The 72089-nt window shown below is 33.9% G+C and overlaps 2 protein-coding genes and 1 long non-coding RNA gene across 3 annotated transcripts in view; 1 reads left to right on the top strand and 2 right to left on the bottom strand.

Moving 5' to 3' along the window:
* Positions 1–29644: 29644 nt before the first annotated feature.
* On the bottom strand, positions 29645–32426 carry LOC127726348 (potassium voltage-gated channel subfamily A member 1-like). Its single transcript, XM_052233714.1, has one exon. It carries the CDS (start codon positions 32383–32385, stop codon positions 31042–31044), a length of 1344 nt encoding a protein of 447 aa, XP_052089674.1. The 5' UTR covers positions 32386–32426; the 3' UTR covers positions 29645–31041.
* Positions 32427–38939: 6513 nt separating this feature from the next.
* Positions 38940–65436, bottom strand: LOC127726506 (uncharacterized). The gene is made up of 3 exons (XR_007993548.1): positions 65265–65436; positions 43158–43259; positions 38940–39198 (listed from the first exon to the last, which is right to left on the bottom strand). It is a non-coding gene; the product is annotated as an uncharacterized LOC127726506 (long non-coding RNA).
* Positions 65437–70599: 5163 nt separating this feature from the next.
* The window catches only part of LOC127726395 (formylglycine-generating enzyme-like), a 17553-nt gene continuing 16063 nt past the window's right edge, over positions 70600–72089 (top strand). The window contains exon 1 of the mRNA XM_052233800.1: positions 70600–71038. Within this exon, the coding sequence (XP_052089760.1) occupies positions 70619–71038 (420 nt within the window). The 5' untranslated portion in view covers positions 70600–70618. The remainder of the gene's footprint in view (positions 71039–72089) is intronic.

Below are 72089 nucleotides of genomic sequence, written 5' to 3'. Positions count from 1 at the left end.
GGCAATACTTTTTTCCACACTAGGTGCAAATGAAAGTTGGGACCCTTAGGCATGCTTGACTAAAAAATCCAGGTGGGGTATAGCACGGATTTTTTTTAAAATTGGTCCAAAGTTGGGGTCCGACCCCCTACCCCACCCTAACTTTAAAAGTTAATAAAAAATTTCCTACGGCAATACTTTTTTCCACACTAGGTGCAAATGAAAGTTGGGACCCTTAGGCATGCTTGACTAAAAAATCCAGGTGGGGTATAGCACGGATTTTTTTTTAAATTGGTCCAAAGTTGGGGTCCGACCCCCTACCCCACCCTAACTTTAAAAGTTAATAAAAAATTTCCTACGGCAATACTTTTTTCCACACTAGGTGCAAATGAAAGTTGGGACCCTTAGGCATGCTTGACTAAAAAATCCAGGTGGGGTATAGCACGGATTTTTTTTAAAATTGGTCCAAAGTTGGGGTCCGACCCCCTACCCCACCCTAACTTTAAAAGTTAATAAAAAATTTCCTACGGCAATACTTTTTTCCAAACTAGGTGCAAATGAAAGTTGGGACCCTTAGGCATGCTTGACTAAAAAATCCAGGTGGGGTATAGCACGGATTTTTTTTTAAATTGGTCCAAAGTTGGGGTCCGACCCCCTACCCCACCCTAACTTTAAAAGTTAATAAAAAATTTCCTACGGCAATACTTTTTTCCACACTAGGTGCAAATGAAAGTTGGGACCCTTAGGCATGCTTGACTAAAAAATCCAGGTGGGGTATAGCACGGATTTTTTTTAAAATTGGTCCAAAGTTGGGGTCCGACCCCCTACCCCACCCTAACTTTAAAAGTTAATAAAAAATTTCCTACGGCAATACTTTTTTCCACACTAGGTGCAAATGAAAGTTGGGACCCTTAGGCATGCTTGACTAAAAAATCCAGGTGGGGTATAGCACGGATTTTTTTTTAAATTGGTCCAAAGTTGGGGTCCGACCCCCTACCCCACCCTAACTTTAAAAGTTAATAAAAAATTTCCTACGGCAATACTTTTTTCCACACTAGGTGCAAATGAAAGTTGGGACCCTTAGGCATGCTTGACTAAAAAATCCAGGTGGGGTATAGCACGGATTTTTTTTTAAATTGGTCCAAAGTTGGGGTCCGACCCCCTACCCCACCCTAACTTTAAAAGTTAATAAAAAATTTCCTACGGCAAAACTTTTTTCCACACTAGGTGCAAATGAAAGTTGGGACCCTTAGGCATGCTTGACTAAAAAATCCAGGTGGGGTATAGCACGGATTTTTTTTAAAATTGGTCCAAAGTTGGGGTCCGACCCCCTACCCCACCCTAACTTTAAAAGTTAATAAAAAATTTCCTACGGCAATACTTTTTTCCACACTAGGTGCAAATGAAAGTTGGGACCCTTAGGCATGCTTGACTAAAAAATCCAGGTGGGGTATAGCACGGATTTTTTTTTAAATTGGTCCAAAGTTGGGGTCCGACCCCCTACCCCACCCTAACTTTAAAAGTTAATAAAAAATTTCCTACGGCAATACTTTTTTCCACACTAGGTGCAAATGAAAGTTGGGACCCTTAGGCATGCTTGACTAAAAAATCCAGGTGGTGTATAGCACGGATTTTTTTTTAAATTGGTCCAAAGTTGGGGTCCGACCCCCTACCCCACCCTAACTTTAAAAGTTAATAAAAAATTTCCTACGGCAATACTTTTTTCCACACTAGGTGCAAATGAAAGTTGGGACCCTTAGGCATGCTTGACTAAAAAATCCAGGTGGGGTATAGCACGGATTTTTTTTTAAATTGGTCCAAAGTTGGGGTCCGACCCCCTACCCCACCCTAACTTTAAAAGTTAATAAAAAATTTCCTACGGCAATACTTTTTTCCACACTAGGTGCAAATGAAAGTTGGGACCCTTAGGCATGCTTGACTAAAAAATCCAGGTGGGGTATAGCACGGATTTTTTTTTAAATTGGTCCAAAGTTGGGGTCCGACCCCCTACCCCACCCTAACTTTAAAAGTTAATAAAAAATTTCCTACGGCAATACTTTTTTCCACACTAGGTGCAAATGAAAGTTGGGACCCTTAGGCATGCTTGACTAAAAAATCCAGGTGGGGTATAGCACGGATTTTTTTTAAAATTGGTCCAAAGTTGGGGTCCGACCCCCTACCCCACCCTAACTTTAAAAGTTAATAAAAAATTTCCTACGGCAATACTTTTTTCCACACTAGGTGCAAATGAAAGTTGGGACCCTTAGGCATGCTTGACTAAAAAATCCAGGTGGGGTATAGCACGGATTTTTTTTTAAATTGGTCCAAAGTTGGGGTCCGACCCCCTACCCCACCCTAACTTTAAAAGTTAATAAAAAATTTCCTACGGCAATACTTTTTTCCACACTAGGTGCAAATGAAAGTTGGGACCCTTAGGCATGCTTGACTAAAAAATCCAGGTGGGGTATAGCACGGATTTTTTTTTAAATTGGTCCAAAGTTGGGGTCCGACCCCCTACCCCACCCTAACTTTAAAAGTTAATAAAAAATTTCCTACGGCAATACTTTTTTCCACACTAGGTGCAAATGAAAGTTGGGACCCTTAGGCATGCTTGACTAAAAAATCCAGGTGGGGTATAGCACGGATTTTTTTTAAAATTGGTCCAAAGTTGGGGTCCGACCCCCTACCCCACCCTAACTTTAAAAGTTAATAAAAAATTTCCTACGGCAATACTTTTTTCCACACTAGGTGCAAATGAAAGTTGGGACCCTTAGGCATGCTTGACTAAAAAATCCAGGTGGGGTATAGCACGGATTTTTTTTTAAATTGGTCCAAAGTTGGGGTCCGACCCCCTACCCCACCCTAACTTTAAAAGTTAATAAAAAATTTCCTACGGCAATACTTTTTTCCACACTAGGTGCAAATGAAAGTTGGGACCCTTAGGCATGCTTGACTAAAAAATCCAGGTGGGGTATAGCACGGATTTTTTTTTAAATTGGTCCAAAGTTGGGGTCCGACCCCCTACCCCACCCTAACTTTAAAAGTTAATAAAAAATTTCCTACGGCAATACTTTTTTCCACACTAGGTGCAAATGAAAGTTGGGACCCTTAGGCATGCTTGACTAAAAAATCCAGGTGGGGTATAGCACGGATTTTTTTTAAAATTGGTCCAAAGTTGGGGTCCGACCCCCTACCCCACCCTAACTTTAAAAGTTAATAAAAAATTTCCTACGGCAATACTTTTTTCCACACTAGGTGCAAATGAAAGTTGGGACCCTTAGGCATGCTTGACTAAAAAATCCAGGTGGGGTATAGCACGGATTTTTTTTTAAATTGGTCCAAAGTTGGGGTCCGACCCCCTACCCCACCCTAACTTTAAAAGTTAATAAAAAATTTCCTACGGCAATACTTTTTTCCACACTAGGTGCAAATGAAAGTTGGGACCCTTAGGCATGCTTGACTAAAAAATCCAGGTGGTGTATAGCACGGATTTTTTTTTAAATTGGTCCAAAGTTGGGGTCCGACCCCCTACCCCACCCTAACTTTAAAAGTTAATAAAAAATTTCCTACGGCAATACTTTTTTCCACACTAGGTGCAAATGAAAGTTGGGACCCTTAGGCATGCTTGACTAAAAAATCCAGGTGGGGTATAGCACGGATTTTTTTTAAAATTGGTCCAAAGTTGGGGTCCGACCCCCTACCCCACCCTAACTTTAAAAGTTAATAAAAAATTTCCTACGGCAATACTTTTTTCCACACTAGGTGCAAATGAAAGTTGGGACCCTTAGGCATGCTTGACTAAAAAATCCAGGTGGGGTATAGCACGGATTTTTTTTTAAATTGGTCCAAAGTTGGGGTCCGACCCCCTACCCCACCCTAACTTTAAAAGTTAATAAAAAATTTCCTACGGCAATACTTTTTTCCACACTAGGTGCAAATGAAAGTTGGGACCCTTAGGCATGCTTGACTAAAAAATCCAGGTGGGGTATAGCACGGATTTTTTTTAAAATTGGTCCAAAGTTGGGGTCCGACCCCCTACCCCACCCTAACTTTAAAAGTTAATAAAAAATTTCCTACGGCAATACTTTTTTCCACACTAGGTGCAAATGAAAGTTGGGACCCTTAGGCATGCTTGACTAAAAAATCCAGGTGGGGTATAGCACGGATTTTTTTTTAAATTGGTCCAAAGTTGGGGTCCGACCCCCTACCCCACCCTAACTTTAAAAGTTAATAAAAAATTTCCTACGGCAATACTTTTTTCCACACTAGGTGCAAATGAAAGTTGGGACCCTTAGGCATGCTTGACTAAAAAATCCAGGTGGGGTATAGCACGGATTTTTTTTTAAATTGGTCCAAAGTTGGGGTCCGACCCCCTACCCCACCCTAACTTTAAAAGTTAATAAAAAATTTCCTACGGCAATACTTTTTTCCACACTAGGTGCAAATGAAAGTTGGGACCCTTAGGCATGCTTGACTAAAAAATCCAGGTGGGGTATAGCACGGATTTTTTTTAAAATTGGTCCAAAGTTGGGGTCCGACCCCCTACCCCACCCTAACTTTAAAAGTTAATAAAAAATTTCCTACGGCAATACTTTTTTCCACACTAGGTGCAAATGAAAGTTGGGACCCTTAGGCATGCTTGACTAAAAAATCCAGGTGGGGTATAGCACGGATTTTTTTTTAAATTGGTCCAAAGTTGGGGTCCGACCCCCTACCCCACCCTAACTTTAAAAGTTAATAAAAAATTTCCTACGGCAATACTTTTTTCCACACTAGGTGCAAATGAAAGTTGGGACCCTTAGGCATGCTTGACTAAAAAATCCAGGTGGGGTATAGCACGGATTTTTTTTTAAATTGGTCCAAAGTTGGGGTCCGACCCCCTACCCCACCCTAACTTTAAAAGTTAATAAAAAATTTCCTACGGCAATACTTTTTTCCACACTAGGTGCAAATGAAAGTTGGGACCCTTAGGCATGCTTGACTAAAAAATCCAGGTGGGGTATAGCACGGATTTTTTTTAAAATTGGTCCAAAGTTGGGGTCCGACCCCCTACCCCACCCTAACTTTAAAAGTTAATAAAAAATTTCCTACGGCAATACTTTTTTCCACACTAGGTGCAAATGAAAGTTGGGACCCTTAGGCATGCTTGACTAAAAAATCCAGGTGGGGTATAGCACGGATTTTTTTTTAAATTGGTCCAAAGTTGGGGTCCGACCCCCTACCCCACCCTAACTTTAAAAGTTAATAAAAAATTTCCTACGGCAATACTTTTTTCCACACTAGGTGCAAATGAAAGTTGGGACCCTTAGGCATGCTTGACTAAAAAATCCAGGTGGGGTATAGCACGGATTTTTTTTTAAATTGGTCCAAAGTTGGGGTCCGACCCCCTACCCCACCCTAACTTTAAAAGTTAATAAAAAATTTCCTACGGCAATACTTTTTTCCACACTAGGTGCAAATGAAAGTTGGGACCCTTAGGCATGCTTGACTAAAAAATCCAGGTGGGGTATAGCACGGATTTTTTTTTAAATTGGTCCAAAGTTGGGGTCCGACCCCCTACCCCACCCTAACTTTAAAAGTTAATAAAAAATTTCCTACGGCAATACTTTTTTCCACACTAGGTGCAAATGAAAGTTGGGACCCTTAGGCATGCTTGACTAAAAAATCCAGGTGGGGTATAGCACGGATTTTTTTTTAAATTGGTCCAAAGTTGGGGTCCGACCCCCTACCCCACCCTAACTTTAAAAGTTAATAAAAAATTTCCTACGGCAATACTTTTTTCCACACTAGGTGCAAATGAAAGTTGGGACCCTTAGGCATGCTTGACTAAAAAATCCAGGTGGGGTATAGCACGGATTTTTTTTTAAATTGGTCCAAAGTTGGGGTCCGACCCCCTACCCCACCCTAACTTTAAAAGTTAATAAAAAATTTCCTACGGCAATACTTTTTTCCACACTAGGTGCAAATGAAAGTTGGGACCCTTAGGCATGCTTGACTAAAAAATCCAGGTGGGGTATAGCACGGATTTTTTTTTAAATTGGTCCAAAGTTGGGGTCCGACCCCCTACCCCACCCTAACTTTAAAAGTTAATAAAAAATTTCCTACGGCAATACTTTTTTCCACACTAGGTGCAAATGAAAGTTGGGACCCTTAGGCATGCTTGACTAAAAAATCCAGGTGGGGTATAGCACGGATTTTTTTTAAAATTGGTCCAAAGTTGGGGTCCGACCCCCTACCCCACCCTAACTTTAAAAGTTAATAAAAAATTTCCTACGGCAATACTTTTTTCCACACTAGGTGCAAATGAAAGTTGGGACCCTTAGGCATGCTTGACTAAAAAATCCAGGTGGGGTATAGCACGGATTTTTTTTTAAATTGGTCCAAAGTTGGGGTCCGACCCCCTACCCCACCCTAACTTTAAAAGTTAATAAAAAATTTCCTACGGCAATACTTTTTTCCACACTAGGTGCAAATGAAAGTTGGGACCCTTAGGCATGCTTGACTAAAAAATCCAGGTGGGGTATAGCACGGATTTTTTTTTAAATTGGTCCAAAGTTGGGGTCCGACCCCCTACCCCACCCTAACTTTAAAAGTTAATAAAAAATTTCCTACGGCAATACTTTTTTCCACACTAGGTGCAAATGAAAGTTGGGACCCTTAGGCATGCTTGACTAAAAAATCCAGGTGGGGTATAGCACGGATTTTTTTTAAAATTGGTCCAAAGTTGGGGTCCGACCCCCTACCCCACCCTAACTTTAAAAGTTAATAAAAAATTTCCTACGGCAATACTTTTTTCCACACTAGGTGCAAATGAAAGTTGGGACCCTTAGGCATGCTTGACTAAAAAATCCAGGTGGGGTATAGCACGGATTTTTTTTTAAATTGGTCCAAAGTTGGGGTCCGACCCCCTACCCCACCCTAACTTTAAAAGTTAATAAAAAATTTCCTACGGCAATACTTTTTTCCACACTAGGTGCAAATGAAAGTTGGGACCCTTAGGCATGCTTGACTAAAAAATCCAGGTGGGGTATAGCACGGATTTTTTTTTAAATTGGTCCAAAGTTGGGGTCCGACCCCCTACCCCACCCTAACTTTAAAAGTTAATAAAAAATTTCCTACGGCAATACTTTTTTCCACACTAGGTGCAAATGAAAGTTGGGACCCTTAGGCATGCTTGACTAAAAAATCCAGGTGGGGTATAGCACGGATTTTTTTTAAAATTGGTCCAAAGTTGGGGTCCGACCCCCTACCCCACCCTAACTTTAAAAGTTAATAAAAAATTTCCTACGGCAATACTTTTTTCCACACTAGGTGCAAATGAAAGTTGGGACCCTTAGGCATGCTTGACTAAAAAATCCAGGTGGGGTATAGCACGGATTTTTTTTTAAATTGGTCCAAAGTTGGGGTCCGACCCCCTACCCCACCCTAACTTTAAAAGTTAATAAAAAATTTCCTACGGCAATACTTTTTTCCACACTAGGTGCAAATGAAAGTTGGGACCCTTAGGCATGCTTGACTAAAAAATCCAGGTGGGGTATAGCACGGATTTTTTTTTAAATTGGTCCAAAGTTGGGGTCCGACCCCCTACCCCACCCTAACTTTAAAAGTTAATAAAAAATTTCCTACGGCAATACTTTTTTCCACACTAGGTGCAAATGAAAGTTGGGACCCTTAGGCATGCTTGACTAAAAAATCCAGGTGGGGTATAGCACGGATTTTTTTTTAAATTGGTCCAAAGTTGGGGTCCGACCCCCTACCCCACCCTAACTTTAAAAGTTAATAAAAAATTTCCTACGGCAATACTTTTTTCCACACTAGGTGCAAATGAAAGTTGGGACCCTTAGGCATGCTTGACTAAAAAATCCAGGTGGGGTATAGCACGGATTTTTTTTTAAATTGGTCCAAAGTTGGGGTCCGACCCCCTACCCCACCCTAACTTTAAAAGTTAATAAAAAATTTCCTACGGCAATACTTTTTTCCACACTAGGTGCAAATGAAAGTTGGGACCCTTAGGCATGCTTGACTAAAAAATCCAGGTGGGGTATAGCACGGATTTTTTTTTAAATTGGTCCAAAGTTGGGGTCCGACCCCCTACCCCACCCTAACTTTAAAAGTTAATAAAAAATTTCCTACGGCAATACTTTTTTCCACACTAGGTGCAAATGAAAGTTGGGACCCTTAGGCATGCTTGACTAAAAAATCCAGGTGGGGTATAGCACGGATTTTTTTTTAAATTGGTCCAAAGTTGGGGTCCGACCCCCTACCCCACCCTAACTTTAAAAGTTAATAAAAAATTTCCTACGGCAATACTTTTTTCCACACTAGGTGCAAATGAAAGTTGGGACCCTTAGGCATGCTTGACTAAAAAATCCAGGTGGGGTATAGCACGGATTTTTTTTAAAATTGGTCCAAAGTTGGGGTCCGACCCCCTACCCCACCCTAACTTTAAAAGTTAATAAAAAATTTCCTACGGCAATACTTTTTTCCACACTAGGTGCAAATGAAAGTTGGGACCCTTAGGCATGCTTGACTAAAAAATCCAGGTGGGGTATAGCACGGATTTTTTTTTAAATTGGTCCAAAGTTGGGGTCCGACCCCCTACCCCACCCTAACTTTAAAAGTTAATAAAAAATTTCCTACGGCAATACTTTTTTCCACACTAGGTGCAAATGAAAGTTGGGACCCTTAGGCATGCTTGACTAAAAAATCCAGGTGGGGTATAGCACGGATTTTTTTTTAAATTGGTCCAAAGTTGGGGTCCGACCCCCTACCCCACCCTAACTTTAAAAGTTAATAAAAAATTTCCTACGGCAATACTTTTTTCCACACTAGGTGCAAATGAAAGTTGGGACCCTTAGGCATGCTTGACTAAAAAATCCAGGTGGGGTATAGCACGGATTTTTTTTTAAATTGGTCCAAAGTTGGGGTCCGACCCCCTACCCCACCCTAACTTTAAAAGTTAATAAAAAATTTCCTACGGCAATACTTTTTTCCACACTAGGTGCAAATGAAAGTTGGGACCCTTAGGCATGCTTGACTAAAAAATCCAGGTGGGGTATAGCACGGATTTTTTTTTAAATTGGTCCAAAGTTGGGGTCCGACCCCCTACCCCACCCTAACTTTAAAAGTTAATAAAAAATTTCCTACGGCAATACTTTTTTCCACACTAGGTGCAAATGAAAGTTGGGACCCTTAGGCATGCTTGACTAAAAAATCCAGGTGGGGTATAGCACGGATTTTTTTTTAAATTGGTCCAAAGTTGGGGTCCGACCCCCTACCCCACCCTAACTTTAAAAGTTAATAAAAAATTTCCTACGGCAATACTTTTTTCCACACTAGGTGCAAATGAAAGTTGGGACCCTTAGGCATGCTTGACTAAAAAATCCAGGTGGGGTATAGCACGGATTTTTTTTAATATTGGTAAATTAGCTAATTAGTACTATCCCTGCACACCATACTATGATTACTAAAAATAAACCCTGCGTGCCATCAAAACTGCGCGAAACCCATTGCTATAGTAAGAGAATGATTCGCTAAAACAGATTGGGCTAACATGAAAGTATTTAAGTACGAACGCAACTATGAATTCTTGATGGGTAGAAATATTGTTACTTTTTAGGAACTATTTTACAGGATGCCGAGAATATGGAAAGCTATTTCACACGATATCGAACAAAAATTTTCTGATGGAAAAGTTAGAAAATTTGGCCAATATTTAAATAATTTCATTTTGTCAGTGTTGAAGTCTTAAAGCGTGCAGCACGATGTTGAAAGCACATAATACTGTTTTTAAAATATTGAACAGGAAATGAAATTTCAAAATTCATTGAATTATGTTTTCGACTGCTAAATTCAAGTTAAAACATGTATTGTTGTGGTTATATAAAACAAAAACGTTTTAGTAAGTTTGAATCTTATGCAACTTTTGGGTTTATAGACATATCTGAAAACTGGCTGCTAGCGGAGTGGCCGCTAGCGAGTGGCTGCTAGCTTGAGTCTAGCCATAGAAGTACACAATTACACGATTTCTACAGCAGAGTCATAGTTATTAAACAAGCGTACACTACTGATTTCGGGGTCACTGTCAATTTGTAAGCAAATCTGCATATATCTATTTCCGTTGACATTCCAGAAATATACTTTTATACCGGATCTAAACAAACGGATTATTACAATGGAACCAGGTGGGATGTAACAGGGGTGTGAATAATGAAACACCTTAATAGCAATAAAAGCTTAACAATATAATATTTGAGATGATTTTAACATACTAGTATTCATGGAGCATAACAAGACATGATAAGGAACCAATTTTGGCCGGCACAACATAATACAAACTTCTATGGAAAATGAAGTTGTTTATAGTCTGCATACATTTACTCATTCTGTATTCAAGAGCTTGCAGCTGCTACTCAAGACTTTATAAAACTTCACCAGTGTCTGAGCAGGAACCAGGGTTATGTCAAAGAACGTCTCGTACTTTTTATAAATAAATCATCGGAAGATACCAAGACCTTGTTGATAAATATTCCGTATCAAATTCACAAATGATACATGATGGTCTTGAATATAGATTCTAGGTACTGACTGGCTTGTTATAGTGTTCTTTTATTTGTCTTTGTAAATTAATAACCTTTACTGTTTAGTCCATTTTTTGGTAAAATCCATTTTGCTTGGCTTGGTACTTATACATCCCGCCATTTTGTAATTGTGCTATGGTCATTTTTCGTATTCTTGCCTTTCATTTTTGCTGATGTGCCTTTCCTATATGCCATTTTGTTTTTCTTTGTTTATATATTTGTTTGTTTTATAATGATTAAGATTATAACACAATGTTGACTGCAGTACCCTTATTTTTCACCTTTTTACCTATTGTTTGTTTTGTTCACACATTGTTGTCAATATAATGGAATTTTATGCGACTATCATACAAGTGAGAGGTTTAGCGACCTATAAAACCAAGTTTAATCCACCGTTTTCTACATAAGGAAATGCCTGTACCAAGTCAGGAATATATGACAGTTGTTTTCCATTCGTTTGATGTGTTTGAGCTTTTGATTTTGCCATTTGATAAGAGACTTTCCGTTTTGAATTTTCCTTGGAGTTCGGTATTTTTGTTATTTTACTTTTTAATGATACTGATGTCAAAATATATCCAAAGAGAGTTAGATGACTATGAATCGTATTATTAGAAAATAGTATTGCTGTTTGTTGTACAGTACAAAAACGTGTTCTCAAAGTCTTCTGATGACACAACCTAGTCCAACATGAAATAAATACAGGAAATTACGTTCCAATCAGACAGCAACCAAGAAGACATTATTTTGGCAAGCGGCAGATTTAAAAAACGATGATATCAAAAGATTGCTGAACCTAGGAGTGATAGAATCCACTACCAGTGGCTGGTCATCACCTATTGTTTTAATTGCTAAGAAGGGAGGCAAAGGCGGAACTCGTTTTTGTGTGGATTTCCGTGAAGTAAATGGTCTGATGACAGAAAAAATAGCCTTTTTCAACTGATTTTTAGAGTTTGTTCTTATGTTGTACTGTTATACCACTGTCCCAGGTTAGGGGAAGGGTTGGCGCCTTCAAACTAGTTTAACCCCGCCACATTCTATATGTGCCTGTCCTTAGTCAGGAGTCTGTAATTGAGTGGTTGTCGTTTCTTGCTGTGTAACATATTTGTTTTTCGTTCATTATTTTATAAATAAATTAGGTCGTTAGTTTTCCCGTTTTAATTGTTTTAAATTTATGCGGTATGGGCTTTGCTCATTGTTGAAGGCCGTACGGTGACCTATAGTCGTTAATTTCTGTGTCATTTTGGTCTCTTGTGGAGAGTTGTCTCATTGGCAATCATACCACATCTTATGTTTATAACCTATTCCAAGATAAATGATTACCTTGACGCTCTTTCTACAGCTAGCTTTTACGGAAGTATGGATTTGGATAGTGGTTTTTGTCAGTTAGAGATGAAAGAATATGATAAGCAAAGACGGCCTTTGCAACAAATCAAGGATTTTACCAATTTTTTGTAATGCCATTTTGTTTGGCTAATGCCCCAAACAGTTTTCAGAGATAAATGGAGAATGTGTTTCGTTGGTTACAGTGGGGGAATGTTTATTATATTTAGATGACATTGTCCTTGCCTCCGCCATACAAGAATCAATTGAAAGACTTGAGCATGTTTTCTAAAGATTATTTGATGCAGGATTGAAACCCTCAAAATGCATATTTTTCCAGAAAAAGGTCAAATTGTTAACTCACCGTGTTTCTGAAAAAGGTATTCAGACAGATCCAGAGAAGACATATTCTGTCCAGAAATAGCCACTTGAAGGATTTTAATACTCATGCAACCTTTTGCCACGGTAGTCCGATCACGACTAACGCTTTCAATAGCAGTTCAATATATATACAATGAAAAAGACTCGAAAGACTTCATATTGACGTCAAAAGCGACTCAAAAGTCTCTTTTTCGACGTAACATCGCCGTTCACGACAGTGCACTTAGATTGGTTTATGGTAAGCGACTCACGTAAACAAGGCGGGCATTACACAGAAAAAGAGAGACTCTGAGTCTCTAAAAACTTGACCATATTAACTAATCCACTGAATATAATTATATATATAGATTAAAACAACATAATACAATCATCAACAAATATATCAAGGTAGGTTAAGAATAAGGAAATCCCGTATTTACACTATACAAAAATAAATGGAAAAGCGACTCAGTTTCAGATGGGACTTAACGTTATTTTTATCTTTGCTCAAGTTACTGTCAATAAAAAATGTGTTAAATATTAAATATCTAAGGTAACTTATATTAATAAAAAAAAAAACATATCTGACAATTTATTAGTATCCAATGATGTTACACGGAGGCCGAACTGTTGATAAAAAATGGAAAGGGGGAGGGGACAAGTATATTTACCAAAAATATTTTTAGCATTAATCAATATAATACTTGTATAAGATACATTTCTTAAAACTGACTCATATAAATACATTAAAATGTACTTTGTATAAAAAAAAACTATACATATATACATCCTCTCAACACACAACACTATAAGCAGAAATGAAACATTAAAGTTTCATTAATATTTGTTTAAATAGCCAATCCCTTCCCAAACTATCGAAAACTTTACCTAACCCAAAGTTTGTCCTAATTCCTCTACCTTATTTTTACATAATTAACCAATTTCTTAAAACCTATTGTTGTCCGAAATATTATAAACACAGTTCTAATTATAAAAGTCAAAGTCCATGTAATCTTCTGCCATATCCATTTCCACGTCTTCTTCTGTTTCTGTTTCTTTCTCAACCACTATTCTGTTGTCTTCCATTTCAGTTAGAACTTCCTTCTCTAGTACTACAATTAGCCTTGTCTGGGTGGCTGATGTAACTTGCACCACCCTCCTATCCTCCTCTGATTGTGTACCTATCTCTTGTATAATCTCTGTTTGCGTTTCTTTTTCCTTTTCATTTAAGGTGCAGAATGATGGATCTGGTATCCATGTGGCTGTCAGTTTGTTCACAGTGCCATCAGGCAAAATACAGGTTTCGTCCTTCCATACAGCACCATATCCACTGAGCAATACACTGCCACTGTATTTGCCAGTCTTCCTTGCCTTCTCAGCCACTATCATGCATTTTGAGGCCTCATCTGGAGGGTAGGGCCTGAAATCTGTCTTCAGGAAATATTTCATCCCCAAAAGCAGGCAACAAGGTTGTGTTTTCTAGTCAAATTTGTAGGTACTGTTGCTCTTGTATGGGTTTCCGGAATAATAAATTCCCTAGTTGTCCTTAGTCCTGGGATTCATCATGTGACGATGAACATGTTTCTCGTGTTCTACCAACCGAAACTTTTTGCTGGTTGGCACTAAGTACGAACAAAATCTGCATTGCAACATCTTCTTGCGGTGTTTGTCACTGACATGTCTTGTAAGTTGCATTCTCAAATTATATTGTACACCACATTGGAAGCAAAAGAAAGTCATCTGAAGTATAAATATGCTATTTTGAAAATATATTCATTTTTGAACACACAGCACAGTCGACCAGTACCCATTGCTTGCATACTTTGGTAAGTATTTATACTTAAATTTCTGTTTTCATTCTATTTAAAAATGAAACATATTACTTTTTATTAACACATAGCAATAAACTTTGCTATGATAAATGATAAATATACACAAAATACGTTCTTTTAAATTAATCAAACACATTTACAAATTTTCAAAATTCAAATACGAACTTGAAACATCTTTTATTTATTTTTCAGATCCCAGCGGCAACCACAGTGTCAACAGTATTATCAGTACATTGATTCATTGTCAATTGACAAGTGTTTTCTTGTTCTTTGACCCAATTTCTAACATCGTCAAAGAATGGTTATAGCTAATCATAATGCACAATTTGCATTTTAGACGTCGGAGTCTTTTAAGCTTATATAAACAGTCCGCCAAAAGTTAAGCACCACCTATTTTTATTGCATCGAAATTTTTTTCATTTAAAAAAATCAGTTAATCCCCGAAAAAGAGAAAATATTCATGTAACAATTTTGCTAACATATACTATAAACAAACCATACACTTAAGTTTGGTCACTTATGCAGGTTCTATGCATTTGAATTTTGCGGATCGTAGAAATAGTGAAAATTACACAAATCAGAAACGGAATTTAAGTTTCACTGTGATTTTATTTTTTTACAACAATTAATCACCCAATATCATTAAAAGTCTCTACAAATAATCTTTGGTATGTTCGGCAAATTTTATGTCAATATTTGAGTCAATATAATGTGTAACCACCTCTCTTCCGGTACAGTTACACAACACGGCGTCTCATACTCTGTACAAGCCGTCTGAAGTTTAGTTGAGCAAATCTATTCCATTCATCAACAATTGCCACTCTTAAATCACCAAGATTTTGCAAAGGTGGGTTCTCTGCGATTGAGATTTCTGCCAATGACGTCCCAGACATGTTTGATAGGGTTCATGTCTGGAGACATGTAAGGCCAAAAGATAGTGTCAATGGCTTCTTGCTCTTTGTACTCGGTTACAATCATTGGTCTGTGTGGTCTAGCGTTGTCGTTCATGTACAAGGGTCTTGACGCAAGTAGATGATTATCAAAATGAGGGACTACAATGTTTCTAGGCACCAAATCCCTGTATGTCTGTCCGTTCATGTTACCCTGCAGAATATGCATACCCAGCTTACAACAGTACCAGAAGCAACCCCATACTGTAACACCACCAGCACCAAATGTAGTCGTTGGGCAAATGTTGTTTTGGTCATAGGCAGTTTTATTATCCCGCCAAACGCGTATTCTGCCGTCTATTGGTCGTAACAGAAACCGACTCTCATCTGACCAATGAACTTTTTGCCAGCTTCTCATGTTCTAGCGTCGATGGTCATTAGCCCATTGAAACCTGATTATACGGTGCCTGGCTGTTAGGGCAGGTCTCTTCACAACACGGCGTGCTCTTAGGTAGCCTCTATGAAGTCGACGGAGCAATGTTCGAACACCAACACGACCACCTGGAGGCCAGTGGTTTCTAAGCTGTGGAGCAGGAGAAAATGGGTTGGCTTTAGCACGACCAATAAGCAGTCTGTCATCACGACAGTTAGTTAAACGGGATCTTCCGGACCTTGGTCTATCATTTACAGTTCCTGTGTCATCATGACGTTGTAAAAGTCTGACAATGATGGTGTGATTAACATTGAAATGGTTACCTGTGCTCCTAGTGCTTCTACCGGCATTTGACATGCCAATTGCTTGCCAACGTTCAGTCACAGATAATTTACGCCTTGTCATATTTCACAAGGACTTGGTGAAGGTCAAATTTCACCTGTACGCGGGACAGTAGGAAGATGATTTAAAGGCATCGAAACAGTGCATTTGTAAAAGTGCAGTTGACCTTTAATAAAAAGTTGCTTGGCGGGTTTATCGAAGTTCAATCTTTTTGGTCTTAATGAATTTTCTTAGTGTATGTTAAAGGCAATTCATAACACCAAACATAAATATTTTTTAAAACGTTTACAAGACCAAGAGTTTTTTTCCCATAATGCATTGTGAAGAGCATCATTTCCTGAATGCATTAGTATAAAGAAAGAGTTGGAAAGGCGGCCAGGTTTGAAAATCCAAGCCCATCCAAGGTAAGAATTTATAGAAAAATACTTATTGGTGTTCTATCCTGTTATAGCCTTTTCTTGCACCTTCTGAGAATATTTTTATGTGTGCACCACAACATTAAGTGTGTTTTTATATCATCTTTTTAAAAATTATATGTCACAGGAAATACACTTACATTTAATGTGATAAAAAGGACAAAAAGTATCGCGTAATTTCTTTCTGTTATGCTCCGTCATGTTACCTGATAAAAAGTAACAGCATAACCATAATCAGTAACAGGAAGGATGTTAAAGACAATTTCACTGATGAATCACAAAGTTAATCTACTATATGTCAAACATTTCATTTAATATAAGTTATGATCATCATATTAAATAAATCTCAACATAATATTCAGTATATTGAATAAAAAGACAGGTTTTTTACTTTTGATCACAGCAGAGAACATTGTGCAATTCTAGTATAGTAGATGGTAACAGAAAGGAATTTATTTTAGAATTTTTCATTACCTAGGCAGATTTTTCATCTTGCAAATACAGTTTCAAAAGATAAATGACATTGTTTGCTGTTATCTTCCAATTGTGACCAATCCGAAATGATGTATTTTTCTTAAACTATGGAATAAAGCAATTGTTTTGAAAAAAAATTCCTTCTTGTTACCAACTCTGTCCCTGTTACTTGTCCTGTTACTCAAGATTCTTTCATGTTACCGACATATCGGACTATATTTTAGTATATTTCTTAACCTTTTGTATTTCAAATGCTAAAATAAATAATTGGCATTTTATAAACTATTGCAGGATATACTAGTAAACCACAAATAGTATCTTAAACTTATTCCTTATTCCCATTAGAAACTTTTTTAAATTGATTCACTTTGGTAACAGGAAAGAACTGGAATTTTTTGTACCATTTTTAAAATTGCCATTGTTACCACATTTAACAATTGTTTGAATTACAGTGTTATGTGTGTTCTTCGATTTGTGCTATTAAAATACCGGTTCTAAAGACATTTTTTTTTGTTTTTCCTATTGCCAAAAATTAGACTTTTTCAGACATTGTCTCATATGTATTCTCATAGGCCTTAACATCATACTGCCGGTATAAAGTTAATAGTTAAGATCCATTTTGTTACATCTGGTGATTTGTTTATTTGGCAATAGCCAATGGCAGTCATCAGGGTTTAAGAATATCCGTTGTTCGACCTGCTAGTCAAATGCGTTTTATAAAAAATATACTTTTTCACTTTTTTAGTCTTTTGGAAATTTTGTTCTTACTGTATTTAAACCCCTCTACCAAGAAATTTGTTTTGCGTGCACACGTATAAAAATTGCGGTTTTATTTTATATATATATTATAATACCATAGTATTGTTAGTATGTATTTGTGCTATCCACCAGATGTGACCCCCAAATTTACAAAGATATTCTGGGGTTTTTTTCAGATGGAAAAGAAATGCAGGATGTGTCCAGAAAAATTTGTAACAACAAAACAACTAAAATCACAGTGTCAAGAAAAATTTGTCACAACAAAACAACTAAAATCACATCTTGACAGCAGCCGACATTCCAAGATGGAGGTGGTATGTCCGTTTTGTTTGGCCCATCCAACAAAAAAGTAAAAGAGTGTAGGATATTAATGACCACTGCAACAGATTCCATAAATTATCCATGCATGACATGAGACCAGATGCCTTATCGGAAGGGAATTGTTATTACCTGGCTGTGCATCCGGAATGCTATAAAAAAGTGGTAAAACCCTTCTATTTCTACTCCGCAAGAGATTTGAAGACAGCCATGCCTGGCTCAAGAAACACAGGGGCACATACAAAACACCACAGAAATGGGAGCAGGGGTGGAAGGAAGGGACAAAGGATGAGAGACCCACTGGCGAGGAGAGTTTTCCACCTATATACTCATATGCCTTATCCTCCTCTATTGAGTGTGAAATTGATAATGCAGATGCCTGACGCAGCACTACATAGCTTTAATACCGCAAAGCGTTGTAGCTGATGCTGTTTACAGAAATGCGACCTACCGCTTCTCTATTGCTGGCCGATGCAAAACACCTTTCAGCTCTGACTAGGGGAATGCTGGCCATACCCATGGAAGGAAAACACAAGTTGGTGGAGAAACCCTAGAGTGACAGAGTAACGCTGGCCGTGAAACTACTTGGGACATCCGGAAAATATATCCTTCAAATTTACCGTTTAGGGACTTGATTTCCAAATCTTTTCCACTGAACCACCCAAGATTTTGATTCCACCAAACTGTAGGACATTGGCATAGATAAGATGTAATTTTTACATTGTTGATATAAAGTTTAAAAGAGATTACTTAGATAGTGTATCCCAAAGTGTAATTGGGATATAGAAATATGGTTACTTTGGTCTTCGTCCGACCGTCAGTAAAACCCTGCCAAAGTGGGGCGTATGTTTAGCTGTGCGGGATGTATAAGTACGCAGGCACGTGTGGTCAGAATGGGGACGTTAAATGCGATGACTCGTGAAGAGAGAGTTCCATGCTTTTTGCACGTTAAAACCCCTTGCAACACTCTTTGAAGTCCTTTGAATGTTCCTCAGGTGGCCTGTGGCAAGGCACAATTTATGTCCTTATCGAATATACCCTCATTTTCCATTGGGAATCCAAAGTTCCCGACATTCATCAATGGACGACCTCTACTACAGGACATACCTATTGTATTTATTAATTTGTTCTCGTCCTGAACATGCGTGGAATATTTGCAACTGGACGTTAGGCAAAGCAAACATCAATCAATCTTATTTGGTTACTCATATTTTTGAAGTAAGACCATCAATAGTAATAAAAACAACACCCCTCATTAAAAAATAGATTCTTTTCGTATAAATCTGTGGTGAGTTACTGTGGCGTACAATGGCTTTTCATATAAAAAAAATATTTGATTTTATATACAACGAAGCTTTTTTCAATTAACGTTTATTTCCATCACAATACACATTATAAATGATTACAGTTTAAGATATTCACGATCAGAATGGTTATGTTACTAAAATTTAATGTATGCAAGTGTTCTGTCTAATTATATACAAGTCAATGTCATTGTTAATCCTTTGGAATGTCAATGAATGTGGCGTAAACAAACAGGCGTTCCTTTTGCATATTTGTTCAACAATGGCAGATAGCGACCGTGATTCTTATCTAAGACAAGGGAATAGTCTATAGAGTCGTCATAATATACAGAATAACGTTATACCAATTTTAATATATGGCAATGTTTCAATAAAGAAATGGGTTGTCCTATGTCGATAACAAACTGACGTTGTCCTTATCTAAATTTAGACGGACAAATGCATAACTTATTAATGAGATTCTCTACTAATAATATTCGGTTCATGGTTAAAAAAAACTCATCAAAAAGATATCAGGCTTATAATTTTGTACGCCAGAGGTTCGTTTGGCTTATTAAAGACTCATAAAAAAGAGGCGAAGGATACCAAAAGGACATTCAAACTCATAAGTCGAAAATAAACGGATAACGCCATGGCTATAAAAGAAAAACAAACAAACAAACAAACAACAGTATACAAAACACAACATTGAAAACCAAAGACTGAGCAACAAGAACCTCAACAAAACTTGGGTGCTCTCAGGTGCTCCAGAGCAGATCCTGTCTTATGGTTAGATAAGAGTCAATTACCAATCCGCTATTTTGTAATACCATATCACTTGATACAAGTTTATTAACGTATTTTACATGATAAGCACGACGGGTGTGGCATGTGGAGCATGGTCTGCTTGCCCTTCCGGAGCACTTGAGATAACCCCCCAGTTTTGATGGGGTTCGTGTTGCTCAGTCTTTCGTTTTTCTATGTTTTATTTTGTGTACTATTGTTTGTTTGTTGGTCTTTTTTTTTTTTAGCCATGGCGTTGTCAGTTTATATTCGACTTATGAGTTTGAATGTCCCTTGAGTTATTTGTGTGTGTGTGTGTGTGTGTTTTTTTTTTTGTGCTAATGAATATAATTCTGTTTGTATCGACTATTTTGTTAACATATCGTCATATTTTGTCGCTAAACACGTTCTTAGCATAGAATCGGACTATTTGATAAGAACTGCCACATTCTCGACTTGGTATAGGACGTTTTAAGAGAAAAAGGGTGGGTTGAACCTGGTTTTATGTCTAGCCAAACCTCCCGCTTATATGGCAATGTTAAAAATACTGCTAAAATGACAACATTATGTGACAGGAATACAGTACAAATAAACACTCAGGACAGAGAAATACATAAATAAACAATATAATAGTACATTACAACATGTAAACCACAGAATAACAACGGACACCTCCCATGAATTTACGACAGTACACCCGGACACCACAATATGATTATAAACTGTGCACCACAATAGAATTATAAACTGCAATAGGCATCCGTACGTCTTTCATGGCCGTACTTTATTCAATTTTGTTTCTACTTTGATGACGGTTAAGAATATATATTTTTTCCTAAAATATTCCTCTTGAAACGATTATGGTTACTCCATTAGGTAAAATAAAAAGTAATTCCACCTATGTAATTTTAATTTACAGAAGTGAAACTATACATTTTTTTCCTACACGCCGCTTTCCTGGACGTAGAATTTTCATAGCTACTTAAATGGACTGCGCCCTTATTCAATTGTGCTAAAATGGCTAATTTTTTAAATCCTAAAAACGCCCTCTCCATTGACGTTAACTTCAACGGTTTCGCTTAAAATCTCATCTCCAATGTGAACACATCTTGTGTTTCAGAAAACTTCACACATGCATCTCTAATTAATTAACTACTGATGTATGATATCAATCAGTCTCGATAAACACTTATCCCTATAGCAACTGCAAAACGCTAGTGAATATTCATTAGATCAATTAATTACCTATTACGCAGTTGCTCATAGAAAAGAACTGATGTATTCCGAAAAGACTAGAGTCTTCCGGTATTCCGAAAGACTACCGCATCAATTAATATATATGCGTGTACCCTCAGGGGTTCAAGCAAAGAAAAACAACAAAAAATGTTTGAGTTATTGCCCTTTGACATAAAATATGTGCACTGCGGGGACATTGGACGGCTGTTTTTAATCATTATTTTATTCAAATTTACATTTGTTTATAAAGATTTTTGTGTATGTGCAATTTTACAGTTTCTTTTTAATTTGTATATGATAAAAACAAGATATCAGTTATACATGTAGGTATGAGTACGTATCTAGAAAAAATTCTCATTGAGTTTCTTCTAGAAACAGTCAGGCAAGCTATTGGTCCAGGAATTTGTCTTTTGTTGTTTGGAAAAAGAAAAATGTAATGTATGCAGGTGTTCTGTTTAATTTTATACAAGTCAATGTCATTGTTATTCCTTTGAAATGTCAATGAATGTGGCGTAAACAAACAGGCGTTCCTTTTGCATATTTGTTCAACAATGGCAGATAGCGACCGTGATTATTATCTTAGACAAGGGAATGGTCTATAGAGTCGTCATAATCTACAGAATAACGTTTACACATTTTAATATACGGCGATGTTTGAATAAAGAAATGGGTTGTCTTATTTCGATAACAAACTGACTTTGTCCTTATTTAAATTTAGACAGAACAATGCATGGCTTGTTAATGAGATTCTCTGCTAATAATATTCGTTTCATGGTAAGAAAAAAAAACTCATCAAAAAGATATCAGGCTTATAATTTTGTACGCTAGAGGTTCGTTTCGCTTTTTAAAGACTCATATAAAAAGAGGCGAAGGATACCAAAGGGACATTCAAACTCATAAGTCGAAAATAAACGGATAACGCCATGGCTATAAAAGAAAAAGACAAACAAACAAACAACAGTACACAAAACACAACATTGAAAACCATAGACTGAGCAACACAAACCCCAACAAAAACTTGGGTGATCTCAGGTGCTCCAGAGCAGATCATGTCTTATGGTTAGATAAGAGTCAATTACCAATCCGCTATTTTGTAATACCATATCACTTGATACTTATTAACGTATTTACAGGAGTATCACGACGGGTCTGGCATGTGGAGCATGATCTGCTTACCCTTCCGGTGCACCTGAGATAACTTCCCAGTTTTTGGTGGGGTTCGTGTTACTCAGTCTTTATATTTTCTATGTTGTGTTTTGTGTACTGTTGTTTGTTTGTTGGTCTTTTTCTTTTTTTAGCCATGGCGTTGTCAGTTTATTTTCGACTAATGAGTCTGAATGTCCCTTTGGTATCTTTTGCCTCTCTTTTAAGTAAAATATTACGTGTAGAAGTAAAAAATTAACAATTATCGTCTGCATGTATAAAGCCTTTAATAAATAAAGTTCAAGCAATATTGCAAATAATGGACAGTTTGAGATTATTTTTATATTGGTTTATTTAAAAAAAAAATGACAGTCAGCATAATAATGAGGCTATTCGTATCATGCACTATTTCTTCAACCTTGACTACTATTTTCATTAAAAATTGCATGGTATTAAGAACTCTAACACCTACATTTCTTGTAGGATTGTTATGAAATTTATAATAAAGGTTTTATATCAGCAATGAGTATGAAAATCACCACTGAATAATTTATTTTTACAAGAGTTATGTCTCTATGAAATGTAGTTTATATTGAACACACTCACACCTACATTTCTTGTCGATTTCTTTATGAAATTTATATCAATGGCTATTATCAGAAAGGTCTTGGAAGAGAGTCAACCAACTATTTTTTACAAGAGTTATGCCCCTTTGAAATAAAAATTATATGAAAAAACATTGTAAGTGATCGCATGCCTACAATTCTTGTAAGAGATTCACTAAAAAACAGTTTAAACAAGTGGCTTTCTTTTACAAAAGAAATGCAATCGTGAACATAAATGCATGTTTGAAATACAAGATCAGATAATTGTTAAATAAAGATGCATGGTTTTACCTAAGTTTTGTTGTTTTAGATATAGAAACTGTCATGGATTGTTAATTTAACTGTTGTTCATGGTGGGGCAAAATATTCTTTTTAGAAGAATTATTTGTCTATCTCCGCTGCCTTTCTCTCCCGAAAGGTAACATTACAACATTCTAAATAGGAGCCCACCCCCTCTGGATATTCAATTCTGAGGTGCTATTTTTGAAATTAAAAGTTAGTTTTCTGGCTAATGTGAAGAGATTTAACTAACATTAATCATGATTATTTGTTTGTGTAGCCAGTTTGAAAATAGTTCAAAATTCTAAGATATATTCTTATTTGATAATCCCGAACTAAAGCCGTTTTTGAAAACCAATCAAACTGGATTACATGGTTTGGTCATTGGCTATCATATTCCAGATATGTTTGATCTCAATTTATTTATACCACAGACAACAAACTCCAACCAAGCTTTTGGAGTGAAAGAGTTTGAAACCTCAACTTTATACTTGTTCAAACAAATCTCAATTTTTCATTTGAAGTTGTTGTTTTGTTACTTTTATTTGGTTATGTGACAGACTGAAGGAATCAGGAATAATAGGGCCAATGCAGTTTAGTTCATGTCAGTATGCAATAAGAAAATGCAGTTTTCGCTGAGTGCGGATATTGATTTTAAGAAAAATTATTTGTACTAAGCTGGGTTATTTGTGTGTGTGTGTGTGCTTTTTTTTATGTGCTAATGAATATAATTCTGTTTGTATCGCCTATTTTCTTAACATATCGTCATATTTTGTCGCTAAACACGTTCTTGGCATAGAATCGGACTATTTGATAACAACTGCCACATTCCTGACTTGGTACAGGACATTTTAAGTAAAAAATGGTGGGTTGAACCTGGTTTTATGTCTAGCCAAACCTCCCGCTTATATGGCAATGTTAAAAATACTGCTAAAATGACAACATTATGTGACAGGAATACAGTACAAATAAACACTCAGGACAGAGAAATACATAAATAAACAATATAATAGTACATTACAACATGTAAACCACAGAATAACAACGGACACCTCCCATGAATTTACGACAGTACACCCGGACACCACAATATGATTATAAACTGTGCACCACAATAGAATTATAAACTGCAATAGGCATCCGTACGTCTTTCATGGCCGTACTTTATTCAATTTTGTTTCTACTTTGATGACGGTTAAGAATATATATTTTTTCCTAAAATATTCCTCTTGAAACGATTATGGTTACTCCATTAGGTAAAATAAAAAGTAATTCCACCTATGTAATTTTAATTTACAAAAGTGAAATTATACATTTTTTTCATACACGCCGCTTTCCTGGACGTAGAATTTTCATAGCTACTTAAATGGACTGCGCTCTAATTCAATTGTGCTAAAATGGCTTATTTTTTAAATCCTAAAAACGCCCTCTCCATTGACGGTAACTTCAACGGTTTCGCTTAAAATCTCATCTCCAATGTGAACACATCTTGTGTTTCAGAAAACTTCACACATGCATCTCTAATTAATTAACTACTGATGTATGATATCAATCAGTCTCGATAAACACTTATCCCTATAGCAACTGCAAAACGCTAGTGAATATTCATTAGATCAATTAATTACCTATTACGCAGTTGCTCATATAGCCTTGGATCCTGGCCAACTGCTTGACAGTAGACGAAGTATTAGATTGGGTCATGATGCCAGGCTATTGCTCATAGAAAAGAACTGATGTATTCCGAAAAGACAAGAGTCTTCCGGTATTCCGAAAGACTACAGCATCAATTAATATATATGCGTGTACTCTCAGGGGTTCAAGCAAAGAAAAACAACAAAAAATGTTTGAGTTATTGCCCTTTGACGTAAAATATGTGCACTGCGGGGACATTGGATGGCTGTTTTATTCAAATTTACATTTGTTTATAAAGATTTTTGTGTATGTGCAATTTTACAGTTTCTTTTTAATTTGTATATGATAAAAACAAGATATCAGTTATACATGTAGGTATGAGTACGTATCTAGAAAAAATTCTCATTGAGTTTCTTCTAGAAACAGTCAGGCAAGCTTTTGGTCCAGGAATTTGTCTTTTGTTGTTTGGAAAAAGAAAAATGTAATGTATGCAGGTGTTCTGTCTAATTTTATACAAGTCAATGTCATTGTTATTCCTTTGAAATGTCAATGAATGTGGCGTAAACAAACAGGCGTTCCTTTTGCATATTTGTTCAACAATGGCAGATAGCGACCGTGATTCTTATCTTAGACAAGGGAATGGTCTATAGAGTCGTCATAATCTACAGAATAACGTTATATACATTTTAATATACGGCGATGTTTGAATAAAGAAATAAGTTGTCTTATTTCGATAACAAACTGACGTTGTCCTTATCTAAATTAAGAAGGAATAATGCATAGCTTGTTAATGAGATTCTCTGCTAATAATATTCGTTTCATGGTAAAAAAAAATCTCATCAAAAAGATATCAGGCTTATAATTTTGTACGCCAGAGGTTCGTTTCGCTTAATAAAGACTCATAAAAAAAGGGGGAAGGATACCAAAGCGACATTCAAACTCATAAGTCGAAAATAAACGGATAACGCCATGGCTATAAAAGAAAAAGACAAACAAACAAACAACAGTACACAAAACACAACATTGAAAACCAAAGACTGAACAACACCAACCCCAACAACACTTGGGTGATCTCAGGTGCTCCAGAGCAGATCATGTCTTATGGTTAGATAAGAGTCAATTACCAATCCGCTATTTTGTAATATCATATCACTTGATACAAGTTTATTAACGTATTTTACAGGAGTATCACGACGGGTGTGGCATGTGGAGCATGGTCTGCTTACCCTTCCGGAGCACCTGATATAACCTCCCAGTTATTGGTGGGGTTCGTGTTGCTCAGTCTTTAGTTTTTCTATGTTGTGTTGTTTGTTTGTTGGTCTTTTTCTTTTTTAGCCATGGCGTTGTCAGTTTATTTTCGACTTATGAGTTTGAATGTCCCTTTGGTATCATTTGCCTCTCTTTTAAGTGAAATATTACGTGTAGAAGTAAAACATTAACAATTATCGTCTGCATGTATAAAATTCTCAGTCGAGTTTCTTCTAGAAACAGTCAGATAAGCTATTGGTTCATGAAGTTTGTCTTTTATTGTTTGGAAAAAGAAAGAGAACTTGTTATTGACTTCTTATTGGAGTTATTACGTTAAAATGATGATTAGTGGCAATTTTTTGCGTGTTTGCCTATTTACTTGAAGCTTTTTGAAACAAAAAAGTTCGGTATGTCTTTCTAGAGGATAGAAATGTCAAAGAAACCGAAATTTCAAGTAAATGTCTAAAATTTCAACCGAATTTATCTCTAAAGGTAGCACATGATGGTATATTTTTTTTATTACATATTTGAATTGACTAGATGAAAATAAGCTTGTATGCAAACTTTCGTCAAGTATTCACCGTGGAATTAAAACTGTATCGTATGCCCTTAAGTGTGTGTTACCTTTGTTCGTCCGTACGTCCATATGTCTGTACGTCCCAAAATTAGTTTCCGTTCTCTAACTTTAGCTTGCCTCAACTAAATGTTATAAAACTTATACACAATGCTTATTACCACTAAACACACATCAAGTTCGAATTTGGGTGGCGTCGTTTTTACCGTTCTAGAGTTATATTCCTTTACATATGAAAAAAAATGGAGAATTTTTCGTTTCCCTTCTCTAACTTTAGTTTGCCTCAACCAAATGTTATGAAACTTATACGCAATACTTATTACCATAAAACACAGATCAAGTTCGAATTTTGGAGGCGTCACCTTTTACAGCTCTCTAGTTAAGTCCCTTTATAACGTTATATGCAAGCGGGGGCATCATCTGTGTCCCATGGACACATTCTCCATTTATTTTGAAATGCTATTGCGAAGATCGACAAAATTCAACAAATTTTAATCTTTATTTTTTACGTATATATACTGAGAAAAAAAGTTTACCTTTTTTTTAATAAAATATTTCCAAAGTTGCGGAAATAAATATTTAAGGATGTACACCTCTGAGAAGCCAAAAATTTCTAGAATTAAACTTTTTTTCTTAACCTGATTTTTGGGTTTATATGACTGTAAAAAAATAATTGGTGAAGAAAACACCTCATGGTGGTGCACTTCTTTTTTTGCTACGTCCCTTTAAAAGTACCCAATTTTGATGATTTTCCAATTTTTCATCAATTTTTACCTATTTTTGGGCTATTATCGTGAAAAAATCACAGTTCCACAATTTAACCTTTTTTCATTCTTTCAATAAACTTAAGATGAAGTGGATCAATCTGAATAAATTTAACTAAAAAAAACTATAGGTAGGTGTTAATATAAGAAAGTTTTATCATATTTTGATGCTTTTTTGTGTCAAATTTACCATGCTTTCAATTTTGTAAATTTGTGATTTTTCTCAGTTTTAAGAACAAAATGCATAATTTCAACTTTTTTGTTATAAATGATTGAAAAAATACATATCTAAGAAATTTGAAAAGAAAAAAATGATATGGGATGTACATGATTCTGGTAAAAATCATTTTTTGTACACCTCACCCATTTTCTCAAAATTTTGGCTAAAAAGACTGACTTGATTGGTCGTAAAATTTGAAAAATTGATTACTCAAAAACTTTTTTCACAGAGTTAAGTTTAATTATAACATTCTTAAAATTCATTGATATTTTCCACTTGTATCACATGTTTTGGAAATAATTCCAGAACGAGATTTCAACGAGACTAAAACGTCAGAAGAATACATCCTTAACGTGTCACTGTATTTATCAACATCAAGACTTTTAAATGCATGACATAATTTTTTTACCTGGGAGATTTTGCGCTCATTTCAGGTGCACCTGCAAATGGGGTCATTTTGTTTGTTGACCTTTTACACAAATTTATTCTGATGAAAAATTGTGTTTGCGTCTAGATTTAAACGAGAGAAAGCATTACTTTTGAAAGAACAATTCGTATGGAGTGCCGTAGAGGAATGCCGGAAAATGACCGTCATCGAGCATCGGCATATTGGAAGGCGGAATGAGCAAAAACGTTGCAGTAGATTAGGGTGTTTGCACAACTTGGAGGTTATCTGAACTACGGGGAACGTTCTTATAAAGATAGATAACCTGTATACCGCCATCTTTGATTGGAAAATATCAGTTCACAATATGTCTAGTTTTTTTGCTTAAATCTGCAAATTTTGAGACAGAATGGCAATAAAAGGGTAAGACAGTTTATCGGAATAAAGAAAATAAATGATTGATTGCATTATTCAGACTGATTTATCAAATATCAAATATTTTTGTTTGTTCGAATCAATTGTCAACTTAGACATTTAAGAGGAGATAACTCAATAGCAAAATTTGTATAAAGGAATGATAGAGGGTTTTTTTTTTATTTTTTTATTTTAGCAAGAAAACAAGGTCGGTGACACCATTTTTTATTTTTATTTTCTTATAGCATATGTTAAAACCTATGTTCTCATATTTTATTTCAAAATTCTATCTCATAGATTTCTTTTTATTCACAAAAAAGTTTTTTCATGAACAATCTATCCAAATTCTGGAAAGACTTGTAGCTTGAAAAATAGCACGGTGACCCATACTTTTTATTATATTTTTGAAAAAAAGCAAGGAAAAATCTACATTCTGGCAAAGTATAAGAAAATTCTATTTGAGGAAATATATACCAATGATCCACCTTAATAGGCAAAGATCGGGAAGGCCTAAAACACTTTTAACCGTTACGTAACGTACATTTTTTCAAAGTTAAAACAATTTTATTTTGTTTTTTAAGAATAGAATATTAATACACCAGTTTATTGTCTATATGTTATGTTGAGAATGCTTCTATGAAAGACTCGACAGAGACGATCAACACGATGCTGGGTAAAAGGCTGTTCCAGGTTTTAATAGTTCGAGGAAAGAATTATTAGTGGCGTATTTTTGTTCTGCATGGTGGAATTTGGTATGGAAGTGATTGTATGTTTCATGACTGTAGTTGGATTTGTCTGTTTGTTTTGGGGATGGCGACTAGTTGATGTGAGATTTTATATACAACTTTACAATGCGTGCATCTGCTTTCTGTCTACTTGGTCTTTCCAATTTAGAATACTTAACATGTCACTAACACTGTTACGGTGACAAAACCTAGAAACCCTTAGTTGTACTTTTTTCTATTTTGATTATATACTCAATAAAGTAAGTCCAAAACTGAAAAAGGCATATTCTGGTGTTGGTCTTCATAAAGTTAATGCAATGTAAGAGTAGCAAAAAATCACACCTACCTTCAAATCTTGACCAGCTTTGAAGCACACAGATGAGAGAAACTGAATACCAACAATAAACAGAGTATAGCGGACAGACACATTAAACAAATGCTGGCACAATTTCCTCCGACAATCTCATTGTAAGTAGACACCCATAGGATATACCAAGATATATTTTAAATTCCAGTGCAGGAAAAGAATACAATTCACATGGACTGCATAGCAATTTCAATAAACAAACAGACCGAAGGAGAACTAGTGAAAAAGTACACATCTAATAATAATTACACTACAGCCTAAATTTAAAAATTGACAGCTCAGATGTACTTTTTTTTATTATTATCATTATATGATAAACAATATTAACAATAAACCCAATTCCATAAACTGTCTTTTTTTCTTGTAAGATATTAGACTGCAAATGTACACAAGAAGAAAATGGATAAGTATTCGTGTATTTTTCGTGAGTTTTTGCAAATATGAAATTCTGGGGTAAAAAGATACTAATTCCATGAATATAAAATAAGTACATGGAGAAGTTACATTTTTTGTTAATTAAGAAATTACAGAAAGTCTCTATAATTTAAGGACTGGTTGAGCTATGAGCTATTTCAAAAACGATTGCATAATTAAAAATAAAGTTGTATACGAAATTCAAGGAAGGAGGTAAGAGTCGTCATTTAACCCCTGAAATTGCAAAAATAGTAAAATTCTTCAATCTTGTATATATTGAAACGAGGATATAACCTGGACATATTTATGAAAAAACCTTAGTTGTGATACCTAAACGACGAATGTGACATGTTTGCGCTAAAATGGTCATTTTACAGCCTTATCAAAAATGGTGTTTTATCCATATAAACATCTCTCTACAGGACATCGTGCAGCAAAATTTCTTTTTTGGAAGGTTTTTGTTTATATCAGTTGTAAATAATTTTAAGATCTTGTGGGCCTAAGACACATTTTCGTCGTGTGAATCTTATAATGTTTTATGTTTACTTTTGATAAAAATGGAGAAAACTATATATTTGAGATCCAAGTGCAATGGTCTATCTCCCTATACAACTATAATACGATATTTCTACACTCTACGAGTTTTTGTCAGAACTACACGGTTCTATCTCCACAATTTAGTTAGTTAAGAGAAAAATATTTTTGTAGTGTTGTATCTCCACTATTTCTCATGTATTTGTGCTGTTAAATAATTGTTATTAAAATTATCTTAGAAGTACTATGATTAAATGGTTTGCATGGTTTGGACACAATCTATAAGCAATTCTTAGCAAATCCAGCAGTTCAGAATTGGGAATATTACAAAGTTACAAAAATCGATGGTATATAGGGATAAATTTCTAAAACTACATTGTTTGTAGTGAAATGTTCTATCTTTAAAAAAAGGGGATGCTTTATTCTAAGTTGTTTGTTTATTAAAAAAAAAACAATCGAACAAAGAATTACTCTGCATGTACGTAAATTCTATTCCTATATAACTTTTCATGTCTCAGTCAAATATTTATGATATTGAGTTTTTAAAAGGGGAATACATCATTATAAGATTCACACTACTTTTAATGTCAAAAACTAAAATACTAACTTTTGAAATACTAATTGTGAACATCGGATGATATTTGATAGACTTATAATACTTTTGTTTAGACGAATTCAATGGCTAAAATAGTTACCGTATCATACTTTCTCTATTTTGTAAAAATAAGCTCACTAATTATTTTTAGCAGATCGGTAAAAGTTATTAAAATTTGTAACAATAACAGGTACTGGGAGTGCAATTGCTAGAAGTCCCATCAGCACAGTCATACTTCCGACAAGCTTTCCTAGAACGCCTTCTGGATACATGTCTCCATAACCAACCGTTGTCATAGAAACGACTGCCCACCAAAATGTAGCAGGAATGCTTGTGAATTGTGTATTTTCAATAGATTCTTCTGCATAAAACATCGCACCGGAAAATATAATAACTCCAATCCCTAAAAACAGTACAAACATAAATAATTCTTTCATACTTGTTTTTAAAGTTTTTCCTAAGATCCGAAGTCCTTCCGAATGTTTGCTCAGTTTAAGAATTCTGGTAACACGAAGAACACGCAATACCGCCATTGTATCCTGTTCGCCCTTACATTTCCCGGAAGCAGCATACATGAATAGATATACAAAGTATGGTAAGATGGCTGCAACATCAATCCAGTTTATAAGATTCTTTAGAAAAGCAATACGCGAGGGACAAAAGATGAAACGGAGTATCAGTTCTAATACAAACCAAGCTATAACTACAGATTCGATGACTGAAAGTGGGTGGCCAAAATTAGGAACTAACTTTTTCGACTTTACTCCATTGGAATCCAACGTTGTGACATTTATACAACCAACATGTTTATACTTTGGTAATGTTTCAACGCAAAAAGATACAGTAGATAACACAATAAATGTTACACTGACACCTGCAAAGATTTTAGCAGCAACTGATGTTTCTGGATACTCAAGAAATTCCCATACTTTTTTACTCAGGCTGCCTTTTGGCATAACATGGTTTTCAGTCTCCGTTATGAATCCTTCGGCTTTCATATAAGAATTTATTACACTTCTCCCCATTTCAAAAAACTGTATTTCCCCGAGAAAGACATCCGTAGGAACTTCCATAGGCCTAACAAGTCTACCACCACTTTGGTAGAAGAACAAGATAGCAGGGAAACTAGGTCGATGTCTGTCGAAAAAATATTCACCTCTGTTTGGATCCCAAAATTTTTTGCGTTTTTCATCGTTGCCAAGTAATGTATCTGGCAGTCGTTTAAGTGTTCGAACTTGTGTCTCAAATCTTAGGCCGCTTACATTTAGGGTAATCCTTTTACAAGTTTCTTTGGAACAAATATGTTCGTCACATTCCAACAAAAAATGATGTGTCAAATCGTTGATGTCGTCTTGTGAGGCTTCGTCTGAGTCTGATTCATTACCGTTATTGTCGTCTTCAACATGGTTACTTGTATAATGATTTCCAGAAGAAAGGAATCGTTTGTCATTATTTGTATTTTGTGCTGTTATTACATGCATAATTCCAAAAAAAAATAGTAAAATATTATACAAATTGTCCTATGAACGAACGTCCTAGGTTATGACTACATTTTGTATTTAGTTTTCATTAATGCCTTAATCTTTTCACATTATAAATCCAACAGTACATATACAATTTAAAGTTCGCACTCTATTCCAATAATCTCGTAAACATTGTGTATATCCTCACTTTTGGCTAGTTGGATTATCACTTTTAACCTATTTAATGTATTTAACTTGTGTACTTTGATATCACGTAACTTGCTTTCGTCAAGACATTATTATTTATTTAGTAAAGGTCATATGGTGAATAATAAAAAGAGAATAACATTATTGTATAGCTTTTCTCAATGGACCAATTTGTTAACAAAGATAAATATATTAAATGTACTAAGACTGTAATTCCGATATCGGTGCCAATACATATTGTTACCTCGCATATTACTGTATAGTAAATTTTTAGAATAAAATGTTCAAATGACAGAAGTTTTTGGTATACAATTGACTTTTGATTTTAATAGGTTTTGTTTACACTAACATTTTTCGATACTGATAGTTATATGTCCAAACTTAGTGTCGTTAGATCATACCTTGTATTTTTGGTCTAACCTCTCTATTACAAATTGATGATAGTAAAGAAAATTCGTTTTATAGATTTGAAATATTATATATATATATATATTGGAAAATAGTAATTCATAATTCAGCCAATTATCAATTTGAGCATGAATTCAACTTTATATAGTCAATAAACGATTTTTATTCATTCAAATTTGTATTATTTTTTGTGGGGCTGTCTCATACTATAAAGTTTACGGCGGATCGCTTGCCGGGTCATGTTTATAGAACTTCCACGTTCAAATATCGTTAAAGACCCCTATTTAGTTATTACTGTGAGTATACCTTACTGCTAGGAACTATATTAAGCGTCTATAAAGCCCTTTCCTTAGTTGCAATCAAAGTGTTCGGTACATTTATTTAATCCTTAGTGTATACATGAAACATTTGTTATGCACGTTATGCAAATAGCAATTAGAGTTAATCACTATCTAGTTTTTTTTTCAAATGATGCGTATAAATAGTGTTAGATTCAATTAAGTTTCTTTCAAAAAGTTAAGTAGCAAAAAATATGGTATTAACCTTGAATATAAGTTTGAATAATTATATATCTGATTTGGTAAATTACGAAAACATTTTTAAATCTATCATACAGCTGAAAACTCATTACAAAATTCTAAAAATTGATGTAAATATTTATTATTTTGTTTAGATATATTTATCTACTACTTGTAATGATCACAAACGAGGATTGGATGGTTATTTTGATGGATTATAGGGACTACATGATATTAAAATGCGCCTCCAGTGGTCTCATGGTAGCGTTGAAAATCGGTATGTGTTGCTTCTTTGCTAAACACGCGACATGCAGGAATGAGAACCGTTAGGGTTACATATCTTCCTTTGGACTGTTGCCTTGTGAATTAGTCCATTAAAATCCGTGATTTAAGTGTGATTGGAAAGAAGTTAATTTTATTCTAAAATATAGTTTATATTTTGCTTTACGTATACAATTTGAATATTACTGGCTCTGTAAAGATTAATGATTAAGGTAAATACATAATTTGAATTTATAGTTATAGTGTATATATCAAAAAATTATGTCCCCTACTTATTTTCAGTCCATGTCTTTTACTGATGAAAACGGTTTTTCTTTAATGACAGTTATCATGGCTAAAAATATATATGATACTATGCCGGCATTGTTTCTCTTGTTCGCTCTTTAAGAAAAATAGAGGAGAGCTACGATTTTTCAACTCCACTATCCTACGTAAATGACGTCAGATTGCTATCCATCGTTATTCAAAGTTGGTGAGTCCGGAGAGATTACCAATCCTTAAGAGCAAATTTATTTGTATGATTGTCAAATGAAAATTAAGAATGAATCCGAAAGTAGGTAGTAGAAATTCGATGATATATTTGGTTCATGGTTCAAGCTAGAAGACCCTTGTAATTATTAGTTCAATACAATACGGAATTTCAAAAATCCTCATATGGGTCCATATGAGCCAAAATAGCCAATCTTCTTCGGCCAGTTGCGATGTAATATTCATATTAAGGACAAACACATGTTTGACAACTTTTTTGATAAGTGTTTATTTGAAGGGGTAAATTCAGTAAATAAATATACGTCATCAGGGACCGCCCATTTGGGGGAGAAAGCTTTCTGTACAAAACTGAAGTCCTGTGCTCTTCTGATTGGTAGATAATATTTGTAATAGATACTTTTTGATAGATGGATCAAAACTAGAGTTAAAAAAAAATAAAAAAATGAATGCTGAATGTACTAAATTTTTTTACTACAGGGTTGAAAAGTAATGGGGGTCAGTAAAGGAATTAAGTGCGAATCTACAGTGTTTGTAAACAAGGCCATGTGAATGCCCAAAAATGCCGCATGACCCTATGTTTTTATTGTTGCATAAGATAGGGCTCCATTTGTACTTTCATGAATGATATATGAAAGCTTCCAATTTCTAAAGGTAAATAAGGTATAAATTTAATTCAAGACATAGATTAGCATTAAAGTCAATGGGAGATTTTTTACTGAATTTACCCCTGAATGGGAGTTATCATGATTAGAAAGTGTTTTGCCTCTTGAATATGAAAAATATTTGATTGGAAACTGATTAGTTACTACAGATTTGCAATTACAAAGCTCCTGCGTCATAAGAATATAATTATTCTTTTTGCAAGAAGGTTATATGTCATTTTTTTCTTTTTAAAAAAAGTGGTAAATATTTAGAAAATGGTCTTATTCTTTTTATAAGTAACTTCTTTGTTATGTGCTTACTAAGGAATCACATCCAGTATTTACATATTATGTTTTTTCAAAAGACGAAAGTTTGAATGGTGTTTTGTGAAAATTGGCACAAGATTAGTTAACCTTTGTTCGAAAAAAAACCCAGAATTATTTAGATAAATAGTAAACGGGTATAGTCACGTTAATTGAATATAGCTATTGTATAATATCACTTTTTTCTCCTTGATGTAATTTACACCATCCTGTAAGACATTTATGAATAATTAAGTCATTTTTATTTGCCTTGTGTGCCAGTGTTTTATGTTGGATCCGTGTTAGGCTATCAAGTCATTAAATTTTCATAATTTCAAAGAAAACCCATCCCTATTGTATACTTAAGTCGTATATGATAATATGTATAGTAGCCAACATGCTGTTTTATTAAAGGTGAACATAATATTGAGTAATTAATATGGAAAGTGAATGTTTAGAATGAAAAAAAAATTCTCATGTCTGGTACTAATAAAGGTTAAAACAGACGATTACTATTTTATTACTAGTAGTATAATAAATGAACGAATGAGAGAAATTTTATGTTTGGATACTCACACTAATGTGTTTCATTGACCAGGAGCGATCGGCCGTACTAGTTGATGTATGTGAAAAGGTGTATTAAAGGGGCATTAGCTACGAGATAAAAAAAAAATTAAATATGCTAGTTTTGTTGTTCGATCATTAATGAAAGTGAAATAGTGAAATAATAATTCGCTTTTAGCAGCCATTTTAGTTAAATTTTGTCAAAATAAGCTACGAAACTTGCTGATGAATAATTATTCACTTGCAAGTGACTAATTCGACCTCATTGAATCCGTATTCATGTGACCTTCAATTTAACCCCAGAGCTAGAGATTGGCTACGCATGTATTATGCGTGTTCAGCCATTAAAAGGAAAATAATGTCAACATTGAAAGTGAAACAAAGGTGAACCATTTCGTTGACTGAATCGATCCATAAAAAACATTCTTATACAGGGAAAAACGATGATTAACTAACTTTTCAACCTATAACATGAAATCAAACAGACCTAGAAAAATCCAATTGCACGTGGTCACAATCTATTTATATCTATGTTTATGTCTATATCGGATTATGTGACCGTCGGCAGTCTTCGGATGTCATCTCGATGGTTAATTAGATGGCGCCCAGACTAAAATACACACGAAATGCTGATATATATTATCGAGTCTATGCATTGTTAATTGTTTATTTCAGACTTATTGTAATTTGGATATACGTTTAAGTATGTTATAAATCAAATATGAGAATTTGAGTCAAATCGGTGAACATGAATTTGACAGCTATTGACCCTATAATTTTAGGTTAAGAAATAAAACAAGCAACAACGGCAAAAAATAGAAACAAGTTTAACGTTTCCAAGGTCTGGATTGCTTAGCAGTATCATATGTTTACGTCAACTTTTGTTTTTGTGATTTTTTGTAAACAAAATGACACAGTTTTAATTCTTATGGCAGAAGTATTTATTTTTTATTTATTTTTGGATACTTTTTAAGTTCCATTAGTAAACTCATACAAACTTACAGGAAATAGGCTCTGTTCTGAATGTTATAGATAAGGGACTGTGACTGAAAGAAAATATAACATAACATAGTTAAAACTTAAAAAATATTCATTAGACCAAGAAGGTTGATCTTGATTAGACTGACACACGGTTCCGTTAATTCTGAACTATATTTATTTTCTCTAATGAATAAATTATTTTGACAGGTTGGTTACATATGGAATTTTGACGTTATATATTTTGTTGTACTTTTTTTTAAGTGCCGTTCAACGCAAATACTTTCTATATTGAATAATAATATGATAGTTTGACAAATTGAAATTAAATTATTCTTTTAACAAATAAATATTGAATACTGGTTTCAATATTGACCAGCAGCGCTTATCCAACAATAAGTGATCCTATAAATCCGGATTCTGACCATAAAATTTCTTCTCCTTTTCCTGAAGTGTGCCCTACTTCATAATTCACTCAAGCCAGTAGAATCTGAGAAAATCATTAAGCAACTGTTCAGAACTAACTGTTGTAAAGTAATAATTTCAAGTTGGTGTGTATATTGTATGAAACTAATAGCTTCGCATCGTGCGAAGCAACAACTAAAGTCGCTGTTTTATGGTTCGAAATTATGAATATACGGTCCGTAGGAGGCCTGCTGTAAGGCAAACCTTCTGTCCCTATCCACTTTACCCTCATTTTCTAGTGGCAGTCCAAATTTCCCCGACCTTCATCCCGGACGGCCTCTATGAAGGACCTATCTATTGTATGAATTGTTAATTTGTTCTTGTCCTAAACATGCATGAAACATTTGCCACTGGACTTTCTGTATATTTCGAGGTTTCATGGTAAAGTTAACTGCATACGAAAAAGCTATTGGCGAATTACAGTACGAGAAGACAATAACTCAATGGTAAACTGAAAAAAAGTCACAATATATGATTGAGTAAAATTATTCATAAGAAGTATGTTGGAATGCACATGAAAAAGTCAATATGTACATGTATGAAATAAATGATTAAAATTGAGTTTTGAATGCATAGAAAAAAGTCATAATATACTTGTATCAGGGGATGATTTGTTTGTTTAACACTTAATTGAAGGATTCTCATGTTATTGGTAAAAACACAGCTATAGAAAAAAAATCAAAATAACATATGGTCAAACCATATTATAGAATTTTTAACTTAGCCTCAAATTAAAGTAAAATGTTGAGCTGTCTATCTCACATCTCCTTCGAAAGAGAAATGAAACAAAAATAGATACAACAAAGCATGTATCAGTACACCAGCTTGTACACGTTTCTTTTGCTTTGCGATTTTTATCTAAATTTCCAAAGCTAAAGAGCATAAAACTTGAATAAACATATGCTTTTTTCCATACAAAATATATATTAGCAATGTTTTTCCTATATATATATATATGCGGCCATATGCCCATTTTCATACAAAATTGTGTATTGTTAATTTTGTTTTCAATATATATGTAGCCTTATCATGGCTTATGACCATTTTCATACAACATATATATTGGGAATTTTTGTCCTACATATGTGTACAGACCCTTATGATAATTTTCATACAAAACATATATTGTGACTTTTCTTCCTGTGACTTTTTTGTTTTATGGTAAATGTTAGCCGTTCAATCATATATAACATATTCATCGTTTTTGATAAAGTTAAAGGATCATATGACTGTAAACTGACATGGTCATGACTTTTGAGTACTTTTACTTGTAAGATTCTCTGTCAAAAAAGTCGAAAATTGTTTATACATCATAAATATTGTGTAATTTTTGCTAGCAGGGATATATCTTTTAAAATCGGAAGTTGTCTTTTCTATTCCATTTAACATCCTTCAAGAAAATATAGTTACCATTATCTTCCATATGAACCCAGGTATACAATAAGCATGCATGAAAAATCGTTTGAAATATTTTCAGCCGGATATTTCAGTGTATTACTAACCACCGTGGTTTGCTGAGAGAGCATCTTTTGTTAGACAATAATGTCACAATGTCATTTAAGGCTGAGAAATGCTTACATGCAATTATTGCTAGGCTCCATTGTTTCAAATTCTTGTGTATTAAGTCGAACATACAAACGGTATCCTAGAGGAAATGTATTTAAATTCTTAGTCATACATAAGGCAATACGATATTTAAATGATATCTATTTAATTTTTAAAATGAACCTTCAAATTAAATTAATAGAAACTTATTTTAAGCTGGATATACTCGATTGTTTCGCAGTTGTTTACGAAGCTTGGTTCGTAAATGAATGAGTCTATATTTTAGAATTCGGTTACTTATAATTAGTTCTTCTATTTTGTCATTACAGGTGGTATCGTCTTTTATGTTACAACAGCTGGCTTGTTCGGTTTTCTCAAAGCAACTCGTATTAAAATCACCCGAACAAAACTCCTTTTCTATATCTTCCGACCTACAAAGAGAAGGGATACTCTTTATGAAAGTTGATAAATACATTTAGATTTTGAATACAAATTTTTCAGCATAATAATTATGTTTATAGAATTATTTAGTTCTATGTCTTATGTGTGTGAATAAGGACATATAAACAAACATTACGCAGAACAATAAAATCTGTTTAAGCAATTTAAATGAACCTCTCTACTTTAAAAGTGTTTATTTTAAAACATTAAGAAGTCTTTTATTTATTTTTTTTTTAATTTATTTTATTTGCTACGACATTTTCAGATTTACCTAGTATGATTGATAAGTAAACCTATCAAACAAAGAAAGATTATATACATATCCGCCCGCCACTTAGTTGATTTAATTCTTTACTGCCGAATATACTAGTGAAATTATAAATACAATCGTTTCTCAACTTTTAAGGTGAAAGATTAAATTTAATTTTATTTTGATTCACATGGAATTGATAATAATTGAACACGACTCTGGATTGTGTTACACAGTTAGGATTCTTGATTGGACATGGTGTTGAGTTTGGCCATCTCAAATGAAATTTGATGTACGTCGCAGCCAAAGAGTTACGTTGATTTATGCAGTTATTTATTTGCATGTTCATCTCTCTATATAATTATTGCGTGAACCTGTCAGGGTTATATATTGGTGTGTTTTGGAAGTGTCTATGGGCCTTTCGATATCCTCGGAATCAAGATTCTCGGAACGTCTCGAAAATTTTCGATCATTTATACAGGTAGTTATCTATGTCTTTGATATGGCCCCTCTATGGATAGGCTACCACGTGACATTGTATAGTTCGACAATCAAAGTTCATTTGTAGATTGGAAAGTAAAACAATTAAGACTAGGTTGTAGTAAAAAAAATATTTTATATGTTAGAACCTATTTGTCTTTTGACAAAACATATGTGTTTTAAATACTAGTAATGCGAATGTTTATTAAATATCAAGTATAATGATAACGCAATTATATAATTCATGCTTTGAGACGGTCCCTGTATGCGTTGTGTGTGTAGTATTTAATACAGCGTGCTGTTGTGCATTGTGACAATAAACCTGGGAATAGTTAATGGATATATAATGTCCCAAAATAAACTGATTATTTCTGAACGTTTATCATTTGATATTTTGTATTTCAATCATAGCATGGGAAAATGTTGGAAAGCATGAAGAAAATTAAGAAAACGATATTTCTGTTAAAAATATTTATCTTAGGTCGGAAACACAGTGGTCGGAAAGCAGGAAGATAATTAAACAAAAGGATTTTTCTGTCAAAAATATATAATTTCATTAATAGATACTACCAGACCAAGAGAATATTCGTTATTAAGTTTAAAATTATCTTATATACGTGCATTATGTCTCACAGGTTTGAACAGTCATATTACATTTATGAAAATTAAATGCAACGTATGAGCACCAATGAGCAAAGGATGCGTACCCAAAGTTAGCTAAATATCTAAATTTTAAACAGTCGTGAATGAAAAAATACTTGCATGGTGTCAATTCACAAGGATTTTAAATCCTTGCATCTCACAAAAAACGTAATTAATATTTTACAATTATAATCATAACAAATTTTAATTACTATGTTAATTATTTTATACTGTTTTAGTATGGATTTTCTTATATTTTCTATAGCAATGTATTCATATTTTTGCGCCTGTCCCAAGTCAGGAGCCTCTAGCCTTTGTCAGTCTTGTATTATTTTTAATTTTAGTTTCTTGTGTACAATTTGGAGTTTAGTATGGCGTTCATTATCACTGAACTAGTATATATATTTGTTTAGGGGCCAGCTGAAGGACGCCTCCGGGTGCGGGAATTTCTCGCTGCATTGAAGACCTGTTGGTGACCTTCTGCTGTTGTCTGTTCTATGGTCGGGTTGTTGTCTCTTTGACACATTCCCCATTTCCATTCTCAATTTTATATAGTGGAATGTTAGACTTTAAGAAGAGATTGATTTGATAAATAAAATGTCCATCCGTAAATACTTGACGCTTGTGTTTATTGATATTATATTCTAAATTTTCGGAGAAAATTCATTAACAGGGATGTATGTTAATTATAAAATTTCAATTCTTTTTTGTTTTTTTTTTTTTTTTAATAGATCAACCTTATAGCATCTAAATATTTGCATTATGGTACGATTTTGAAAATTGTATTCATTGTGTTGACCAGCTATCCTACACGTCTTGATTCATTCACATTATACATCACCCTGTTCACACACACACTATTGGTTTGCATTCTCAAAAATTCCGGATAAAATGGCAAAGAATCCGGAGTCAAAACAGTTGAGGTAGGTAGTTTGACATCCGAATTCAACTAATAGATTGATATATGTGATGACGCAAATGCGTATTCTTATCCAAAGTATCAGTGCGTATGCTCTCTATTTACTGTATTTCTTGCGCATAAATACCACGTGCATGCATATATATTAATTTCACTCGTGAATGCGAATTTTCGCTTTTATCAGTATAAATTCAGGACACGGCAGTTAGAGCTTGACATGTGACTTTCAGGCACAGTCATCATTACTTACGGTATTCTGACCTCTAGCTGTTTCTCTTTTCTTTTCTTTTTTTGGGTCAATGTCCTGTTATAAACTTTGACATTTTCGAAATGCTAAGGATTTTCTACCCAAGGAATAGATTACTTTAGATGTATTCGGCAAAACCTTTGTTTTTAAATTTTGGGTCCTGAATTCCTTTCAACTTCGTACTTTATTTGGCCTTTTTAACTTTTTTTATTCGAGCGTCACTGATATTCTTTGTAGACTTAACTCGCGTCTGGCGTACAACATTTTAATCCTGGTATCTTTTTATATCTACATATCTTTTTATATACTAGTAAATTGGTTCTTTTGAGAGTATGTTCAGGTATTCATAAAACTTCTGAAAATAAGATATTTTTCAAAACCAAGTTTTCCTGTAGAATATTAGGATTGATTTAAGCAAAATCAGGAAATCCTTAACATTTGAGATGTTTTATGAGACCAAAATAGGTCTCTATATAAGAGGTCCCAATGAAGCTGGTGTGTTACTCTCAAGAAAAATATACGAAACCTTCTTATAAGTTGCATGCCACAGGGTTTCACTTCACATGGAAATTGGACTTTAAATTTATCTTTACAACATCTATCATGAGTACAGACAGCTTCAATAACTAGTTGAGAATAATTGAAGGCATCCAGGTAACAAAATATGAAGATATGATAGATAAAATAAATGCATCCAGATTATAAAGCAAACTGAGTGCTTAAATTTATATTGCAATTGGTTTGTGCAATTTACAGTAGACATCCCGTTTGTAGAAACTGGGATTAGCAAAAGGGTTTTGAAAAAAGATGTACACTCCCAAGTAATAAATAAAATAGTCGAGCCTTAAAATGTATATACAAATAGTAGCTGTATATTTTTACACTTTTCAGGGGGCCTCGGTGGCCAAGTGGTCTAAGTAGTTCTACTACTGTAATCACTAGCCAGTCAACACTGAGGTTGTGAGTTCGAATCCCGCCCGTGCGGGTGCACTCGACTCCAATCTTAATTGACTAGGATTGTCAGTTTTCCTATCGAAGGTCGGTGGTTTTCTCCGGGCACTCCAGCTTCCTCCACCAATAAAAGCTGGCCGCCACGAAATAGCCCAAATGTGGCGCTTTAAAAGGGCCTTAAAACACCAACAATCAATCAATATATACACTTTTCTATTCACAACTATCCAACATTGCTTTCAACTGACTTGTACAAGAATCTACACACAATTACATGTTTCAATAAAGGTGTTTAACATCATTATTATCTTGTTCTATTCACAGTCAATTATTTCAATTCAAAAGCAAACAAAAAATCAGCAACAATTTTTTGGTGACCAGTCAGCGGTCTTGGGTTCACGTATGGCTTTCCTTTTTTTAAAGAAAGCAACTTGTTTTGTCTTATGGAACATGTACTTACTTTGTCAATGTTTTGTTCAGGGAAATTCTACGAGGATCTGCTACTTTCTTAAGGAACTTCGGACTTTCACCTGACAACGTAGGAGGCACAGAAGTAAGAAACCTAAATAGACAAATAAAAATGTAGTTGTAGGCCTCGGTTAAACAAGACTTTTTAAAACATCGGTCTTTCCTTGAAGCAGATTATGATTTACTGAAGTAAACATATGTATTGATAGTTATCATGGAAATGTAGTTACTTGATGTGTAAGTTGTGAAAACATCGAATTTTTATTCATATCTATTCAAGTCCTACATTTTACCACCTCTAGGTGTTGTTGAACATACCCACGGTAGGTATAGTGTCCGGCTGGGATCGTGGTTTTTCGAGTGATTTGGTCGGGTTTTTTTTAGTGTGACAAATATTTTTCGAGTGAATATGATAAAAAATGTAAACAAACAGACTTCCTTTCTGGTAAACCTAAAGAAAAATATGCTAGAACCTTATATAGACGGTAAAATAGCATTTTTGATAAAAAGATATTATCAACCCTACATTATTTTGTTTTTAAAACGTTTAATTTAGCCTTACAATGCTTTATTTCAAAATATAGATTAAAGCCAGTTTTATACACATACCAATACAAATGTCAACGGAAATCTGCCAATGGAATCTATATATAGATATACAGACACTTTATAAAAATTCTTGATTTTGCATTGAAAAGGCATTTTGAAGAGTAAATTAATTCATTTGTATATGTCCGTGTTTTTTCGAGAGCAGTCCGTGTTTTTTCGAGTGTGTCCTTGTTTTAATGAGTGAAAAAAAAACAAAATTCCTATGGCTTAAAATGTAATATGTCAGTGCATTTACGCTTAAAACAATGAAAAGGTTCAAATAAAGTACTTTTCAAATCACGAAACAATGCAAAACCAGTTTGATAATGCTGTATTAACACGTACATTTCATGAAAAGTCATCGTTCATTTGCATTCAGAAATCTTCCTGTTAGTGTACCGATATGGATTTCATATACCAATACCAGTAAATATTTCGTGATGTAAACAATCTTTATGTGATCTCATGTTGGACTGAGACGTACGTACACATAGTGTGTGAAGCTTGTAAATGTGGTTTTTTACAGATAATATCTCCTTAATGTTTCATTTACTATTTGTCTTTGATGGTAATATTAGCTATCTTGGTGTAATCAGGAGTGCCCATAATTTTACACTGGTGTTGAAAATATATACACCCTGAGGCGCAATCGAATGTCGTATGCATTTGCAACACCGGTGTAAAATTCCGCACACCCCTATTTGCACCAAGATAACGAATTTATTTCTTATTTAGCGTTCGTTTACTTTTTTATTCCCGGGAATAAAATTGAAAAAAAAATCTTATGGCGAACTTCCACTACACATTTTTCAACACCGACATTGATGTGCATTGTCAAATATTATCTGTTTAATTTTTTTTTTATATATTTGCGGATTTCTTATAATATCGTAATACTGTAGGGTTATGGTAAAATGTTTTCAGAACAGAAAGTTATCATTAAATTGAAAATTGTTGAATTTGATCAACATTGTAATCTGTTTTTGTGACTTATTAAGCATGTATAATATTGTCCTTCGCTAAATTACAGTTACAAACAAAAAAAAGTCAGTTTTTAAGCCAAAGAATGTTTTCTTTCTTATTTATATTTTCTTCAAAAAACCCGGACCATTTGTTAAAAAACCCGGACGTTTTAAATGTTGCTCTCGAAAAAACACGGACAATATAAAACACTATATTGTAAGTGAGCTAAAAGGAAATTCTGCGTCGTTTGTGTTCAAAACATGTATAGCATTCAGAATAAGGCGAACAGTCACGAATAAACTATTATACTCGCGAAATAGCAGTAAATCGATTGATCGCATGTAAATTCATTCGAAAAAACCTGATCTACACTCGAAAAAAGTGGACCGATTAACTCGAAAAAACGCGATCTCCGCCGGACACTATACCTACCGTGATACATTAGATTTCGTATAGAAATGTAGTGTCGGACTAAATTTTCAAGGTTAATTCGAAATTATTTGCTTATTGGACAGGTATAAATGGCTAAGATCATCTTTGTTCGAGAAACAAAGATGATGTATTCGCTGATCATGGTACATTTGTACATGTATATGCAGTATCCCATTAAGTGTTTATTGAAAGTAAAAATTCAAAAAGTTCCAACGAAAACTCAATGTCTCGCCTGCTGTCGCTGCTGTCACAGACTTTAAGTGTAATGGTGACTGCCATTTTTTTTGTCAGGAAAATATGAAGAAGAAAAATAAAACACTTTTTCATCAGATTCGTTTTATTGATCTCGATCTTATAGAAGCTTTTGTCCAAGTTTCATTACATTCCATGGAATATTGACAAAGTAATTGATGTCTTAATAAACTAATCCCAGACTATCTAAAACACATTATATTTTCAACTTGCATTATGCTTTCAACTTGCAGTAGCACAATTAGTTGTTGAATAGGCGTTATGGGTTGTGGACTATTGCAATGTTGATATGAATTCGTATTGTTTTTAGATTTTTTCAAACCTATACTTTCATACCGTTATGTGTTGACAATACACTTGCAATTCATGCAGACATGTATTCATATAACGTTATGAGTTGACATACATTTGCAATTCAGACATATATTCATATAACGAGAGTAACGAGTAGACATGTATTCCTATAACATTATGAGTAGACATGTATTCATATAACTTTATGAGTAGACATGTATTCATATAACGTTATGAGTAGACATGTATTCATATAACGTTATGAGTAGACATGTATTCATGTAACGTTATAAGTTGACATACATTTACAATTAAGCCATGTATTCATATAACATGTATTCCTATAACGTTATGAGATGACATACATTTGCAATGGAGATATGTTTTCATATAAGGTTAATAAGGATTCTCTTCACGTAATTGGTTATATGGTCTTATATCTTTCATACAGAATTCTTCGTCCAAATAATACCACAGCTTACATCGTATTCATATAGCATTATGAGACAGCATAATCATTAATGTGTTGTTTGTTATACACAAGTAGTTAGCAATAAAAGATTCTTACAATTGTATATAGACATAACTAATTTTTACCATATTTAGCAAAACGTCGGTTTGTGACCTTGTTCGACGTTTTTTTTAAATTAAATCATGACAATTCGGTTGTACGTGTGCTAATTCTTATGATATGATTTGCTTATCAACAAATACTTGAATTCGATTGGTCCGCTAAAGTTTCTTTTCTAGGTTTACACTTCGATAAACTATGTTGCCTTGTAAAGAAAGTTAAAATCAAAAGAAATAATAAATAACGTTCCGATTTAGAATTATAAGGATTAAGGGGGTACCAAACACTTAATGGGAGTTAACTCTTTAAAAATCAGCTGAACGTTTTAATCATATACTAATAGTAAAGTTCTCAATGATAAAAATTAGTGTTTGTCAAACTGCTATAATCCAATGAAATTATTCCTGTAAATTGTTTGGTTCAAATTTCTTGATTTTTTTATATTTCTATCAACAGGTCCAAGTAACTATTTTATCAAAATTTTATGAAAATTAAACGAGCCAAACCTATCTTAGTGAAAGTGTTGGGTACCCCTTAAACACATTTTTTCTAGAGGTTATTGATGTGTGAATTGTGTCGATGACTCACAAATTAAAAATTCATTTTGTGAGTTAATCGACCAAGTTTACACATCAATAACCTCTAGAAAAAATGAGTTTAATCCTATAATGATCTTTGTCATACCCAGATGTTCTCTGCTTTAAACCGTAGCTATACAAACCCGAGCATCCATATCATGATTCACTTAGATTAAAGGACTGTACTTGTATATATTAAGAGCTTGCATGTGCGTTCATAGCGTAATGAGTTACCATTGCGCTAGGCATGTGTACATATATACAACGTCATGTGTTTAAAATTCGAACAAGATTAGCGAGTTATTTAATAATATTAACTATGAATATAAAAATCAGAAGATGTGGTACGATTGCCAATGAGACAACTCTCCACAAGAGACCAAATGACATTGTATCCGTACAACAGTGTCAAATCTTATATTTGTCATGATTGTACCCTTACAACAGTGTCACATCTTATATTTGTCATTGTATCCCCTTATATACAACTTATTACACCGTCACATCTTACATCCATCCTTGTACCCCATTATATACAACTTATAACACCGCAACATCTAACAGCCATCCGTGTACACCGTTATATACAACTTATCACACCGTCACATCTTACATCCATCCTTGTACACCGTTATATACAACTTATTACATTGGTTGCAATGAATTACATTGATTTCCCAGTGAAATAAAAACCGATAATTTCACATGTGAAATAAACTTGGTTATTTCACTGGTTATTTCACTCCTCTGACGTCATACAACAATAGGCGTTATCAAGACGTCGATAACGTCGGATCAAAACAAATTGTGAATGCGTAGAAAAAGATATAGTTCCTTACATTTTCTACTTTAATTTCATAAAAAAAAACACTTGCCAATGTAATAAAAAGAATAACTAATCAAAGAATTCAAATATCGAAAAATATTCAACTCGTGACCGAACAACACTGATAATTTACTCAAGCGCTACGCGCATTCGTGAATTAATGTGTTGTTCGGTCACTCGTTGAATATTTTTCTCTATTTGAATTCTTCGATTAGTTATTCTATAATTATAACACCGTCACATCACATCCATACTTGTACACCGTTATATACAACTTACTACACTATCACATCTTACATCCATCATTGTACCCTTACAGCAGTGTCACATCTTAGCTTCGCCATTGTACCACGTTATATACAAATTACTACATAAATGTAGTTACAACTTACATCCGTCATTGTACCCCGTTATATACAACTAATGCCACTGTCACATATCATATTTGTCATTCTACCCCGTAAAATACAACTTACTACACCGCCATATCTAACATCTATCATTGTACCCCTTTATATACAGAGTATCACACCGCCACAACTTACATCTATCCTTGTACCCCTATATATACAGAGTATCACACCGCCACATCTAACATCCATCCTTGTACCCCTATATATACAGAGTATCACACCGCCACATCTAACATCCATCCTTATACCCCTATATATACAGAGTACCACACCGCCACATCTAACATCTATCCTTGAACCCTTTTATATACAGAGTATCACACCGCCACATCTAACATCCATCCTTGTACCCTTTTATAAACAGAGTATCACACCGCCACATCTAACATCCATCCTTGTACCCTTTTATATACAGAGTATCACACCGCCACATCTTACATCATCCTTGTACCACTCTATATACAGATTATCATACCGCCACATCAAACATCAATCATTGTACCCTTTATATACAGAGTATCACACCGCCACATCTAAAATATATCCTTGAACCCCTTTATATACAGAGTATCACACCACTACATCTAACATCCATCCTTGTACCCATTTTTATACAGAGTATCATACCGCCACATCCAATATCTATCCTTGTACCCCTTTATATACAGAGTATCACACCGCCATATCTAACATCTACCTTTGTAGCCCTTTATATACAGAGTATCACACCGCCACATCTTACATCCATCCTTGTACCCTTTAATATACAGAGTATCCCACCGCCACATCTAACATCTATCCTTGTACCCCTTTCTATACGGAGTATCATACCGTACAAAATTGTACAAATTATAATTTGTATTTTGACTTTGTATCAATTGTATTTTGTACAAAAAGTGCGTGTACAAATTACAATTTGGACAAAATTTGACTCAAGTTCACTTATAACTTGTACAATAATTTATAGTATGGATTTTGTTATAAAAAAGCATTAATACACACTATAGAATTTTTCATCAATGATCACGAATAAACCTTATTTACAAAATACAAAAATGTTCTTTATCATTTGTTTGAGGATGTGAGTGAATTATGGCATCGGGAATTGCACAACATCTTTTGCTTTTTACATTTACATTTAGAAGTGCTGAACCCCCCTTTGCATTTACATGAAAGAAACCCCTGACGACCAGTTTTTGAAAGTTTTTTTACTGTTTCACGTAGCGAAAGTTGAAGCTCAGGTGCCGTTGCTGCGAATAAAGATATGTCTTTAACAGCTTCAATTTGGTTTCTCGACAAATATCATGTTAACATTTTTACAACTGTTCCAATGCGGTACCCAAATTCTCCAGATTCAATAATTACACCTGAGATATTTCGAGGATTATTTGGGGCACGATCATACTGATGATTTGGTATAATGGCATTATCCCCCACAGCAAGTTCTGATAATTTCCGTTGCGTTTTCTTGGTTAGATATTCAGCTTGGATCTGTTGGCCAGACAGCGCACGCTTCCTGGCATGTATGATTGGTTTTTCAACGTCAGTGTCATGCAAATTGTCACTTGGGCCAATTTCTATTATACTATCAGAATTGTCACTGGGGCCAATTTCTATTACACTATCTGAATTGTCACTGGTGCCAATTTCTATTATATTATATGAATTGTCACTGGGGCCAATTTCTATTAAACTATCAGAATTGTCACTGGGGCCAATTTCTATTAAACTATCAGAATTGTCACTGGGGCCAATTTCTATTATAATATCAGAATTGTCACTGGGGCCAATTTTTATTATTCTATCAGAATTATCACCGGAGCTAATTTCTATTGTACTATCAGAATTAACTGGCATGCATGTATCAATTACATTTTGGGTATTTTTGTATTTTGAAAACAAGGTTTATTGTGTGGTCATTTATTAAAAATTCTATAGTGTGTATCAATTCTTTTTTTATAACAAAATCCATACTATAAATTATTGTACAAGTTATAAGTGAATTTTAGTCAAATTTTGTACAAATTGTAATTTGTACAAGCACTTTTTGTACAAATTACAATTTGCACGAAGTCAAAATACAAATTATAATTTGTACAAAATGATAACTTGTACACAACATATACATAAATAAAACCAGTGACGAGTCCCATAATTAGGATGAATCTTTGATATGAATAAAACATATCGCGTTAGCGAAATTTCATATGGATGAAAGTGATTCTGAGAGAAATTTCAATCTTCAAGAAAAATATGAATTGAAACACGATGTTTTAGTCTGATAACGACATTGTTTATTTCTTAAGAACAATAAGCCATTAAAGTGCAGAGTTTGCAAATACAGCTTCATTTGATTTCATAAAACGTTATGAATAAACTTTTGATTCCGACCAACACCTTTCTATAGGCCTGTGTATTTATAATTTTTTAAGTGCAATAATATCAAAACAAAACAAAATACTGGATAAAAGAAGATGCCAATTTTGTGCATGCATATAACAAAAGGAAGCGTCATTCACAGCAATAATATTCAATTTGTTCATTGCATTTTCGTTCTACACCAGCTAGACATGGTTCCATAGGTACTTGGGAACAGAATATTTTTTCAGCCCTCCCCTTTTTTTCCAAAATCTTTTATATTTTTTTCTATTAATTAGCGGTCATTGTTATATATATTCATGGAAGTATTATATTGTATTGTCAATATAATACTTCCATGATTATATAGTTATAGTATATCAGTGACTGCTGTGGATAGTAAACTTGGAATTGATAGTAAATAGCAAAAACAAGTTACTTGTAGTATATTTATGTTCATATAATACAGAAAAACGCGCAAAATAATTGAAATTAATAGAAAACAAAAAAATAACGGATTTTGGAAAAAAAGGCCGGAGGGCTTAAAAAATTGTCCTTTCCCCAAATACCTATGTATGGTTCGTGTTCAGTGACGTTATGTAGACACATTTGGGTTCCTGACACGTTTGAGAGAAAGGAAAGGTTTCTAGATCTTTAATAAAAAAAAGTGACCTCATTAAAAAAATCGTCAATTGTATCACAAGCTGACCTCGATGAGGTATTAGTTATTGTATGCTTACAAAAATCACATATTCTAGGAATTCACTGTAATATATGTATATACTGTATACACTGTATAGATTTCAACATTATTTGTTTTCAAATACAAACTTGAAAATCGGCGATTTTAAAGAAATAATGTTAACCTTAATGTAATTGTTGATTTAATTTGTAGCCAGAACTAATTATATTTTCCATTCGTAAAACTGTCCCTCCTCGGTCAAATAGAAAATTGGAAAAAATACATACAAGATTCTATTTTCAATGTTTTGTATTCTATATTTTAATGTATATGAATTGATTGTAATAATTAATGTTTGATCTTTTGTTTGTGTGTTGATTGAGGACAATCCAGATTTTGGATAGCATATATCAATAAAATCCTTGTCTGACTTTGACTTTCAAACTTACGATTAATTGCTTGCTCTTTTTATTCTTTCCATGACTGATTATCAAATGATGCAGCAAAAATCGACGAACAATATAAACAGGAAACAAAATCTTATCAAAAGGCGGATAAGCTTTAGAAATAAAATTCCTTTGAACCAACTTTAAAGATTGTGACTTATATGTGTGAAATAGCCGTTGAAGATTTGAAAGAATTACGTTTAGATAAAAATCGCACCAATCTGGTGAAGAACGTTCAATGATAATAATTCTGTTTCAGCAATGTCGTGTCTTATTGTCAAAGATGGATGATAGAAACTTAATTGCATATAAACTATGACTATTCTTGTCTGGCAATGACTGGGAAAAATTACTTTGTCCAAGACAGTATGAAAATAAATATTCTGTCCAACAAAAATGAAGGAGAATGCTAAAAATAGCCGTTAACGTTAACAAATCAGCGCTAGAAATAACTTTAATTCTTCGGAGCTGTATTTTATACCTCCTGTACAAGATTTCAAAACTTCAGCGTTTGACTTTTACTTATTATTTCTTAAATGTCTTGGGCGCACGATTTTTAATCTTCAACACATGACTTTAAATTTCCAAAGAAGTTCCGCCTTTTTTGACATCCAATTATTTGCTATTCTCGAAGGGGAATATTTTTAAATGAATTAATAATCTAGTCTTGCAAAAAATGAAAATGAAAACTCTTTTCCCAAACTATAGGACAATACAGTGTATGAAAGAGAATGAAAATAAAACCGTCTTAACAAAAGATAATAACATAAAAAAGGTAATAATAATTTTATTGGCCAAATAAACGATTGCTCTACAAAAAAAACTAATTAGATGTAGAAAATGTATCACAACTTTTATATGGACAAAACTATTGCTGTTTTCAATACACCTTCACGTCAGATGTTCAGTCTTCGAATTTTTATATATAATGAAAAATAAGAATTAAATAATTCCTATATATCAACAAGAAAAAAATTTCAACAGATAACATATGACGTAGACTTAATGGGTCTGGGGGCACCATGAACCCAAATTAGATATTTGTTTAGAGATGTATATAGGCGAGTGTGGGTGGTAATGGTGGTGGTGGTGTGTGTGTGTGGTGGGGGGGGGGGGGGGGGGAGGTCAGATCATCGTTTCTATATTTCTATATCTTTAATTTTTTTATCATTTCACTGTATTCTTTATTCTTGGATCTGTATTATATTCGTCCTAAATATGCATGAAATATTTGCCACTGGACATTAAGCAATCAACAATCAATCAATCTAGTCTTCATATTTCATCATCTCTTTATTCTGTTATCAAACGGTTTTGGTCCCGCTCCTAATCTAATTTTTTGGCCCAATATTATCTTATCTGTTAACCCGATTCATGTCCTCATAAATGGTGACCCATTCATAGCACCATACATGAGGGTCGTAATTGGGGTACCTTCATGACGAATAACGGTAAAAAAAATCTTGCCAAATGACGTTAACGGTAATTATTGGTGCATGACGATAAAATGTACATTTTCTTATGACGATAAAAAAAATCGACTTATTTTGACGACCTACGTTAAATTATTTCCAAATAATTATTTGAGACCTCTGACGAATCACGATAAGGATACTTTGACGAATCACGATAAAATTTTAACCAATTTGATGCTAACGGTAGCCGAAAATCACCGTTTTTGACGCCTGATGGTAAATGGCATTCCTACCCTCATACACGGTAATTGAAACAAGAAAAATATACTTTTATTAATTTACTGTATGCTTGGACTGATAGATAAATGTATTAGTCCCAGATTATGTCATAAAGTAGGTCTTATAAAATTACAATAGCATTTTATTGATGATTATATATTAGACAATGCCAATTCATTTTTTTGTGGGAAAAGGGGGGGCAAGGTGTTTTAAAAACAAATTGTTGGTTTCCTTTGAAATTTAGAGGGAAAAGAAATAAGACATTTATCTAAATAAATCTTGTATGATATTGAAAATGAAATATTTTGTTGTTGAAGAAAGTCACAAAAAAGACAGTTTCGAGAAAAAAATATAGGTATATTGATCCAATATCCACCCGTTTATAGTATGGATCACATTTCCGACCTTCCGTGAAAAACAGTATATTTTAGTGGCCCCGACAGATATTTGACACACTCTAAGTCTTCCCCTTTTTTACGAACACACTATTCAAGGATCCCTTATTTTAGTTTAACTATCTATATGAAAGTTGCTGCACTCATAAATATTAACTATCGACTGTTATCGACGGATCGATAACTTTACACTAGTAAGTTTGTCTTATGGGTAATTGTTTTTTTCACTGTTGTTTCATTGCTGTCTTGTCGACGAATGCCTGAAATCCCTGTGTCATCATCAATCATGTTAATGGCTATATTTCGGGTAATTCAAACACTCGATTCTTCGCATAGAAACAACTCTTCGTTAATCTGAGCTGAGCATGGAACGAATACTTTATATCACGAACTATAAATGTGGATACAAAAAAAGGAAAAACTAAGCGAAAATTATTAATCCCGTAATGCATGAAAAAATTACTTCAAAGATGGATAATAGAATTATTTGATGACCAGGTACTTTTGGGAACGTTTTCAAGTCTGTAGATTGATGTGCATCACTGGATGACGTTGGGATTTTTCTGGTGAAGGAGAAACTCGTGGTCGTAAGAGGCAGACATTTTTGATGTAGAAAGTAAATTTTATTTCTGATGAGACTCGCAGATTGTAATTCACATTTTAGATACTTGTTTGTCATGTTCGTTTGGAATTAAGTTTTGTATGTGAGAATTTGTCTCGCTGCAATTATCTGATAGTAAATGGGCTGGTGTATTTTTCAGTGTATGTGAGAATTATCTTGCTACACGATGACATAAATCGTATCACAAAATAAATATATAAAGATTGTCTATTTGTTAATGTGCTGGTGTATCTTTCTTCAGGTATGTGAGAATAAACTCGCTACATGTACATGTAAATTCTTAAGTTTGGGTAACATAAACTTGTAAATGACTTCAAATCCAGTATCTGTAAACTTTTCCGACGACAAGTACGACAGTGAAATCGAATGTGGAAATAGACCAGTAAATTCGCCCGACACACCTCTACTGCCTTTGCCAGTTTCAATATCACCTCTGTCTCAGTATTCTGAACATTCTCTAGATACTGATTACCCATGCTCTTATTTATCCGATGAATCTTTGTCGCTCAATCAGTAACGTGATCCTGATATTATTACCTGCTTACTTACTCCATCCCTAAAACTAGTTTTACCTACTTATTTAAATACTAGTACTGCTAATAACGAACAAATGGGGAAATGGCGAACTGTCGGAAATTTAGGGACCATCCTCATGAAAATGCGGCAGTATTTATATCGGAATTTGAGTCTTATGCAACCCTTCATAACATTTCAACATTGGACGATAATCGCAAAATTGCGGCATTGCATTTGCATTTGCATTTGACTGGACCGGCTCTAACCTGATTTAATGCGCTTTCGTCGGAACACAAATCGTCATGGGACAGTATAGTACAGTTGTTCCAGACTAAAGAACAGAGAAACATAGGGATAACATAGAGGCCAGTCAGTTGACGATTTTTGATACAGGTGTTCTCAGTGAAGATTTCATTAATTTTGAAACAAAAAACTGTAGCAAGGAAGTTACAACATAAAGAAATGCTGCGATTCCTGAAAAGCAAAAAAAAAAAAAAAAAAAAAAAACAACAACAAAAGAAGAAAAGAAGAAAAGAAGACACACAAATTTATGGTACGGCGAAGACAACTTTTTTCCATTTGTTCAGTTTACTTGCATGTACACAAAGGTCTGTTTTTAAACAGAGAAAACAGAGAAATATTGGTTAAACAAAGAACCTCCAATATATACAGAGATGTTATGTTATGACACTTGTAGTTTTGTCGCTACACATGCGCATAAATTATTTTCAATTCAATCGTACTAGTTTAAACCGATCTTTTTAAATTTATAACTTAAAAATTGCGTTCACCTTTAAAGTTAGATCGATTCAAACTATACTACCTCTTTTGGTGTTTTAGTTTAGACCGATTGAAGATCGATTCAAAGCGTTCACATTAGCCCTTATTAGAGCATTTGCATTATTCACGTATTTGCTGGCGTATCCGTATCGACGTATCGTATAACACGTATATGAGGAAAGGTTAAATTAAGCCAGGTTGGTCCCGATGAAGATATTTTTTAATGCAAAACATACAATAAGAATAGTTAATCGTATATAAAAAGTCACATACCTATAATACTAATAAACCCAATATAAGATTAAATGAACAAATTGGTTCTTCGGGCCGCAAGAGCTGCACACAAACAAACAACCCTACTTAAAGTATCCCTATGACGTCTGTAAAACGTTCCAACAACTCTAAAAAGTTTGAGTAACCGAATAACATGCTCTACATAGACACGATACCTTCTCACAACACGGTTAAAATGTCTTAAACTTCGCCTACGGGCAAACGGACGTCGATTGATTTGAGCTGAAGTGAATGGTGTTATCAAGGGACGTCTCGATGGATATATGCAGTCGCCAAGTAAAAAACAGTGTAGCGGAATAGGGAGCTGTCCGTTTACGGAAATCTCCTACATCAGAGCAAACGATTGAGCATCGTTAGTATGTCCTAAAAGTCCAGACTCTACATGTCGTATTCGCAATTCATTGTCAATAACAACTTGCGTATGTATGCAATGAAAACGACGATTACCACTGTAATACATCTGTTGTATTTCGTTGTTCGGGCGATATATTTCGTGCGAGGTGCCATTTATACAACCTACGACCACGGGAATATATCTCCATCTGCCCCGCATACCCAACCATTCCTCGCTGCTTGGGCAAGTTATAGTATGGCATAAATGAGCCTCAAGTAATTGCCAGGATGCGTGAACAATGCGTGATGTTTGGGAAATGCTCAAGTCAAAGATCAGAGAAAGTTGATTCATCAAAGGGTATGATTTCAACCACATAAATGTCATCAACAACTGATTTCGGCGATCAATCCGGGAGGGTCTACGTCGGGTAGTAGGAAGCATATTCTGATAAAATGAATATTAAATATCTAAAAATGTTTCTGTTGTTTCCCGTGTCGAATTATAAAATTGGCGACGTCGCAGAATTAATGATCCAAACACATTTCTCCCCTGGCGGTGTGGAAATGGGGGATCATCCCAAAATAATAAGTTTCTAGAATTTGTCATAGAACGTTCTGGTGGAGCGGTAATCATCGAAAACAATTCATTCAAATCTACATCAATAGACGATGAAAAGTTTCAGAGCATTTCAAGGACTTGCAAAACGAAGTCCATACCGGCATCATTTCTAGAAGAAGAATGAAGAAGGAACCAAAATATAACAAATACCATTCTACGTTGATCCTAAAACAATAAGGAAAATATAAATAAACATTATAAAACACACAAATAGCTTTTATTTTCTTAATCTCTCTGATCAAAATATATTTTTATTCGCAAAGGTGAATGTTGTAAAAAAAAAAAGGGGGCATTAAAATTGAACGTTTTGGATACGTTTTTCTGAATCGAGTACACCCTCATTCTTAAATCAGATATATGAGGCTCTGAATGTTGATTGTGTCTGATTGTTTGAGTTGATCAATTTATATCAAAGAAGTTATAAAATCCGAGTTTATATCAAAAAATGTATTTTAATAGCGATATATACTAAATTTTTTTTTCCTGAAGAAAAGATCCTTGAGTTATGGTAGTGTTTGACAAAAGTTAGAAACTATCCTCGTGCGCCCATTTTACACGTATCCGCGTACGTATCAGAAACCGTCAGCACGAGTGCACCTTACAGACGTAGACAACTTGAATACATGTCGAATAAAGATATGAGTATGTATTTTATGTGTTTACTGTACTTTATTTACGATTTTTAGATGTATAATATTAATAGTATACTTGACAATATAAATGTAAATAGTACATACCATAATTGATGCTAAATACAGTTTCCAGTGAAGAAAAGGTGTGCTGGATTTGATTGATACTCTCAGTCCGAAGCAATTGAGCAACCCCAACCCCTTTTTTCGGCAACTTGTATTTCATTTTTCATTCTTATTTTGTAAAACACAATAAAAAAAACTCATCTGTCTCTAGCGTCTCTCATTATTGAGAAACTAAAAATGATTGTACAAATTAACCATTTGTTATTAGTCATATCATTTTAAAGGGGATGGGTTGCATTATTCTAAAAATCCTGATCATCGAAATAGCACACGAGGGGCGGATGCATGATTTGCTATTTAGAGGTGCACGTCTATGGAAAATATAGGATAAAACAAATTAGGAAAATAATAAAAAAAAAAAAAAAAAAAAATAATAATAATAATTAAGGATTATGTACCCTTGTGTTGATTCAATGCTAAACATAAGGAAATTTTATAGAAAATCCACAGCCTTTCCCCTTGTACTCTCATTTTTGGCAATTCGGTGCTTGATAGATCGAGATTATTGCATGCAGTGCTACAATGATTTCCAATAAGACAAGTTTATAAATTTAGATATTGGTTAAAACTAATATAAATAAGGACAAATCCAAGTACACTTTCTAGGGTGCGCTCGACTTTAGTGACTCAGCACGAGGTTTTTAGGAATTTAAAGGTTGTTTAGGAATTTTTGTAAACGATAAATGCTAGCACATCATAAAAAAACAAGTGAGTAACCTATCTTTAAAATTTTATAACAAAAAACTCTTTTTTAAAGTCTGTGGATTTTCTACAAAAATCTTGTTTTATTTGCCACAAAATCCCCTTTTTCTATTAAACACAATGAAACAATTAATAATAATGCTTTGCACGAAGTTTCCCCTGAGTTCATGTTCAAAATGGTCCATCTCTATTATTCATTATTTTTGCTGTTATGATACTATTGCGGTTTAAAAATTTCGTAATTTCTTGGCTACAGAAGGGGTCATAAACCTTAAATGCGTTCTAAGGGGATGGCGCACGCCTTCAATGCCCCCGTCTGGATATCCACAAAAAGTAGTTCATGTTTTTCACACTGTTACGAGTGAAAAATACATAAAAGAGATGAAAATGAATATTTCTTGAAGATTTAATTTTGTGATTGAAAGGGATGTAGAAAACAGGAAAATTAAACTATCCAAGCAACATGTGCCAGTTACAGCAATAAAACGGACGATCCCATTATTTGGACATGGGGAAATTGTCATCAAAGTTGTTCTTCCGTCTGATTGATAAATATAAAAAACAAAATGTGGTGTGATAGCAAATGAGACAACTCTCCACAAGAGACCAAAATGACACAGAAATTAACAACTATAGGTCACCATACGGCCTTCAACCCGCCGTCAACGTCTATAAACCTAACGTCCACATCTCATAACCAACATCCACATCTCACAACCCGCCGTCAACATCTCGCAAGCAGTCCTCCGCCTCTCTTAATCAGTCCTCTACATCTCACATCAGGCCACAACAACCAGCGTCTCGCAGAATTCCAGCCCCAATACACAATATCAACGAGAGAGTTCGCCGTCATTTAAGGGATCTAGATGGAGTCGCTCAGCCTGATCAGCAACATCAGGAATCCTCAGACGATGATGTGCGTCTTGGAATGGAAGACGCATGGCCAGAAATATTGAAAGATCCTGCAAGATTTCCACAAGACAATTGATGCGGAAAAATGAAATTTTGAGGCACAAAATGTTGAAATATTTTTATAGATATCGACATGATATCTTTGGAATCTCTTCATCAGGCTCTTCCGATACTGAGTCCATGGAATAATGTACATTGGTATTAAATATAACAAAATATACATGAAATGCTTGTTCAATTTAGTGGTAAGGGAACGAACTTTTAACAGATTGGGGTTTGTGTTCTTTCATTTGTTTAAAAAATATATAGAACACAGAATAAAGGATGCTGACAGGGACGGATATAACGTCCGTGTGCCTCCTTTAAAACACTAATAAAATTGAGAATTGAAATGGGTAATATGTCAAAGAGACAACAACCGGACCAAACGGCAGAAAACAACCGAAGGCTACCAATGGGTCTTCAACGCAGCGAGAAAATCCAGCCCCCAGAGGTGGGCCTCATCTGGCCCCTAAATACAAATGTGTACTAGTTCAGTGAAAATGGGCGTCATCCTCGACTTCAAAACATATAAATGAACTAAAATTAAAAGAAAAAAACATACAAGACTAACAAAGGTCAGAGGCTCCTGACTTGGGACATGCGGTGGGGTTAAACATGTTTTGATAGATCTCAACCTCCCCTATAACTCTAGCCAATGTAGAATAAAGAAACATACAGAAATAAGCACAATAAAACTCAGTGTAAAAGAATTCCGAATCCGATGTCAGAACAGGCAACAAAAGAAACTAAACAAAATGACAATGATACATAAATTAACAAAGGACTACTAGCAGTTACTGATATGCCAGCTCCAGACCTCAATTAAATAATATTATTAAATGTTTTTCCTTTTTAAACTGAATAGCTGCAAAATATGAAGAATTTGATGAAAGTATACTAAATTCCAAAAAAAAAAATGTGTAGAATACACAAATGATGTTATAGAATAGCCACTTTTTTTTTAAAGACAAAGCATACAAAAATGCAGCCCCACTTACCCAAATCAATACCTTTGTGTCGTAAGAACTTTAAATAGCTGGAATTTAGGGGAAATACATACAGGAACAGATTTAGATATAAACTGTGGTAGTAAAGCAACAATCATAACTTGTATAGCAATCAGTGGTGGATCCAGATTTTTTTTAGAAGGGAGATGGGGATGGGGATAGTCTCGCTTAATTTTACGGTTTTACAAGCAGTTTGATAATGGGGCCCGGACCATATTCTGCCAAAATTCAATGAGAATATTTAAATAAATCCTAGATAAGGGGGGACCGGGCCCCTTGTTCCCCCTCTTAACCTGCCTCTGGCAATACACACACTTTTATTGATACATAATGTTCCTGTAAATTTTCGTAGGCAAGGTGTGTTCGATTTGATCCTTTCATATTTGTATATAAAAAAGATACACTTATCACACACAGTTCTTAAATACGAAGCATGTATGTTCCTGATCTTATAAAAGCAATGCCTATTTAGTGTTTTAACTATATATCATCAATATTTGGTTCATATTTTACATCTGTTTAGTTTTAATTGAGGTCGGGACTAAAACATTATTTTATACAAATCTGCCCGATACGTATACGTCGATCCGTGCACGTATATAGATACGTGAATAATGCAAATGCTCTATTACGACGACGACGACAACGACGACGCCGACGACGCCAATGTCATACCAATATACGACCGCAAATCGTATAAAAATTGTGCTCATTGTCAAATAAACAGATCTAAAGTGAACCGATCTAGTTTAAAACAATTGTGAACGGGGTCTAACTCTATGGATTTGCATGAAATTGTACGACAAGTTCGCATACTACACAAGGAAGATTAGGGTCGATTTTAGGTTTATGGCCTCAACCATTAAGGAATAAGGAGCCAAAAACAAGACTTTTATAATACTTTGTGCAAATTGCTTTAATAATCACCCTCGCTATTCTCATTCGAATAGTTTCTTAGGTTCTTTGCGATACGGAATCTAATCGTGTTTTTAGATTTTTGATATTGGACCATGTTTTCAGGTTGGACCAAATCGGGGTCCAAAATTAAACTTTGTTGAATTCATAAAAAAAAAGGAATTCGTGGGGTTCTTTGATATGCAAAATCTAAAAGTGCATTTGGATTTTCAATTTTTAGGCCTCGTTTTCAAATTGGTCTACATTTTTTTCCAAAGGGTCCAAAATTAAAATTACTTTGAAATTGAATTTAACAAACAATTAATTCTTGAGGTTCTTTGATATCCTAAATCTAAACATGTATTTAGATTTTTTTATTTTGAGTCTAATTTTTAAATTGTCAGAAAGTTTTTGTTTGATTTCAACAAAAAATGAATTTATTGGGTATTTTGATATGCTGGATTTAGCTTTTGAATTTTGGGCTCGTTATCAAATTGGTCTACATTGAGGTCCAAAGGGTCCAAATTTAACTTTGCTTGATTGCGGTGTCAAATATTTAATCACAATCCTCATTCAGAACTGTATCAAACGCGAATGTTTTGTTTATACTTGCATCGTCAAGCTGCGACCTACAGAGCATTTTATTTTAAAAAAGCACGTGTTGGCCAAGCCCCACTTTTTAATACACTTCACGATGGACAACTAGGGATGTATTGGACACCCTCAACACCCTCAACACCACATAAAATCAGCTCAAAATAATGATTCATTTACTCTTGCTTAATGAAGAGGAGTAATTTAGTGGTCTGTCCATGCATCAATCCGCTGTCATGGGCAATTTCATTTGAATCAGCAAAGAAATTTAAAGAAAACCTTAGAATTCACTTTATTTTATAATGATCTTCATAAAAATATGTTAACCCCTTTATTATTATGCCAACTTCGATAATGCTGAAAAAAGGTTTGGAAAGTCTCGATTCGCTTCTGTGCATTCCTGTCAAAATGTGTTATCAAATAATGTTATGAGCCTTCAATTTAGGTTACAGTATATAATATTGAGATTCATCATGCTTTTATGAAATAGATCTAGGAATTTAAACTTAATTGTGTGTATAACACATCACTATGTTATCGCATAATGTTATATGAATATAATGTAATCTGTGGTATGATCCAGGACGAATGATGCTGTATAAAGCATAGAACTCGTAACGGTAAGACAATTCATATATTTTATCAAACAGTATGTCAGCTCTTAACGTTTAGGTTCCAATTGTGGATCAAAACGTCGTATATACCCCGGCAGTTTCCTGAATATATACTGACATCTCTGTGTTTTTTATCCAATCACAAAACTCGACACATTTGTAATCCGTAATATAAATACATATCCAAATTGGAAATGTATGTCAACTCGTAACGTTATGTGAATACATATATATTATTAATTCAAAACGTTATGTGAATACATATCTAAATTGGAAATGTTTGTTTAAGGAATGACTGTAATATTTTTTCTGTCTATAAAGAAATAACATAAACAATATGGTGCACTCTGAATAACCCGCGTAGCGGGTTATTTAAAAGTGTGCATCACATTTTTTATGTTATTTCGAATATAAAAAATATTAAAGTCATTTCTTATAATTTAATTCTAAAAAGGAGTAAATCATGATAAAAACGTTGATGACGTCGCGGTCACATGACAAAATTTTGTCTATGAGCTGATAGACAAAACACTTTCAACCAATCAGAAGACGTGTTACATCCAAAATTAAATTATCAACTCATAATGCTATAACTTATACGAATACATATCTTAATTGCAAATGTATGTCAACTCAAAACGTTATATGAATACATTTATATTATAAATTCAAAACGTTATGTGAATACATATCTCAATTGGAAATGTTTGTCAACTCATAAAGTTATAACTTATACATATACATATCTCAATTGGAAATGTATGTCAACTCATAACGTTATATGAATACATGTCTACTTATAATGTTCTATGAATACATGTCTACTCCTAACGTTATGTGAATACATATCTAAATGAAAAATGTATGTCAACTCATAACGTTATATGAATATATGTCTCCTTATAATGTTATATGAATACATGTCTACTCATAACGTTATATGAATACATGTCTGCATGAATTGCAGGTGTATGCAAACTCATAACGTTATGGAAGTATCTGCTAGTAATCTAGAAAAAATGCGAATCCATATCTACATTGCAATTTTCTATAACTCAAAACGCTATTTCAACACTCAATTCTGCCACTGCAAGTTGAAAGCATAATGTAAGTTGAAAATATAATGTGTTCTAAATGTTACTGCAAAAATACTAAGACCATTTATCCGTAATACTGAAAAATGAGGAAAACAATATTTTCAAATTGTGCACCAAACATTATCTTTTAATCTTAAAAACCTTTGCCAAAGTTTCCTAAAATTATATGAAGCTTGTGACATGGAATTCGAAAATGAGTAGAACAAGAATAAATATCTGTGACTGTTATTTAAAAAATATTGTGTCGGATCAGTCGCTTTCAGGTCACATGACTGTTGTACTTAGTTTTTTTTTCAGATAAAGTGTAATCGCTCATTGTGTCGGATCAGTCGCTTTCATATCATCTGACCGTAGTTATACTGGTTTTTCAGAAAGAGTGCCATCACCCAATACTTGTCGAACATGACTACTAATATGCTTATAAATCTCTAACAGCCATGCAAACAAGGCAACCAATTACCAAGGTTCTTATCGTTAGACGGAAGAGGTACATCTAGGCGTACTACATAAATCAGCTACACTATATTATGGCGATTGTAAAGGTTATCGCTCGAAAGGTCTTACTGTAAGACGGAAGAAAGTACACGATAAGCATATCACATACGGAAGAAGTACATGATAAGCATATCACTTACGGAAGAAGTACATGATAAGCATATCACTTACGGAAGAAGTACATATATGTATAAGGGTATCATATAAACCAGCTACCCTTTTTGGTTAGAGGTTTAAAAAGTTATTGTTTTAAAATATTATTAATGTTGAAATATTTATATATAATTTAGCTTTTTAACATACTGTAGAAATAGATGGAACAAGGCAATCGCTATACATTTTAAAGGCACATTTTATCAAGTAAATGCTTATTATTTCCTTTTTGTTACTTTGACATCTACAAAAGAAACCACGAAAAAAGTATTCGTGTCCTCTGTTGATTTTTCAAATTCTTTTTATAAAAAAATCGTTTTGATAAATAATTTCTTTTCACATACTATATTTAATGTTTATCTTCATCTATGAGACACATATATGCAATGTACATACATTAAACAAAACAGGGATACAAGGGATATGCATCCTATAGGCAACGTTTCATTTGTGTAGATAGAATATAACATTAACGGGACCAATTTACCTGCATCAGATGCGCATTTCGACTAGTAATGTCTATTCAGTGATGCTCGTGGACAACATATTTTGGACAAAGAATCGAAGCTATGCATGAGGCTGAAATATAGGCCTTAATTTAAAATGGTTCTCTCAGCAAGATGTATCATGAGTCACAAATTTCAATAAAGCAATATCCATATTTCAATGCCAGTACCGAAGTAATGGGGACAAACAGTCCACCAACAAGGGTATCGACTTGTTGTGTTATAAGCATTAATGATCGATTCAAACTATGTGAGTGAATTTTTGTTGATTTTAGCAATCGCCAGAAACTTTACATAGTTTACTTTCATTTTATTTATAAACAATGCACATACTGAATCACCACATACCTGCTGAAGGGTTTTGTTTAAGTAAAACCGCACCTAGTCTTTCTTTGTCACCGCAGATATAGTGATAGAACGAGTAAAATACCAATTGAACCTTTTTTAAAACGAATAGCGTTAGTATTTTGTAGATTGGAACTATTGGCTATAGTTGTCTTATTGGCAATCATACCACATCTCCAAATGTTACTTATATTCATAGTATCTTTAATGAAGATGGCGTCTTTTTTCTGTTTTATAGTATACATACCTTTTCATCCATTTGCATTTTTACTTTATGAAATATGAAAGGCAAAAACGCTTAATGGCCACCACAATAATAAAACTTACGAGAGTTTTGTTTGTTGGTACCCTTTTTTAGCTCGAAATAAATCATTGGGACACTCAGACTGAATCGATGGCCCTTTCTTGTCATAATTTTCAGATGGTTTCACTCCAAGCGGTGCAACTTTTGCAAATTGTATTTTCTTCATTGCGTTAACGTGTTCAAACGTCTTCTACTTATAGGTAGCCATAGAGATTTTATTATAACGTCAAACCATTGTTCACAGAACTCTCGATAAAATCCTACGCTTTTTGAAGAAGAATTGAAATTTGGCACTTTGACTACTATTGAGGCGGGGGTGGTTTGGGGGGTGGGGGTCAAGCGATAGATATCTTTCACAATTGAGCTTTTAGATTTTACCGGCATCGCAAGCAAACGAGGGTATATGTCCAGTAATTGGTCTACTCTGTCTGTCCTTCATTCCGTCTAGTTATTTACCAGTCTCATCAATAACTTCAACAGGTTTTCTTCAATCATATTATAACTTTGCACAGAGATTGAAAATTTGATTTGCACCTCCTATTTGAACAGTTTTTAATGATTTTTTCGGAGTTTCTCATGTGTGGAACTTAGTTATGTTTGTCATTAAATGATTTAGGCTGTACATTTATATATAAAAAATATGTATGGTACATGATTGCTAATGAGTTATATAATTACATTAGATGTATGTTTCATTATAATACGTTATTCTGATTGGCTAACTGCAATCTCGCGTTATTCCTTAATCAACTTCATTACACAATGAAATTTATCATTCATGATGACACGAGGTCCCACAATACAGTGCACAGGTAAATTAAATAAAAACTTGATAAAAATCGTGTTTTCATGATCCTAGCTAAAAAATGTAATTATAAGTATTGAATGCTTCTTTTTGTAACTTCATAGGGGTGTAAAAACGTTGACCGTGCGCACATTTTAGAATGAAGCGCTTCGGCACAAAATGTACTTCGGTCAACGCTTTTACACCCCAATGAAGTTACAAAAAGAAGATTCAATTCTTAAATGCTGTACCATATTTGTGTCATCTGTGAGCCAACAGTTTTTCTGGACACATCAATATTCATGTAACTTCATAATCCTATTATTATTATTATTATTATTATTATTATTATTATTATTATTATTATTATTATTATTTATTTATTTATTTATTTATTTATTTATTTATTATTATTATTATTATTATTATTATCATTATTATTATTATTATTATTATTATTATTATTATTATTTATTTTTTTATTTTCATCATTATTGTTAGTATTATTTAGTATAGCAGGAGCTGCTTACCCAGTCGACGTACCCAAATCAAATCATATTAAAAGCTTTATTTACAGTCTATGCATCATATATATAAACAGTCAAAAGTGTTTCATCAATCAGAAATTCCCTTATTATTTCGAATGATATAAAAGCACATTTTTCATAAAAATTCTACTACAGATATTTCTTGTCCAAATTGAATGATTTTTTTTCAGTAAATACTGTACAGAAATGTCTGCAGTTTGTTGCAATAAATTATGATTTTATATTTTTAGGAAAATCACTGTTTAAAGACAAATATGAATTTCTGCATGAAAAAAAATCATATGGCTATAATAGGAATTAACTAGAGACTCTAAAGAGCGTTGTCGCTCACCTAGTTCTATGTGTTGATCTTGTATTGCTGATCCTATTGTCGGTTTAGTTTCTCTCTATCTTCTTTCGTTATTGCTCAAAACACAAAAGAGGGTAAAAAAAAATCCTCATATAACGGCAATCACTCCTATAAAGAGTATATATCGGTAAAATTTGACTTGTTTGAAGATCTTGACTTGCTGATCATTTTTGTTATTCAAAGTTTCTATTGACTATTATAAATTTTATCATGTAAGGCAAAACGCATAAAAAATGATAAAAATCGTTATTAAAGGGCAATAACTCCAATAAGGAGTCGTCGGACGATTTCCTCCATAGTGTCTTTATTGAAGATCTTGTCTTGCTGATTATTTTTGCTTAATGTAGTTTCTATCTATCTATTATAATTTTTCAGATATAAGGCAAAAACGCAAACAATTGGTTAAAATCGTCTCGTGAAGAATGTGATATATTAATTATCATTGTTAACAGTATAAGTGAAATGTATAATGAGAGAAACAACTATAATGTCAATACATGAACTGTGTGTGATTCATGACTAATATCTTAATATATATAATCAAGATATTTGAAATGATAACTTTATAGAGGAGGCATGTTGTCAAAAATTGTATTGTTATAAATATTAACATTTTTTTCCAATGCTACATGTATGTATTGTTTTCTGTCTATCGTATTGTTATTTATTTGTTTTTCTTTAGTAACAATCCTATTGTTTGGATTTTTAACTAATATCATTCTTATTCTTATTCGTATTCTTATTCTTATTCATCAAAGGGCAATAACTCTAATGAGGAGTCGACGGACGATTTCCTCCATTTTGTCTTAGTTGAAGATCTTGATTTTGCTAATTTAAGTTTCTATCTATCTATTATAAATTTTAAGATATAAGGCAAAAACGCAAAAATATGGTTAAAATCGTCATCAAAGGGCAATAACTTTAATAAGGACTCGACTGGCGATTTCGACTATTCAGACTTATTTGTAGAAATTGTCTTGCTGATTATGATTGCAATTTAAAGTTTCTCTGTATCTATTATAGTTTTCAAGATAATAGAAAAAAAAATGAAAAAAAATGGTAAAACTTGTCTTTTAAGGGCAATAACTCCTAGAAGAAGTAGTCTGACAGTTTTGACAGAAATGGATATTTGGTAGAGCTCAACTTTTGAACATTTCTGCTTTGTCAGATTTTCTCTATTTATAACGGTTTTCAAAATAGTAGACAAAACTTGCATTTTACCCCTATGTTATATTTTTAGCCATGTCGGCCTTTTTGGCTGGCAGACGGGGTCATCGGACACATTTTTAAAACTAGATACCCTAATGATGATTATGGCCAAGTTTGGTTTAAATTGGTCTAGTAGTTCCAGAGGAGAAGATTTTTGTAAAAGTTAACAGACGACGACGACGGACGACAGACGACGGACGACGGATGACGGATACCAAGTGATGAGAAAAGCTCACTTGGCCCTTTTGGCTTATTGAGCTAAAAATTGATGATAATCACTCTTAAAAGACAAGACAAGAAGGATCAGTCGTCTGACGATTTCGACCACGTTGACTTATTGTAGATCTTGTCTTGTTGATCATTTTTGGTATATAAAGTTTCTCTCTATCTGTCATAGTTTTTTTCAGATATTAGGCAAACATAAAAAAAAATCGGTAAAATTCGTCATTTTAGGGCAATATTGCCTATAAGAAATCGTCTGACAGTTTTGAAGTAAATACTTTTTACAGTAATAATTTTCAATTGACCATACTTCCAAATCAATCTATATTAGAAATTTTTTGCATGACAGTTGTGACAACGGTTATAAATTGTAAATACTTTTCTGTTGTGGACAGTTGGAACAAAGTAGAGCTTAAAGATAAAAGGTACAAATTTTACAACACTTTGGTGAACTTTGATTTATGGGACAAACTTGGGAAACAGGTACTTATTTGGTAGAATGCATATGTCTAAAAATGCTTCTGACTTACATTCTGATACATTTTCGACATTCTTTTTACTTTGTAATCTTAAAATAATTTAAATATACATGTATTATAAAAGACTTTCTTTTGTAAATCCAAAATAAACTTTGGAATATAGAGTTGCTCCTTATCTGTCAATTTGTTTTTCTTTAATTTCAATCTAATTAAATTTGGTAACATGGATGTTATGCCTTGTTTATGTAGAGATTCTGAAACTAGAGGCTCTAAAGAGCCTGCATGTGTCGCTCACCTTTGTCTATGTGCATATTCAACAAAGGACACTCTCCAACATTGTAGACGAAAATATAATTCATGACAAAAATCTGTTTTGTTGATTTTGTATTGCTGATCATTTAGTCTGTTAAGTCTTTAGTTTTTGCTCAAAACACAAAAGAGGGTAAGCAAGATCCTCATTTCAGCGCAGTCACTCCTATAAAGAGTGACAGTCTTCTAACTATATCGCCAAAAATTGACTTATTAGTAGATCTTGCCTTGCTGATCATTTTTGTGATTTAAAGTGTCTATTTATCTATTATAATTTTATCATATAAGGCAAAACGCAAAAAAAAAAATCGTAAAAATCGTCATTAATCGCCGATTTCCTCCATATTATCTTACTTATAGATCTTGTCTTGGTGATCATTTTTGCTTATTTATCATAATTTTTATGATATGAGGCAAAAACGCAAAAAAGGTAAAAATCGTCATCAAAGAGCAATACATTTATGTAACTCTATAATAAGGAGTCGACTGACGACTTCGACCGTGGGACTTATTTGTGGAACTTGTCTTGCTGATAATTTTTGCATTTTAAAGTTTCTCTCTATCTTTTATAGTTTTCAAGATAACAGGCAAAAATGAAAAAAATGGTAAAATTTGTCATTTAAGGGCAATAACTCCTAAAAGAAGTCGTTTGAAAGTTTTGACGTATATGGACAATTGGTAGAGCTCAACATTCCGAAAATTTTTGCACCTGTCAGATTTTCTCTATTCATAACGGTTTTCAAAATAATTGACAAAACTTGCATTTTACCCTAAGCTTATGTTCTATTTTTAGCCATGTCGGCCATCTTGGTTGGCAGGCGGGGTCATCGTACACATTTTTAAACCCCAATGATGATTGTGACTAAGTTTGGTTAAATTTGGCCCAGAAGTTTCAGAGGAGAAGATTTTTGTAAAAGTTAACAGACGACGACGGACGACTGACACCAAGTGATGAGAAAAACTCATTTGGACCTTTGGACCAGGTGAGCTAAAAATGACATTTAATTTCAATATTTGTAGTAGTTATGACATTTTATAAAAATATTTCAAAATAACCATAAAAAACTGTACACATTTATGAGCTTAACATACAAAATTTCATCAAAATTGGACCTCTAATTAGTTTTTGACAATGTTTTTAAAACATGGAGTTTTATATGAAATAATAAGGTCAATAAGGGATAGGTGAAACACTTTTGACCTAAGACTGTACAAAACAGTACAACATATATAAGCTCATCAGAACTTTTAAACCCGATAATCTCGGTGTATTTGAATTTCACGCGAATCCTTCAGGTTTTCCTTTTTTTTTAAATAAAATTCTAAATGGATTTACAAGATTAAATTAATCTCACCAACGAATCATCCATGAATAAAAAAGGTGTTCCTTCCTTGGAAAATTATTCATACAGAAGTAGAAGACGAATCTTCTTTTATCTGGAGGTGCATTATGTAAATGATATAAGCGGCAAGTGGGATGAAGCAGACGCATTTGAAAATTGTTGTGTTGTTTGCATGTTTTTGCACGTGTTATCTTGAAGAACAATGCAATGCCAAAGAGGATAGTTGTAACAGTGCCAAGGAAAAGTCATGTGGCTGTTCAATTAGTCGTGACAAATCTAAATATGCCGAAAAAACAAACATAAACGTGGACAGTGATGACGAAGGTCTACAAAATGAACTTTTGCAAAAAGTGGAATTTAAGTACCCAAGGACTAATGAGATGGTCTTTATTGAAGGTGGAACATTCAATATGGGCACAAATAAACCAATTTTTGTTGCAGATGGAGAAGGTCCAGAAAGACTAGTTAAAGTTAACCCTTTCTACCTTGACAAATATGAAGTTAGCAATGGGGAGTTTGAAATATTTGTGACTAAGACAAATTATAAAACAGAGGTAAGGGAGGAGAATTATACAGTAGTACAGTGAATTATAAGTCAAAAGGAATCCTAACTTATCTTAAATGGCCAATTATGTTCAATAGAAGACTTTAAAATTCATGCATGTTCCCATACATTTCAGATGTCACAATACACCGTATCACTATTTGACAGCCATTACTGGACATCACACAGGTTAGCGTAGAATTTTGACGTCACAATAGAAAATATCTGAACAGGGAAAAAACTTAACGGTCGCCCAGTCACCCATGGCGACCAGAAATTGACCTGGGCAATCTTTTTATTCAGTTGTGGTAGCCCAGGTGGCGAATTGAAAACAAAGTACTCGACACACGGAAATCCGCTATTTACCTTGGCTCCAAGTGCCGGCCACTTCACTGACAAAAATATAAATTCAAAAAGAAAAGAAAAATCTTTTTAAAACAAAAGTCGCGGTCGCGATAAACAAGGATGTAAAATCAGTGTTTACCTTTGACTAAATATAGTTCTCGTTAATTCAGGTCACTGATTGGTCGTCTATTCATAGTCTGGAAAGTATCGTATGTTTGCAAGGATAACAAGAGAGACGTTCCGATGGTCATTTACAATATGCGATCAAATACCCTGTTCGGTTTTGGCTTCAAGAAAGCGAAGAAATTCAGAGAAGATGACAATAGCATGTTATGAAATAATATCAGTCAAATAAAAGAACGTATAATATATAATGTTGTTCAAGAATCTGGAAAACAGTACCTTGGCTTTTGTAGTTCCCTTTTCAAAGCCCACGTGGTGTCCAGAGAATGAAGGTCAAAAACGAAAGTAGAATATTGTCGACCACAAATAAATAACATTAGTTCAAAATGATTTTAGTTTCCTACTTACTGAACAGTTTACAAAAAAGAGAAAATCAGAGGAGATATCAATTTTATGACTGATTTTGAAATACGTGTACAAGTCTTTTGAGAAAAAAGGGGGTCATTTGTTTACAAATGTACATAGTTACACAAAATAAATCGATCAGGATATTTAATAAATTAGATTATTAAAGAAATAAAATTAAATATTTC

The sequence above is a fragment of the Mytilus californianus genome, unplaced genomic scaffold (genome assembly GCF_021869535.1).
Source record: "Mytilus californianus isolate M0D057914Y unplaced genomic scaffold, xbMytCali1.0.p SCAF_1, whole genome shotgun sequence".
Lineage (NCBI taxonomy): Eukaryota > Metazoa > Mollusca > Bivalvia > Mytilida > Mytilidae > Mytilus > Mytilus californianus.
This window is presented reverse-complemented; position numbering and strand designations above follow the sequence as displayed.

What these genes read in the sequence shown, in the direction of transcription:
- LOC127726348 (XM_052233714.1), bottom strand. Translation starts at nt 32,385, where the DNA reads ATGCATGTAATAACAGCACAAAATACAAATAATGACAAACGATTCCTT.